The sequence below is a fragment of the Nicotiana tabacum genome, unplaced genomic scaffold, assembly GCF_000715075.1.
Source record: "Nicotiana tabacum cultivar K326 unplaced genomic scaffold, ASM71507v2 Un00016, whole genome shotgun sequence".
Classification (NCBI taxonomy): domain Eukaryota; kingdom Viridiplantae; phylum Streptophyta; class Magnoliopsida; order Solanales; family Solanaceae; genus Nicotiana; species Nicotiana tabacum.
This window is the reverse complement of record NW_027438254.1, coordinates 16025-88113: the sequence shown is the minus strand read 5'-3', so window position 1 is coordinate 88113 and position 72089 is coordinate 16025.

Genomic DNA, 72089 nt, shown 5'->3' with positions numbered 1-72089 from the left:
ATGGTCATGGTAGGGCAGTGACTATGGTTCTCTAGGTCGTATTTGATGGACCAGAAAATTTTTAGGCGATCGGGGTCCATGGGGGCAGGGACCACTCGGAAAGGCGTGGTCTATAGCACACGAAAATATGGGAATTAGGCGTAAATCTAGTTTTTTGGCCATAAAACACAGAAAACCCGAGGAATGTTCATGGCGGGGCGGTGACTATGGTTCTATAGGTCGTATTTGATGTCCCAAATTTTTTTTAGGCGATCCGAGTCCAGGGGCCCCCGCCCACTCGGAAGACGTTGGCTATAACACACAAAAATATGGGAATCGGGTGAAATTTTAGTTTTTTGGCCATAAAACGCAAACAATGATGAAAGGTCATGGCAGGGATGTGAGTATGGTTACTTAAGTCGTATTTGATGGTCCGAAAATTTTTTAGGCGATCCGGCTCCGGGGTCACGGCCCACTCGGAAGGTGTAGGCTATAGCACACGAAAATATTGGAATAAGGCGAAATTATAATATTTTAGCCGAAAAACGCAAAAAATGAGGAAAGTTGATGGCGAGGCGGTGACTATAGTTCCTTAGGTCGTATTTGATGGCCTAGGAAAATTTTAGGCTATCGGGGTCCGGGGGTCTCGGGCCACTTGGAAGGCGTGGGCTATAACACACGAAAATATGGGAATCGGGCAGAATTCTAGTTTTTTGGCCGAAAAATGCAAAACATGAGGAACGTTCATGGCGGGGCGGTGACTATGGTTCTTTAGGTCATATTTTATGGCCCGAAGTTTAGGCGATCCGGCTCCGGGGTCCCGGCCCACTCGGAAGGTGTGGGCTATAGCACACGAAAATATTGGAATCAGGTGAAATTCTAGTTGTTTGGCCGAAAAACGCAAAAAATTAAGAACGATCATGGCGGGGCGGTGACTACGGTTCTTTAGGTCGTATTTTATGGCCCGAAAATATTTAGGCGATCGGGGTCCGGGGGTCCTAGGACCACTTGGAAGGCATGGGCTATTGCACACGAAAATATGCGAATCAAGCAAAATTCTAGGCTTTGGGCCGAAAAATGCTAAAGAATAAGGAATGATCATGGCGGGGCGGTGACTATGGTTTCCTAGAACATATTTGATGACCCGAAAAATTTTTAGGCGATCCGAGTCAGGGGGCCCGGCCCACTCGGAAGGCACGAAAATATGGGAATCGGGCGGAATTCTAGTTTTTTGGCCGAAAAACGCTAAACATGAGGAACGTTCATGGAGGGGTGGTGACTATGGTTCCTTATGTCGTATTTGATGGCACGGAAAATTTTTAGGCGATCAGGGTCCGCGGGGCCAGGGACAACTCGGAAGGCGTGGTCTATAGCACACGAAAATATGAGAATCATGCGAAAATCTAGTTTTTTGGCCGTAAAACACTGAAAAACCGAGGGATGGTCATGGCGGGGAGGTGACTATGGTTCTATAGGTCGTATTTGATGGACCGGAAAAATTTTAGGCAATCCGAGTCTAGGGGGCCCAGCTCACTAGGAAGACGTGGGCTAAAGCACACGAAAATATTGGAATCAGGTGAACTTCTAGTTTTTTGGCCGAAAAACGAAAGCAATTAGGAACGATCATGGCGGGGCGGTGACTATGTTTCTTTAGGTCATATTTTATGGCCCGGAAAATTTTAGGCAATCGGGGTCCGGGGGTCCCGGGATTGTTTGGCCGAAAAACGCAAAAAATGAGGAACAATCATGGCGGGGCGGATACTATGGTTCCTTAGGTCGTATTTGATAGTCCGGAAAAATTTTAGGTGATAGGGGTCCGGAGGTCCCGGGACCACTCGGAAGGTGTGGGCTATAACACACAAAAATATGGGAATCGCGTGGAATTCTAGTTGTTTGGCCGAAAAATGCAAAGAATAAGGAACGATCATGGCGGGGCGGATACTATGGTTCCTTAGGTCATATTCGATTGCCCGGAAAAGTTTTAGGCGATCGGGGTCCGCGGCTCTTGTGACCACTCGGAATGCGTGGGTATAGCACACGAAAATATGGGAATCGAGCGAAATTCTAGGTCTTTTTCAGTAACATGCAAAAAATGTGGAAAGATCTTGGCAGGGCGGTGACTATGGTTCCTTTGGTCTTATTTGATAGTCCGGAAAAATATTAGGCGATAGGGGTCCGGAGGACCCGGGACCACTCGGAAGGCGTGGGCTATAACACACAAATATATGGGAATCGCGCGGAATTCTAGTTTTTTAGCTGAAAAATGCAAAAGACTAGGAACGATCATGGCGGGGTGGTGACTATGGTTCCTTAGGTTGTATTTGATAGTCCGGAAAATTTTTAGGCGATCCGGCTCCGGGGGGCCCGAACCACTCGGAAGGCGTGGGCGATAGCACAAAAAAATATGGGAATCGGGCGAAATTCTAGTTTTTTGGCGAAGAAATGCAAAAAATGAGGAACGATTATGGTGAGGCGGTGACTATGGTTCCTTAGGTCCTAATTGATGGCCCGAAAACTTTTTAGGCGATCCGAGTCCGGCGGCCCGGCCCACTCGGAAGGCGTGGGGCACACAAAAATATAGTAATCGAGCGGAATTCTAGCTTTTTGGCCGAAAAATGCAATAAATGAGGAACGATCATGGCGGGGCGGTGACTATGGTTCCTTAGGTCGTATTTGATGGCCCGGAAAATTTTAGGCTATCGGGGTCCACGGCTCCCGGGACCACTCGGAAGGCATAAGCTATAGCACACGAAAATATGCAAATCGCGCGGAGTTCTAGTTTTTTGGCAGAAAAATGCAAAGCATTTGGAATGATCATGGTGAGGTGGTGACTATGGTACCTTAGGTCGTATTTGATTGTCCGGAAAAATTTTAGGCGATCGGGGTCCGCGGCTCCCCGGACCACTTGGAAGGCGTGGGTATAGCACACGAAAATATGGGGATCGGGCGTAATTCTAGTTTTTTGGCCCAAAAATGCAAAAAATGAGTAACAATGATGGAGGGGCGGTTACTATGGTTCCTTAGGTCGTATTTGACGGCCCGAAAATATTTTAGGCGATCGGGGTCCGGGGGTCCCGGAACCACTTGGAAGGGTAGGCAATAGCACACAAAAATATGGGTATCGCGCGAAATTCTAGTTGTTTGGCAGAAAAACGCAAAAAATGAGGAACGATCATGGTGGGGCGGATACTATGGTTCCTTAGGTCGTATTTGATAGTCCAGAAAAATTTTAGGCGATAGGGGTCAGGAGGTCCCGGGACCACTCGGAAGGCGTGGGCTATAAGACACAAAAATATGGGAATCGCGCGGAATTCTAGTTGTTTGGCCGAAAAACGCAAAAAATTTGGAACGATCATGGAGGGGTGGTTACTATGGTTCCTTAGGTCGTATTTGATGGCCCAAAATTTTTTAGGCGATCGGGGTTCGGGGTTCCCGGTTCCCGGGACCCCTTGGTAGGCGTGGGCTTTAGCACACGAAAATATGGAAATCGCGCGGAATTCTAGTTTTTTGGCTGAAAAACGCAAAAGACTAGGAACGATCATGGCGGGGCGGTGACTATGGTTCCTTAGGTCGTATTTGATAGTCCGGAAAACTTTTAGGCGATCCGGCTCCGGGTGGGCAATAGCACACAAAAATTTTGTAATCGGGTGGAATTCTAGTTTTTTGGCAAAAAAAAACGCAACAAATGAGGACTGATCATGGCTCGGCGGTGACCATGGTTCCTTAGGTCGTATTTGATAGTCCAGAAAATTTTTAGGCGATCCAGCTCCGGGGGGCCCGACCCACTCGGAAGGCGTGGGCGATAGCACACAAAAATATGGGAATCGTGCGGAATTGTAGTTTTTTGGCAGAAAAATGCAAAAAATGAGGAACGATCATGGTGGGGCGGATACTATGGTTCCTTAGGTCGTATTTGATAGTCCGGAAAAATTTTAGGCGATAGGGGTCAGGAGGTCCCGGGACCACTCGGAAGGCATGGGCTATAACACACAAAAATATGGGAATCGCGCGGAATTCTAGTTGTTTGGCTGAAAAACGCAAAAAATGTGGAACGATCATGGCGGGGTGGTTACTATGGTTCCTTAGGTCGTATTTGATGGCCCGAAATGTTTTAGGCGATCGGGGTTCGGGGTTCCCGGGATCACTTGGTAGGCGTGGGCTTTAGCACACGAAAATATGAAAATCGCGCGGAATTCTAGTTTTTTGGCTGAAAAATGCAAAAGACTAGGAACGATCATGGCGGGGCGGTGACTATGGTTCCTTAGGTCGTATTTGATAGTCCGGAAAATTTTTAGGCGATCCGGCTCCGGGTGGGCAATAGCACACAAAAATATTGTAATCGGGCGGAATTCTAGTTTTTTGGCCAAAAAAAACGCAACAAATGAGGACTGATCATGGCTCGGCGGTGACCATGGTTCCTTTGGTCGTATTTGATAGTCCGGAAAAATTTTAGGCGATAGGGGTCCGGGGTTCCCGGGTTCACTTGGAAGGGGTGGGCTATAGGACACGAAAATATGGGAATCGCGCGGAATTCAAGTTTTTTGGCCGAAAAACGGAAAAAACTAGGAACGATCATGGCTAGGCGGTGACTATGGTTCCTTAGGTCTTATTTGATAGTGCGGAAAAATTTTAGGCGATCGGGGTCCGCGGCTCTTGGGACCACTCGGAATGCGTGGGTATAGCACACGAAAATATGGGAATCGGGCGAAATTCTAGTTGTTTGGCCGAAAAACGCAAAACATGAGGAACGATCATGGCGGGGTGGTTACTATAGTTCCTTAGGTCGTATTTGATGGCCCGGAAAATTTTTAGACGATCGGGGTTCGGGGTTCCCGGGACCCCTTTGAAGGCGTGGGCTGAAGCACACGAAAATATGAAAATCGTGCGGAATTCTAGTTTTTTGGCTGAAAAACGCAAAAGACTTGGAACGATCATATAGGGGCGGTGACTATGGTTCCTTAGGTCGTATTTGATAGTCCGGTAAATTTTTAGGCGATCCAGCTCCGGGGGGCCCGACCCACTCGGAAGGCGTGGGCGATAGCACACAAAAATATGGGAATCGTGCGGAATTGTAGTTTTTTGGCCAAAAAGGGAAAAAATGAGGAACGATCATGGCGAGGCGGTGACTATGGTTCCTTAGGTCCTAATTGATGGCCCGAAATATTTTTAGGCGATCCGAGTCCGGCGGCCTGGCCCACTCGGAAGGCGTGGGGCACACAAAAATATGGTAATCGAGCGGAATTCTAGCTTTTTGGCCGAAAAACGCAATAAATGAGGAACGATCATGGCGAGGAGGTGACTATGGTTCCTTAGGTCGTATTTGATGGCCCGGAAAATTTTAGGCGATCGGGGTCCACGGCTCCCGGGACCACTCGGAAGGCGTAAGCTATAGCACACGAAAATATGCAAATCGCGCGGAGTTCTAGTTTTTTGGCTGAAAAATGCCAAGCATTTGGAACGATCATGGTGGGGCGGTGACTATGGTACCTTAGGTCATATTTGATAGTCCAGAAAATTTTTAGGCGATCGGGGTCCGGGGGTACCGGAACCACTTGGAAGGGTGGGCAATAGCACACAAAAATATTGTAATGGGGCGGAATTCTAGTTTTTTGGCCGAAAAACACAACAAATGAGGAATGATCATGGTTGGGCAGTGACTATGGTTCCTTAGGTCGTCTTTGATAGTCCGGAAAAATTTTAGGCGATAGGGGTCCGGAGTTCCCGGGTTCACTTGGAAGGGTGGGGCACACAAAAATATTGTAATCGGGCGGAATTCTAGTTTTTTAGCTGAAAAATGCAAAAGACTTGGAACGATCATGGCGGGGTGGTGACTATGGTTCCTTAGGTCGTATTTGATAGTCCGTAAAATTTTTAGGCAATCCGGCTCCGGGTGGCCCGACCCACTCGGAAGGCGTGGGCGATAGCACACAAAAATATGGGAATCGGGCGAAATTGTAGTTTTTTGGCCAAAAAGGCAAAAAATGAGGAACGATCATGGCGAGGCGGTGACTATGGTTCCTTAGGTCCTAATTGATATCCCGAAAGTTTTTTAGGCGATCCGAGTCCGCCGGCCCGGCCCACTCGGAAGGCGGCACACAAAAATATGGTAATCGAGTGGAATTATAGCTTTTTGGCCGAAAAACGCAATAAATGAGGAACGATCATGGCGGGGCAGTGATTATGGTTCCTTAGGTCGTATATGATGGCCCGCAAAATTTTAGGCGATCGGGGTCCACGGCTCCCGGGACCACTCGGAAGGCGTAAGCTATAGCACACGAAAATATGCAAATCGCGCGGAGTTCTAGTTTTATGGCCAAAAAATGCAAAGCATTTGGAACGATCATGGTGGGGCGGTGACTATGGTACCTTAGGTCGTATTTGATAGTCCGGAAAAATTTTAGGCGATCGGGGTCCGGGGGTCCCGGAACTACTTGGAAGGGTGGGCAATAGCACACAAAAATATTGTTATCGGGCGGAATTCTAGTTTTTTGGCAGAAAAACACAACAAACGAGGAATGATCATTGTTGGGCGGTGACTATGGTTCCTTAGGTCATATTTGATAGTCCGGAAAAATTTTAGGCGATAGGGGTCCGGAATTCCCGGGTTCACTTAGAAGGCGTGGGCTATATAGGACATGAAAATATGGGAATCGCGCGGAATTCTAGTTTTTTGGCCGAAAAATGGAAAACACTAGGAACGATCATAGCTGGGCAGTGACTATGGTTCCTTAGGTCTTATTTGATAGTCCGGAAAAATTTTAGGCGATCGGGGTCCGCGGCTCTTGGGACCACTCGGAATGCGTGGGTATAGCACACGAAAATATGGGAATCGGGCGAAATTCTAGTTGTTTGGCCGAAAAACGCAAAAAATGAGGAACGATCATGGCCGGGTGGTTACTATGGTTCCTTAGGTCATATTTGATGGCCCGGAAAATTTTTAGATGATCGGGGTTCGGGGTTCCCGGTACCCCTTTTAAGGCGTGGGCTAAAGCACACGAAAATATGGAAATCGAGCGAAATTCTAGTTTTTTGGCTGAAAAACGCAAAAGACTAGGAACGATCATGGCGGGGCGGTGACTATGGTTCCTTAGGTCGTATTTGATAGTCCGAAAAATTTTTAGGCGATCCGGCTCCGGGGGGCCCGACCCACTCGAAAGGCGTTGCCGATAGCACACAAAAATATGGGAATCGGGCGGAATTCTAGTTTTTTGGGCAAAAAATGCAAAAAATGAGGAACGATCATGGCGAGGCGGTGACTATGGTTCCTTAGGTCCTAATTGATGGCCCGAAAATATTTTAGGCGATCCGAGTCCGGCGGCCCGGCCCACTCGGAAGGCGTGGGGCACACAAAAATATGGTAATCAAGCGGAATTCTAGCTTTTTGGCCGAAAAACGCAATAAATGAGGAACGATCATGGCGGGGTGGTGACTATGGTTCCTTAGGTCGTATTTGATGGCCCGGAAAATTTTAGGCGATCAGGATCCACGGCTCCCGGGACCACTCGGAAGGCGTAAGCTATAGCACACGAAAATATGCAAATCGCGCGGAGTTTTAGTTTTTTGGCCGAAAAATGCAAAGCATTTGGAACGATCATGGTGGGGCGGTGACTATGGTACCTTAGGTCGTATTTGATAGTCCGGAAAAATGTTAGGCGATCGGGGTCCGGGGGTCCCGGAACCACTTGGAAGGGTGGGCAATAGCACACAAAAATATTGTAATCGGGCGGAATTCTAGTTTTTTGGCAGAAAAACGCAACAAATGAGGAATGATCATTGGTTGGGCTGTGACTATGGTTCCTTAGGTCGTATTTGATAGTCCGGAAAAATTTTAGGCGATAGGGGTCCGGAGTTCCCGGGTTTACTTGGAAGGGTGGGGCACACAAAAATATTGTAATCAGGCGGAATTCTAGTTTTTTGGCCGAAAAATGGAAAACACTAGGAACGATCATGGCTGGGTGGTGACTATGATTCCTTAGGTCTTATTTGATAGTCCGGAAAAATTTTAGGCGATCGGGGTCTGCGGCTCTTGGGACCACTCGGAATGCGTGGGTATAGCACACGAAAATATGGGAATCGAGCGAAATTCTAGTTGTTTGGCCGAAAAACGCAAAAAATGAGGAACGATCATGACGGGGTGGTTACTATGGTTCCTTAGGTCGTATTTGATGGCCCGGAAAATTTTTAGACGATCGGGGATCGGGGTTCCCGGGACCCTTTTAAGGCGTGGGCTAAAGCACACGAAAATATGGAAATCGAGCGGAATTCTAGTTTTTTGGCTGAAAAACGCAAAAAAACTGGGAACGATCATGGCGGGGCGGTGAATATGGTTCCTTAGGTTGTATTTGATAGTCCGGAAAATTTTTAGGCGATCCGGCTCCGGGCGGCCCGACCCACTCGAAAGGCGTGGGCGATAGAACACAAAAATATGGGAATCGGGCGGAATTCTAGTTTTTTGGCCAAAAAAAGCAAAAAATGAGGAACGATCATGGCGAGGCGGTGACTATGGTTCCTTAGGCCCTAATTGATGGCCCAAAAATTTTGTAGGCGATCCGAGTCCGGCGGCCCGGCCCACTCGGAAGGCGTGGGGCACACAAAAATATGGTAATCGAGCGGAATTCTAGCTTTTTGGCCGAAAAACGCAATAAATGAGGAACGATCATGGCGGGGCGGTGACTATGGTTCCTTAGGTCGTATTTGATGGCCCAAAAAATTTTAGGCGATCGGGGTCCACGGCTCCCGGGACCACTCGGAAGGCGTAAGCTATAGCACACGAAAATATGTAAATCGCGCGGAGTTCTAGTTTTTTGGCCGAAAAATGCAAAGCATTTGGAACGATCATGGTGGGGCGGTGACTATGGTACCTTAGGTCGTATTTGATAGTCCGGAAAAATTTTAGGCGATCGGGGTCCGGGGGTCCCGGAACCACTTGGAAGGGTGGGCAATAGCACACAAAAATATTGTAATCGGGCGGAATTCTAGTTTTTTGGTAGAAAAACGCAACAAATGAGGAATAATCATGGTTGGGCTGTGACTATGGTTCCTTAGGTCGTATTTGATAGTCCGGAAAAATTTTAGGCGATAGGGGTCCGGAGTTCCCGGGTTCACTTGGAAGGGTGGGGCACACAAAAATATTGTAATCGGGCGGAATTCTAGTTTTTTGGCAGAAAAATGCAACAAATAAGGAATGATCATGGCGGGGTGGTGACTATGGTTCCTTAGGTCGTATTTGATTGCTTGGAAAATTTTAGGCGATCGGGGTCCACGGCTCCCGGGACCACTCGGAAGGCGTAAGCTATAGCACACGAAAATATGCAAATCGCGCGGAGTTCTAGTTTTTTGGCCGAAAAATGCAAAGTATTTGGAACGATCATGGTGGGGCGGTGACTATGGTACCTTAGGTCGTATTTGATAGTCCGAAAAAATTTTAGGCGATCGGGGTCCGGGGGTCCCGGAACCACTTGGAAGGGTGGGCAATAGCACACAAAAATATTGTAATCGGGCGGAATTCTAGTTTTTTGGCAGAAAAATGCAACAAATGAGGAATGATCATGGTTGGGCTGTGACTATGGTTCCTTAGGTCGTATTTGATAGTCCGGAAAAATTTTAGGCGATAGGGGTCCGGAGTTCCCGGGTTCACTTGGAAGGGTGGGGCACACAAAAATATTATAATCGGACGGAATTCTAGTTTTTTGGCCGAAAACGAAAAAAACAAGGAACGATCATGGCTGGGCATTGACTATGGTTCCTTAGGTCTTATTTGATAGTCCGGAAAAATTTTAGGCGATCGGGGTCCGCGGCTCTTGGGACCACTCGGAATGCGTGGGTATTGCACACGAAAATATGGGAATCGGGCGAAATTCTAGTTGTTTGGCCGAAAAATGCAAAAAATGAGGAACGATCAGGGCGGGGTAGTTACTTTGGTTCCTTAGGTCGTATTTGATTGCCCGAAAAATTTTTAGACGATCGGGGTTCGGGGTTTCCGGGGCCCCTTTGAAGGCGTGGGCTAAAGCACACGAAAATATGGATATCGCGCGCAATTCTAGTTTTTTGGTTGAAAAACACAAAAGACTAGGAACGATCATGGCGGCGCGGTGACTATGGTTCCTTAGGTCGTATTTGATAGTCCGGAAATTTTTTAGGCGATCCGGCTCCGGCGGGCCCGACCCACTCGGAAGGCGTGGGCGATAGCACACAAAAATATGGGAATCGGGCGGAATTCTAGTTGTTTGGCCAAAAAATGCAAAAAATGAGGAACTATCATGGCGAGGCGGTGACTATGGTTCCTTATGTCCCAATTGATGGCCCGAAAATTTTTTAGGCGATCCGAGTCCGGCGGCCTGGCCCACTCGGAAGGCGTGGGGCACACAAAAATATGGTAATCGAGCGGAATTCTAGCTTTTTGGCCGAAAAACGCAATAAATGAGGAACGATCATGGCGGGGCGGTGACTATGGTTCCTTAGGTCGTATTTGATGGCTCGGAAAACTTTAGGCGATCGGGGTCCACGGCTCCCGGGACCACTCGGAAGGCATAGCACACGAAAATATGCAAATCGCGCGGAGTTCTAGTTTTTTGGCCGAAAAATGCAAAGCATTTGGAACGATCATGGTAGGGCGGTGACTATGGTACCTTAGGTCGTATTTGATAGTCCGGAAAATTTTTAGGCGATCGGGGTCCGGGGGTCCCGGAACCACTTGGAAGGGTGGGCAATAGCACACAAAAATATTGTAATCGGGCGGAATTCTAGTTTTTTGGCAGAAAAATTCAACAAATGAGGAACGATCATGGCGGGGTGGTGACTATGGTTCCTTAGGTCGTATTTGATGGCCCGGAAAATTTTAGGCGATCGGGGTCCACGGCTCCCGGGACCACTCCGAAGGCGTAAGCTATAGCACACGAAAATATGCAAATCGCGCGGAGTTCTAGTTTTTTGGCCGAAAAATGCAAAGCATTTGGAACGATCATGGTGGGGCGGTGACTATGGTACCTTAGGTCGTATTTGATAGTCTGGAAAAATTTTAGGCGATCGGGGTCCGGGGGTCCCGGAACCACTTGAAAGGGTGGGCAATAACACACAAAAATATTGTAATCGGGCGGAATTCTAGTTTTTTGGCAGAAAAATGCAACAAATGAGGAATGATCATGGTTGGGCTGTGACTATGGTTCCTTAGGTCGTATTTGATAGTCCGGAAAACTTTTAGGCGATAGGGGTCCGGAGTTCCCGGGTTCACTTGGAAGGGTGGGGCACACAAAAATATTGTAATCGGGCGGAATTCTAGTTTTTTGGCCGAAAAACGCAAAAAATGAGGAACGATCATGGAGGGGTGGTGACTATGGTTCCTTAGGTCGTATTTGATGGCCCGGAAAATTTTAGGCGATCGGGGTCCACGGCTCCCGGGACCACTCGGAAGGCGTAAGCTATAGCACACGAAAATATGCAAATCGCGCGGAGTTCTAGTTTTTTGGCCGAAAAATGCAAAGCATTTGGAACGATCATGGTGGGGCGGTGACTATGGTACCTTAGGTCATATTTGATAGTCCAGAAAAATTTTAGGCGATCGGGGTCTGGGGGTCCCGGAACCACTTGGAAGGGTGGGCAATAGCACACAAAAATATTGTAATCGGGCGGAATTCTAGTTTTTTGGCAGAAAAACGCAACAAATGAGGAATGATCATGGTTGGGCTGTGACTATGGTTCCTTAGGTCGTATTTGATAGTCCGGAAAAATTTTAGGCGATAGGGGTCCGGAGTTCCCGGGTTTACTTGGAAGGGTGGGGCACACAAAAATATTGTAATCAGGCGGAATTCTAGTTTTTTGGCCGAAAAATGGAAAACACTAGGAACGATCATGGCTGGGTGGTGACTATGATTCCTTAGGTCTTATTTGATAGTCCGGAAAAATTTTAGGCGATCGGGGTCTGCGGCTCTTGGGACCACTCGGAATGCGTGGGTATAGCACACGAAAATATGGGAATCGAGCAAAATTCTAGTTGTTTGGCCGAAAAACGCAAAAAATGAGGAACGATCATGACGGGGTGGTTACTATGGTTCCTAAGGTCGTATTTGATGGCCCGGAAAATTTTTAGACGATCGGGGATCGGGGTTCCCGGGACCCTTTTAAGGCGTGGGCTAAAGCACACGAAAATATGGAAATCGAGCGGAATTCTAGTTTTTTGGCTGAAAAACGCAAAAAAACTGGGAACGATCATGGCGGGGCGGTGAATATGGTTCCTTAGGTTGTATTTGATAGTCCGGAAAATTTTTAGGCGATCCGGCTCCGGGCGGCCCGACCCACTCGAAAGGCGTGGGCGATAGAACACAAAAATATGGGAATCGGGCGGAATTCTAGTTTTTTGGCCAAAAAAGCAAAAAATGAGGAACGATCATGGCGAGGCGGTGACTATGGTTCCTTAGGCCCTAATTGATGGCCCAAAAATTTTGTAGGCGATCCGAGTCCGGCGGCCCGGCCCACTCGGAAGGCGTGGGGCACACAAAAATATGGTAATCGAGCGGAATTCTAGCTTTTTGGCCGAAAAACGCAATAAATGAGGAACGATCATGGCGGGGCGGTGACTATGGTTCCTTAGGTCGTATTTGATGGCCCAAAAAATTTTAGGCGATCGGGGTCCACGGCTCCCGGGACCACTCGGAAGGCGTAAGCTATAGCACACGAAAATATGTAAATCGCGCGGAGTTCTAGTTTTTTGGCCGAAAAATGCAAAGCATTTGGAACGATCATGGTGGGGCGGTGACTATGGTACCTTAGGTCGTATTTGATAGTCCGGAAAAATTTTAGGCGATCGGGGTCCGGGGGTCCCGGAACCACTTGGAAGGGTGGGCAATAGCACACAAAAATATTGTAATCGGGCGGAATTCTAGTTTTTTGGTAGAAAAACGCAACAAATGAGGAATAATCATGGTTGGGCTGTGACTATGGTTCCTTAGGTCGTATTTGATAGTCCGGAAAAATTTTAGGCGATAGGGGTCCGGAGTTCCCGGGTTCACTTGGAAGGGTGGGGCACACAAAAATATTGTAATCGGGCGGAATTCTAGTTTTTTGGCAGAAAAATGCAACAAATAAGGAATGATCATGGCGGGGTGGTGACTATGGTTCCTTAGGTCGTATTTGATTGCTTGTAAAATTTTAGGCGATCGGGGTCCACGGCTCCCGGGACCACTCGGAAGGCGTAAGCTATAGCACACGAAAATATGCAAATCGCGCGGAGTTCTAGTTTTTTGGCCGAAAAATGCAAAGTATTTGGAACGATCATGGTGGGGCGGTGACTATGGTACCTTAGGTCGTATTTGATAGTCCGAAAAAATTTTAGGCGATCGGGGTCCGGGGGTCCCGGAACCACTTGGAAGGGTGGGCAATAGCACACAAAAATATTGTAATCGGGCGGAATTCTAGTTTTTTGGCAGAAAAATGCAACAAATGAGGAATGATCATGGTTGGGCTGTGACTATGGTTCCTTAGGTCGTATTTGATAGTCCGGAAAAATTTTAGGCGATAGGGGTCCGGAGTTCCCGGGTTCACTTGGAAGGGTGGGGCACACAAAAATATTGTAATCGGACGGAATTCTAGTTTTTTGGCCGAAAACGGAAAAAACAAGGAACGATCATGGCTGGGCATTGACTATGGTTCCTTAGGTCTTATTTGATAGTCCGGAAAAATTTTAGGCGATCGGGGTCCGCGGCTCTTGGGACCACTCGGAATGCGTGGGTATTGCACACGAATATATGGGAATCGGGCGAAATTCTAGTTGTTTGGCCGAAAAATGCAAAAAATGAGGAACGATCAGGGCGGGGTAGTTACTTTGGTTCCTTAGGTCGTATTTGATTGCCCGAAAAATTATTAGACGATCGGGGTTCGGGGTTTCCGGGGCCCCTTTGAAGGCGTGGGCTAAAGCACACGAAAATATGGATATCGCGCGCAATTCTAGTTTTTTGGTTGAAAAACACAAAAGACTAGGAACGATCATGGCGGCGCGGTGACTATGGTTCCTTAGGTCGTATTTGATAGTCCGGAAATTTTTTAGGCGATCCGGCTCCGGCGGGCCCGACCCACTCGGAAGGCGTGGGCGATAGCACACAAAAATATGGGAATCGGGCGGAATTCTAGTTGTTTGGCCAAAAAATGCAAAAAATGAGGAACTATCATGGCGAGGCGGTGACTATGGTTCCTTATGTCCCAATTGATGGCCCGAAAATTTTTTAGGCGATCCGAGTCCGGCGGCCTGGCCCACTCGGAAGGCGTGGGGCACACAAAAATATGGTAATCGAGCGGAATTCTAGCTTTTTGGCCGAAAAACGCAATAAATGAGGAACGATCATGGCGGGGCGGTGACTATGGTTCCTTAGGTCGTATTTGATGGCTCGGAAAACTTTAGGCGATCGGGGTCCACGGCTCCCGGGACCACTCGGAAGGCGTAGCACACGAAAATATGCAAATCGCGCGGAGTTCTAGTTTTTTGGCCGAAAAATGCAAAGCATTTGGAACGATCATGGTAGGGCGGTGACTATGGTACCTTAGGTCGTATTTGATAGTCCGGAAAATTTTTAGGCGATCGGGGTCCGGGGGTCCCGGAACCACTTGGAAGGGTGGGCAATAGCACACAAAAATATTGTAATCGGGCGGAATTCTAGTTTTTTGGCAGAAAAATTCAACAAATGAGGAACGATCATGGCGGGGTGGTGACTATGGTTCCTTAGGTCGTATTTGATGGCCCGGAAAATTTTAGGCGATCGGGGTCCACGGCTCCCGGGACCACTCCGAAGGCGTAAGCTATAGCACACGAAAATATGCAAATCGCGCGGAGTTCTAGTTTTTTGGCCGAAAAATGCAAAGCATTTGGAACGATCATGGTGGGGCGGTGACTATGGTACCTTAGGTCGTATTTGATAGTCTGGAAAAATTTTAGGCGATCGGGGTCCGGGGGTCCCGGAACCACTTGAAAGGGTGGGCAATAACACACAAAAATATTGTAATCGGGCGGAATTCTAGTTTTTTGGCAGAAAAATGCAACAAATGAGGAATGATCATGGTTGGGATGTGACTATGGTTCCTTAGGTCGTATTTGATAGTCCGGAAAACTTTTAGGCGATAGGGGTCCGGTGTTCCCGGGTTCACTTGGAAGGGTGGGGCACACAAAAATATTGTAATCGGGCGGAATTCTAGTTTTTTGGCCGAAAAACGCAAAAAATGAGGAACGATCATGGAGGGGTGGTGACTATGGTTCCTTAGGTCGTATTTGATGGCCCGGAAAATTTTAGGCGATCGGGGTCCACGGCTCCCGGGACCACTCGGAAGGCGTAAGCTATAGCACACGAAAATATGCAAATCGCGCGGAGTTCTAGTTTTTTGGCCGAAAAATGCAAAGCATTTGGAACGATCATGGTGGGGCGGTGACTATGGTACCTTAGGTCATATTTGATAGTCCAGAAAAATTTTAGGCGATCGGGGTCTGGGGGTCCCGGAACCACTTGGAAGGGTGGGCAATAGCACACAAAAATATTGTAATCGGGCGGAATTCTAGTTTTTTGGCAGAAAAATGCAACAAATGAGGAACGATCATGGCGGGGTGGTGACTATGGTTCCTTAGGTCGTATTTGATGGCCCGAAAAATTTTAGGCGATCGGGGTCCACGGCTCCCGGGACCACTCGGAAGGCGTAAGCTATAGCACACGAAAATATGCAAATCGCGCGGAGTTCTAGTTTTTTGGCCGAAAAATGCAAAGCATTTGGAACGATCATGGTGGGGCGGTGACTATGGTACCTTAGGTCGTATTTGATAGTCCGGAAAAATTTTAGGCGATCGGGGTTCGGGGGTCCCGGAACCACTGGGAAGGGTGGGCAATTGCACACAAAAATATTGTAATCGGGCGGAATTCTAGTTTTTTGGCAGAAAAATGCAACAAATGAGGAATGATCATGGTTGGGCTGTTACTATGGTTCCTTAGGTCATATTTGATAGTCCGTAAAAATTTTAGGCGATAGGGGTCCGGAGTTCCCGGGTTCACTTGGAAGGGTGGGGCACACAAAAATATTGTAATCGGGCGGAATTCTAGTTTTTTGGCCGAAAAACGCAAAAAATGAGGAACGATCATGGCGGGGTGGTGACTATGGTTCCTTAGGTCGTATTTGATGGCCCGGAAAATTTTAGGCGATCGGGGTCCACGGCTCCCGGGACCACTCGGAAGGCGTAAGCTATAGCACACGAAAATATGCAAATCGCGCGGAGTTCTAGTTTTTTGGCCGAAAAATGCAAAGCATTTGGAACGATCATGGTGGGGTGGTGACTATGGTACCTTAAGTCGTATTTGATAGTCCGGAAAAATTTTAGGCGATCGGGGTCCGGGGGTCCCGAAACCACTTGGAAGGGTGGGCAATAGCACACAAAAATATTGTAATCGGGCGGAATTCTAGTTTTTTGGCAGAAAAATGCAACAAATGAGGAATGATCATGGTTGGGCTGTGACTATGGTTCCTTAGGTTGTATTTGATAGTCCGGAAAACTTTTAGGCGATAGGGGTCCGGAGTTCCCGGGTTCACTTGGAAGGGTGGGGCACACAAAAATATTGTAATCGGGCGGAATTCTAGTTTTTTGGCCGAAAAACGCAAAAAATGAGGAACGATCATGGCGAGGTGGTGACTATGGTTCCTTAGGTCGTATTTGATGGCCCGGAAAATTTTAGGCGATCGGGGTCCACGGCTCCCGGGACCACTCGGAAGGCGTAAGCTATAGCACACGAAAATATGCAAATCGCGCGGAGTTCTAGTTTTTTGGGCGAAAAATGCAAAGCATTTGGAACGATCATGGTGGGGCGGTGACTATGGTACCTTAGGTCGTATTTGATAGTCCGGAAAAATTTTAGGCGATCGGGGTCCGGGGGTCCCGGAACCACTTGGAAGGGTGGGCAATAGCACACAAAAATATTGTAATTGGGCGGAATTCTAGTTTTTTGGCAGAAAAATGCAACAAATGTGGAACGATCATGGCGGGGTGGTGACTATGGTTCCTTAGGTCGTATTTGATGGCCCGGAAAATTTTAGGCGATCGGGGTCCACGGCTCCCGGGACCACTCGGAAGGCGTAAGCTATAGCACACGAAAATATGCAAATCGCGCGGAGTTCTAGTTTTTTGGCCGAAAAATGCAAAGCATTTGGAACGATCATGGTGGGGCGGTGACTATGGTACCTTAGGTCGTATTTGATAGTCCGGAAAAATTTTAGGCGATCGGGGTCCGGGGGTCCCGGAACCACTTGGAAGGGTGGGCAATTGCACACAAAAATATTGTAATCGGGCGGAATTCTAGTTTTTTGGCAGAAAAATGCAACAAATGAGGAATGATCATGGTTGGGCTGTGACTATGGTTCCTTAGGTCGTATTTGATAGTCCGTAAAAATTTTAGGCGATAGGGGTCCGGAGTTCCCGGGTTCACTTGGAAGGGTGGGGCACACAAAAATATTGTAATCGGGCGGAATTCTAGTTTTTTGGCCGAAAAACGCAAAAAATGAGGAACGATCATGGCGGGGTGGTGACTATGGTTCCTTAGGTCGTATTTGATGGCCCGGAAAATTTTAGGCGATCGGGGTCCACGGCTCCCGGGACCACTCGGAAGGCGTAAGCTATAGCACACGAAAATATGCAAATCGCGCGGAGTTCTAGTTTTTTGGCCGAAAAATGCAAAGCATTTGGAACGATCATGGTGGGGCGGTGACTATGGTACCTTAGGTCGTATTTGATTGTCCGGAAAAATTTTAGGCGATCGGGGTCCGGGGGTCCCGGAACCACTTGGAAGGGTGGGCAATAGCACACAAAAATATTGTAATTGGGCGGAATTCTAGTTTTTTGGCAGAAAAATGCAACAAATGAGGAACGATCATGGCGGGGTGGTGACTATGGTTCCTTAGGTCGTATTTGATGGCCCGGAAAATTTTAGGCGATCGGGGTCCACGGCTCCCGGGACCACTCGGAAGGCGTAAGCTATAGCACACGAAAATATGCAAATCGCGCGGAGTTCTAGTTTTTTGGCCGAAAAATGCAAAGCATTTGGAACGATCATGGTGGGGCGGTGACTATGGTACCTTAGGTCGTATTTGATAGTCCGGAAAAATTTTAGGCGATCGGGGTCCGGGGGTCCCGGAACCACTTGGAAGGGTGGGCAATTGCACACAAAAATATTGTAATCGGGCGGAATTCTAGTTTTTTGGCAGAAAAATGCAACAAATGAGGAATGATCATGGTTGGGCTGTGACTATGGTTCCTTAGGTCGTATTTGATAGTCCGTAAAAATTTTAGGCGATAGGGGTCCGGAGTTCCCGGGTTCACTTGGAAGGGTGGGGCACACAAAAATATTGTAATCGGGCGGAAATTCTAGTTTTTTGGCCGAAAAACGCAAAAAATGAGGAACGATCATGGCGGGGTGGTGACTATGGTTCCTTAGGTTGTATTTGATGGCCCGGAAAATTTTAGGCGATCGGGGTCCACGGCTCCCGGGACCACTCGGAAGGCGTAAGCTATAGCACACGAAAATATGCAAATCGCGCGGAGTTCTAGTTTTTTGGCCGAAAAATGCAAAGCATTTGGAACGATCATGGTGGGGCGGTGACTATGGTACCTTAAGTCGTATTTGATAGTCCGGAAAAATTTTAGGCGATCGGGGTCCGGGGGTCCCGGAACCACTTGGAAGGGTGGGCAATAGCACACAAAAATATTGTAATCGGGCGGAATTCTAGTTTTTTGGCAGAAAAATGCAACAAATGAGGAATGATCATGGTTGGGCTGTGACTATGGTTCCTTAGGTTGTATTTGATAGTCCGGAAAACTTTTAGGCGATAGGGGTCCGGAGTTCCCGGGTTCACTTGGAAGGGTGGGGCACACAAAAATATTGTAATCGGGCGGAATTCTAGTTTTTTGGCCGAAAAACACAAAAAATGAGGAACGATCATGGCGGGGTGGTGACTATGGTTCCTTAGGTCGTATTTGATGGCCCGGAAAATTTTAGGCGATCGGGGTCCACGGCTCCCGGGACCACTCGGAAGGCGTAAGCTATAGCACACGAAAATATGCAAATCACGCGGAGTTCTAGTTTTTTGGCCGAAAAATGCAAAGCATTTGGAACGATCATGGTGGGGCGGTGACTATGGTACCTTAGGTCGTATTTGATTGTCCGGAAAAATTTTTGGCGATCTGGGTCCGGGGGTCCCGGAACCACTTGGAAGGGTGGGCAATAGCACACAAAAATATTGTAATTGGGCGGAATTCTAGTTTTTTGGCAGAAAAATGCAACAAATGAGGAACGATCATGGCGGGGTGGTGACTATGGTTCCTTAGGTCGTATTTGATGGCCCGGAAAATTTTAGGCGATCGGGGTCCACGGCTCCCGGGACCACTCGGAAGGCGTAAGCTATAGCACACGAAAATATGCAAATCGCGCGGAGTTCTAGTTTTTTGGCCGAAAAATGCAAAGCATTTGGAACGATCATGGTGGGGCGGTGACTATGGTACCTTAGGTCCTATTTGATAGTCCGGAAAAATTTTAGGCGATCGGGGTCCGGGGGTCCCGGAACCACTTGGAAGGGTGGGCAATTGCACACAAAAATATTGTAATCGGGCGGAATTCTAGTTTTTTGGCAGAAAAATGCAACAAATGAGGAATGATCATGGTTGGGCTGTGACTATGGTTCCTTAGGTCGTATTTGATAGTCCGTAAAAATTTTAGGCGATAGGGGTCTGGAGTTCCCGGGTTCACTTAGAAGGGTGGGGCACACAAAAATATTGTAATTGGGCGGAATTCTAGTTTTTTGGCCGAAAAACGCAAAAAATGAGGAACGATCATGGCGGGGTGGTGACTATGGTTCCTTAGGTCGTATTTGATGGCCCGGAAAATTTTAGGCGATCGGGGTCCACGGCTCCCGGGACCACTCGGAAGGCATAAGCTATAGCACACGAAAATATGCAAATCGCGCGGGGTTCTAGTTTTTTGGCCGAAAAATGCAAAGCATTTGGAACGATCATGGTGGGGCGGTGACTATGGTACCTTAGGTCGTATTTGATAGTCAAGAAAAATTTTAGGCGATCGGGGTCCGTGGGTCCCGGAACCACTTTGAAGGGTGGGCAATAGCACACAAAAATATTGTAATCGGGCGGAATTCTAGTTTTTTGGCAGAAAAATGCAACAAATGAGGAATGATCATGGTTGGGCTGTGACTATGGTTCCTTAGGTCGTATTTGATAGTCCGTAAAAATTTTAGGCGATAGGGGTCCGGAGTTCCCGGGTTCACTTGGAAGGGTGGGGCACACAAAAATATTGTAATCGGGCGGAATTCTAGTTTTTTGGCCGAAAAACGCAAAAAATGAGGAACGATCATGGCGGGGTGGTGACTATGGTTCCTTAGGTTGTATTTGATGGCCCGGAAAATTTTAGGCGATCGGGGTCCACGGCTCCCGGGACCACTCGGAAGGCGTAAGCTATAGCACACGAAAATATGCAAATCGCGCGGAGTTCTAGTTTTTTGGCCGAAAAATGCAAAGCATTTGGAACGATCATGGTGGGGCGGTGACTATGGTACCTTAAGTCGTATTTGATAGTCCGGAAAAATTTTAGGCGATCGGGGTCCGGGGGTCCCGGAACCACTTTGAAGGGTGGGCAATAGCACACAAAAATATTGTAATCGGGCGGAATTCTAGTTTTTTGGCAGAAAAATGCAACAAATGAGGAATGATCATGGTTGGGCTGTGACTATGGTTCCTTAGGTTGTATTTGATAGTCCGGAAAACTTTTAGGCGATAGGGGTCCGGAGTTCCCGGGTTCACTTGGAAGGGTGGGGCACACAAAAATATTGTAATCGGGCGGAATTCTAGTTTTTTGGCCGAAAAACACAAAAAATGAGGAACGATCATGGCGGGGTGGTGACTATGGTTCCTTAGGTCGTATTTGATGGCCCGGAAAATTTTAGGCGATCGGGGTCCACGGCTCCCGGGACCACTCGGAAGGCGTAAGCTATAGCACACGAAAATATGCAAATCACGCGGAGTTCTAGTTTTTTGGCCGAAAAATGCAAAGCATTTGGAACGATCATGGTGGGGCGGTGACTATGGTACCTTAGGTCGTATTTGATTGTCCGGAAAAATTTTAGGCGATCGGGGTCCGGGGGTCCCGGAACCACTTGGAAGGGTGGGCAATAGCACACAAAAATATTGTAATTGGGCGGAATTCTAGTTTTTTGGCAGAAAAATGCAACAAATGAGGAACGATCATGGCGGGGTGGTGACTATGGTTCCTTAGGTCGTATTTGATGGCCCGGAAAATTTTAGGCGATCGGGGTCCACGGCTCCCGGGACCACTCGGAAGGCGTAAGCTATAGCACACGAAAATATGCAAATCGCGCGGAGTTCTAGTTTTTTGGCCGAAAAATGCAAAGCATTTGGAACGATCATGGTGGGGCGGTGACTATGGTACCTTAGGTCCTATTTGATAGTCCGGAAAAATTTTAGGCGATCGGGGTCCGGGGGTCCCGGAACCACTTGGAAGGGTGGGCAATTGCACACAAAAATATTGTAATCGGGCGGAATTCTAGTTTTTTGGCAGAAAAATGCAACAAATGAGGAATGATCATGGTTGGGCTGTGACTATGGTTCCTTAGGTCGTATTTGATAGTCCGTAAAAATTTTAGGCGATAGGGGTCTGGAGTTCCCGGGTTCACTTGGAAGGCTGGGGCACACAAAAATATTGTAATCGGGCGGAATTCTAGTTTTTTGGCCGAAAAACGCAATAAATGAGGAACGATCATGGCGGGGTGGTGACTATGGTTCCTTAGGTCGTATTTGATGGCCCGGAAAATTTTAGGCGATCGGGGTCCACGGCTCCCGGGACCACTCGGAAGGCATAAGCTATAGCACACGAAAATATGCAAATCGCGCGGGGTTCTAGTTTTTTGGCCGAAAAATGCAAAGCATTTGGAACGATCATGGTGGGGCGGTGACTATGGTACCTTAGGTCGTATTTGATAGTCTTGAAAAATTTTAGGCGATCGGGGTCCGTGGGTCCCGGAACCACTTTGAAGGGTGGGCAATAGCACACAAAAATATTGTAATCGGGCGGAATTCTAGTTTTTTGGCAGAAAAATGCAACAAATGAGGAATGATCATGGTTGGGCTGTGACTATGGTTCCTTAGGTCATATTTGATAGTCCGGAAAAATTTTAGGCGATAGGGGTCCGGAGTTCCCGGGTTCACTTGGAAAGGTGGGGCACACAAAAATATTGTAATCGGGCGAAATTCTAGTTTTTTGGCCGAAAAACGCAAAAAATGAGGAACGATCATGGCGGGGTGGTGACTATGGTTCCTTAGATCGTATTTGATGGCCCGCAAAATTTTAGGCGATCGGGGTCCACGGCTCCCGGGACCACTCGGAAGGCGTAAGCTATAGCACACGAAAATATGCAAATCGCGCGGAGTTCTAGTTTTTTGGCCGAAAAATGCAAAGCATTTGGAATGATCATGGTGGGGCGGTGACTATGGTACCTTAGGTCGTATTTGATAGTCCGGAAAAATTTTAGGCGATCGGGGTCCGGGGGTCCCGGAACCACTTGGAAGGGTGGGCAATAGCACACAAAAATATTGTAATTGGGCGAAATTCTAGTTTTTAGGCAGAAAAATGCAACAAATGAGGAACGATCATGGCGGGGTGGTGACTATGGTTCCTTAGGTCGTATTTGATGGCCCGGAAAATTTTAGGCGATCGGGGTCCACGGCTCCCGGGACCACTCGGAAGGCGTAAGCTATAGCACACGAAAATATGCAAATCGCGCGGAGTTCTAGTTTTTTGGCCGAAAAATGCAAAGCATTTGGAACGATCATGGTGGGGCGGTGACTATGGTACCTTAGGTCGTATTTGATAGTCCGGAAAAATTTTAGGCGATCGGGGTCCGGGGGTCCCGGAACCACTTGGAAGGGTGGGCAATTGCACACAAAAATATTGTAATCGGGCGGAATTCTAGTTTTTTGGCAGAAAAATGCAACAAATGAGGAATGATCATGGTTGGGCTGTGACTATGGTTCCTTAGGTCGTATTTGATAGTCCGTAAAAATTTTAGGCGATAGGGGTCTGGAGTTCCCGGGTTCACTTGGAAGGCTGGGGCACACAAAAATATTGTAATCGGGCGGAATTCTAGTTTTTTGGCCGAAAAACGCAATAAATGAGGAACGATCATGGCGGGGTGGTGACTATGGTTCCTTAGGTCGTATTTGATGGCCCGGAAAATTTTAGGCGATCGGGGTCCACGGCTCCCGGGACCACTCGGAAGGCGTAAGCTATAGCACACGAAAATATGCAAATCGCGCGGGGTTCTAGTTTTTTGGCCGAAAAATACAAAGCATTTGGAACGATCATGGTGGGGCGGTGACTATGGTACCTTAGGTCGTATTTGATAGTCCAGAAAAATTTTAGGCGATCGGGGTCCGGGGGTCCCGGAACCACTTGGAAGGGTGGGCAATAGCACACAAAAATATTGTAATCGGGCGGAATTCTAGTTTTTTGGCAGAAAAATGCAACAAATGAGGAATGATCATGGTTGGGCTGTGACTATGGTTCCTTAGGTCGTATTTGATAGTCCGGAAAAATTTTAGGCGATAGGGGTCCGGAGTTCCCGGGTTCACTTGGAAAGGTGGGGCACACAAAAATATTGTAATCGGGCGAAATTCTAGTTTTTTGGCCGAAAAACGCAAAAAATGAGGAACGATCATGGCGGGGTGGTGACTATGGTTCCTTAGATCGTATTTGATGGCCCGCAAAATTTTAGGCGATCGGGGTCCACGGCTCCCGGGACCACTCGGAAGGCGTAAGCTATAGTACACGAAAATATGCAAATCGCGCGGAGTTCTAGTTTTTTGGCCGAAAAATGCAAAGCATTTGGAATGATCATGGTGGGGCGGTGACTATGGTACCTTAGGTCGTATTTGATAGTCCGGAAAAATTTTAGGCGATCGGGGTCCGGGGGTCCCGGAACCACTTGGAAGGGTGGGCAATAGCACACAAAAATATTGTAATTGGGCGAAATTCTAGTTTTTTGGCAGAAAAATGCAACAAATGAGGAACGATCATGGCGGGGTGGTGACTATGGTTCCTTAGGTCATATTTGATGGCCCGGAAAATTTTAGGCGATCGGGGTCCACGGCTCCCGGGACCACTCGGAAGGCGTAAGCTATAGCACACGAAAATATGCAAATCGCGCGGAGTTCTAGTTTTTTGGCCGAAAAATGCAAAGCATTTGGAACGATCATGGTGGGGCGGTGACTATGGTACCTTAGGTCGTATTTGATAGTCCGGAAAAATTTTAGGCGATCGGGGTCCGGGGGTCCCGGAACCACTTGGAAGGGTGGGCAATTGCACACAAAAATATTGTAATCGGGCGGAATTCTAGTTTTTTGGCAGAAAAATGCAACAAATGAGGAATGATCATGGTTGGGCTGTGACTATGGTTCCTTAGGTCGTATTTGATAGTCCGTAAAAATTTTAGGCGATAGGGGTCCGGAGTTCCCGGGTTCACTTGGAAGGGTGGGGCACACAAAAATATGGGAATCGGGCGGAATTCTAGTTTTTTGGCCGAAAAATGCAAAAAATGAGGAACGATCATGGCGGGGCGGTGACAATGGTTCCTTAGGTCCCAATTGATGGCCCGAAAACTTTTTAGGCGATCCGAGTCCGGCGGCCCGGCCCACTCGGAAGGCGTGGGGCACACAAAAATATGGTAATCGAGCGAAATTCTAGCTTTTTGGCCGAAAAACGCAATAAATGAGGAACGATCATGGCGGGGCGGTGACTATGGTTCCTTAGGTCGTATTTGATGGCCCAGAAAATTTTAGGCGATCGGGGTCAGCGGCTCCCCGGACCACTTGAAAGGCGTGGGTATAGCACACAAAAATATGGGAATCGGGCGTAATTCAAGTTTTTTGGCCGAAAAATGCAAAAAATGAGAAACGATGATCCGGAAAATTTTTTAGGCGATCCGAGTCCGGCGGCCCGGCCCACTCGGAAGGCGTGGGGCACACAAAAATATGGTAATCGAGAGGAATTCTAGCTTTTTGGCCGAAAAACGCAATAAATGAGGAACGATCATGGCGGGGCGGTGACTATGGTTCCTTAGGTCGTATTTGATGGCCCGAAAAATTTTAGGCGATCGGGGTCCACGGCTCCCGGGACCACTTGGAAGGCGTAAGCTATTGCACTCGAAAATATGCAAATTGCGCGATGTTCTAGTTTTTTGGCCGAAAAATGCAAAGCATTTGGAACGATCATGGTGGGGCGGTGACTATGGTACCTTAGGTCGTATTTGATAGTCCGGAAAAATTTTAGGCGATCGGGGTTCGGGGGTCCCGGAACCACTGGGAAGGGTGGGCAATTGCACACAAAAATATTGTAATCGGGCGGAATTCTAGTTTTTTGGCAGAAAAATGCAACAAATGAGGAATGATCATGGTTGGGCTGTTACTATGGTTCCTTAGGTCATATTTGATAGTCCGTAAAAATTTTAGGCGATAGGGGTCCGGAGTTCCCGGGTTCACTTGGAAGGGTGGGGCACACAAAAATATTGTAATCGGGCGGAATTCTAGTTTTTTGGCCGAAAAACGCAAAAAATGAGGAACGATCATGGCGGGGTGGTGACTATGGTTCCTTAGGTCGTATTTGATGGCCCGGAAAATTTTAGGCGATCGGGGTCCACGGCTCCCGGGACCACTCGGAAGGCGTAAGCTATAGCACACGAAAATATGCAAATCGCGCGGAGTTCTAGTTTTTTGGCCGAAAAATGCAAAGCATTTGGAACGATCATGGTGGGGCGGTGACTATGGTACCTTAAGTCGTATTTGATAGTCCGAAAAAATTTTAGGCGATCGGGGTCCGGGGGTCCCGGAACCACTTGGAAGGGTGGGCAATAGCACACAAAAATATTGTAATCGGGCGGAATTCTAGTTTTTTGGCAGAAAAATGCAACAAATGAGGAATGATCATGGTTGGGCTGTGACTATGGTTCCTTAGGTTGTATTTGATAGTCCGGAAAACTTTTAGGCGATAGGGGTCCGGAGTTCCCGGGTTCACTTGGAAGGGTGGGGCACACAAAAATATTGTAATCGGGCGGAATTCTAGTTTTTTGGCCGAAAAATGCAAAAAATGAGGAACGATCATGGCGGGGTGGTGACTATGGTTCCTTAGGTCGTATTTGATGGCCCGGAAAATTTTAGGCGATCGGGGTCCACGGCTCCCGGGACCACTCGGAAGGCGTAAGCTATAGCACACGAAAATATGCAAATCGCGCGGAGTTCTAGTTTTTTGGCCGAAAAATGCAAAGCATTTGGAACGATCATGGTGGGGCGGTGACTATGGTACCTTAGGTCGTATTTGATAGTCCGGAAAAATTTTAGGCGATCGGGGTCCGGGGGTCCCGGAACCACTTGGAAGGGTGGGCAATAGCACACAAAAATATTGTAATTGGGCGGAATTCTAGTTTTTTGGCAGAAAAATGCAACAAATGAGGAACGATCATGGCGGGGTGGTGACTATGGTTCCTTAGGTCGTATTTGATGGCCCGGAAAATTTTAGGCGATCGGGGTCCACGGCTCCCGGGACCACTCGGAAGGCGTAAGCTATAGCACACGAAAATATGCAAATCGCGCGGAGTTCTAGTTTTTTGGCCGAAAAATGCAAAGCATTTGGAACGATCATGGTGGGGCGGTGACTATGGTACCTTAGGTCGTATTTGATAGTCCGGAAAAATTTTAGGCGATCGGGGTCCGGGGGTCCCGGAACCACTTGGAAGGGTGGGCAATTGCACACAAAAATATTGTAATCGGGCGGAATTCTAGTTTTTTGGCTGAAAAATGCAACAAATGAGGAATGATCATGGTTGGGCTGTGACTATGGTTCCTTAGGTCGTATTTGATAGTCCGTAAAAATTTTAGGCGATAGGGGTCCGGAGTTCCCGGGTTCACTTGGAAGGGTGGGGCACACAAAAATATTGTAATCGGGCGGAATTCTAGTTTTTTGGCCGAAAAACGCAAAAAATGAGAAACGATCATGGCGGGGTGGTGACTATGGTTCCTTAGGTCGTATTTAATGGCCCAGAAAATTTTAGGCGATCGGGGTCCACGGCTCCCGGGACCACTCGGAAGGCATAAGCTATAGCACACGAAAATATGCAAATCGCGCGGGGTTCTAGTTTTTTGGGCGAAAAATGCAAAGCATTTGGAACGATCATGGTGGGGCGGTGACTATGGTACCTTAGGTCGTATTTGATAGTCCAGAAAAATTTTAGGCGATCGGGGTCCGGGGGTCCCGGAACCACTTTGAAGGGTGGGCAATAGCACACAAAAATATAGTAATCGGGCGAAATTCTAGTTTTTTGGCAGAAAAATGCAACAAATGAGGAATGATCATGGTTGGGCTGTGACTATGGTTCCTTAGGTCGTATTTGATAGTCCGGAAAAATTTTAGGCGATAGGGGTCCGGAGTTCCCGGGTTCACTTGGAAGGGTGGGGCACACAAAAATATTGTAATCGGGCGGAATTCTAGTTTTTTGGCTGAAAAACGCAAAAAATGAGGAACGATCATGGCGGGGTGGTGACTATGGTTCCTTAGGTCGTATTTGATGGCCCGGAAAATTTTAGGCGATCGGGGTCCACGGCTCCCGGGACCACTCGGAAGGCGTAAGCTATAGCACACGAAAATATGCAAATCGCGCGGAGTTCTAGTTTTTTGGCCGAAAAATGCAAAGCATTTGGAACGATCAGGGTGGGGCGGTGACTATGGTACCTTAGGTCGTATTTGATAGTCCGGAAAAATTTTAGGCGATCGGGGTCCGGGGGTCCCGGAACCACTTGGAAGGGTGGGCAATAGCACACAAAAATATTGTAATTGGGCGGAATTCTAGTTTTTTGGCAGAAAAATGCAACAAATGAGGAACGATCATGGCGGGGTGGTGACTATGGTTCCTTAGGTCGTATTTGATGGCCCGGAAAATTTTAGGCGATCGGGGTCCACGGCTCCCGGGACCACTCGGAAGGCGTAAGCTATAGCACACGAAAATATGCAAATCGCGCGGAGTTCTAGTTTTTTGGCCGAAAAATGCAAAGCATTTGGAACGATCATGGTGGGGCGGTGACTATGGTACCTTAGGTCGTATTTGATAGTCCGGAAAAATTTTAGGCGATCGGGGTCCGGGGGTCCCGGAACCACTTGGAAGGGTGGGCAATTGCACACAAAAATATTGTAATCGGGCGAAATTCTAGTTTTTTGGCAGAAAAATGCAACAAATGAGAAATGATCATGGTTGGGCTGTGACTATGGTTCCTTAGGTCGTATTTGATAGTCCGTAAAAATTATAGGCGATAGGGGTCCGGAGTTCCCGGGTTCACTTGGAAGGGTGGGGCACACAAAAATATTGTAATCGGGCGGAATTCTAGTTTTTTGGCCGAAAAACGCAAAAAATGAGGAACGATCATGGCGGGGTGGTGACTATGGTTCCTTAGGTCGTATTTGATGGCCCGGAAAATTTTAGGCGATCGGGGTCCACGGCTCCCGGGACCACTCGGAAGGCATAAGCTATAGCACACGAAAATATGCAAATCGCGCGGAGTTCTAGTTTTTTGGCCGAAAAATGCAAAGCATTTGGAACGATCATGGTGGGGCGGTGACTATGGTACCTTAGGTCGTATTTGATAGTCCGGAAAAATTTTAGGCGATCGGGGTCCGGGGGTCCCGGAACCACTTGGAAGGGTGGGCAATTGCACACAAAAATATTGTAATCGGGCGGAATTCTAGTTTTTTGGCAGAAAAATGCAACAAATGAGGAATGATCATGGTTGGGCTGTGACTATGGTTCCTTAGGTCGTATTTGATAGTCCGTAAAAATTTTAGGCGATAGGGGTCCGGAGTTCCCGGGTTCACTTGGAAGGGTGGGGCACACAAAAATATGGGAATCGGGCGGAATTCTAGTTTTTTGGCCGAAAAATGCAAAAAATGAGGAACGATCATGGCGGGGCGGTGACAATGGTTCCTTAGGTCCCAATTGATGGCCCGAAAACTTTTTAGGCGATCCGAGTCCGGCGGCCCGGCCCACTCGGAAGGCGTGGGGCACACAAAAATATGGTAATCGAGCGAAATTCTAGCTTTTTGGCCGAAAAACGCAATAAATGAGGAACGATCATGGCGGGGCGGTGACTATGGTTCCTTAGGTCGTATTTGATGGCCCAGAAAATTTTAGGCGATCGGGGTCAGCGGCTCCCCGGACCACTTGAAAGGCGTGGGTATAGCACACAAAAATATGGGAATCGGGCGTAATTCAAGTTTTTTGGCCGAAAAATGCAAAAAATGAGAAACGATGATCCGGAAAATTTTTTAGGCGATCCGAGTCCGGCGGCCCGGCCCACTCGGAAGGCGTGGGGCACACAAAAATATGGTAATCGAGAGGAATTCTAGCTTTTTGGCCGAAAAACGCAATAAATGAGGAACGATCATGGCGGGGCGGTGACTATGGTTCCTTAGGTCGTATTTGATGGCCCGAAAAATTTTAGGCGATCGGGGTCCACGGCTCCCGGGACCACTTGGAAGGCGTAAGCTATTGCACTCGAAAATATGCAAATTGCGCGATGTTCTAGTTTTTTGGCCGAAAAATGCAAAGCATTTGGAACGATCATGGTGGGGCGGTGACTATGGTACCTTAGGTCGTATTTGATAGTCCGGAAAAATTTTAGGCGATCGGGGTTCGGGGGTCCCGGAACCACTGGGAAGGGTGGGCAATTGCACACAAAAATATTGTAATCGGGCGGAATTCTAGTTTTTTGGCAGAAAAATGCAACAAATGAGGAATGATCATGGTTGGGCTGTTACTATGGTTCCTTAGGTCATATTTGATAGTCCGTAAAAATTTTAGGCGATAGGGGTCCGGAGTTCCCGGGTTCACTTGGAAGGGTGGGGCACACAAAAATATTGTAATCGGGCGGAATTCTAGTTTTTTGGCCGAAAAACGCAAAAAATGAGGAACGATCATGGCGGGGTGGTGACTATGGTTCCTTAGGTCGTATTTGATGGCCCGGAAAATTTTAGGCGATCGGGGTCCACGGCTCCCGGGACCACTCGGAAGGCGTAAGCTATAGCACACGAAAATATGCAAATCGCGCGGAGTTCTAGTTTTTGGCCGAAAAATGCAAAGCATTTGGAACGATCATGGTGGGGCGGTGACTATGGTACCTTAGGTCGTATTTGATAGTCCGAAAAAATTTTAGGCGATCGGGGTCCGGGGGTCCCGGAACCACTTGGAAGGGTGGGCAATAGCACACAAAAATATTGTAATCGGGCGGAATTCTAGTTTTTTGGCAGAAAAATGCAACAAATGAGGAATGATCATGGTTGGGCTGTGACTATGGTTCCTTAGGTTGTATTTGATAGTCCGGAAAACTTTTAGGCGATAGGGGTCCGGAGTTCCCGGGTTCACTTGGAAGGGTGGGGCACACAAAAATATTGTAATCGGGCGGAATTCTAGTTTTTTGGCCGAAAAATGCAAAAAATGAGGAACGATCATGGCGGGGTGGTGACTATGGTTCCTTAGGTCGTATTTGATGGCCCGGAAAATTTTAGGCGATCGGGGTCCACGGCTCCCGGGACCACTCGGAAGGCGTAAGCTATAGCACACGAAAATATGCAAATCGCGCGGAGTTCTAGTTTTTTGGCCGAAAAATGCAAAGCATTTGGAACGATCATGGTGGGGCGGTGACTATGGTACCTTAGGTCGTATTTGATAGTCCGGAAAAATTTTAGGCGATCGGGGTCCGGGGGTCCCGGAACCACTTGGAAGGGTGGGCAATAGCACACAAAAATATTGTAATTGGGCGGAATTCTAGTTTTTTGGCAGAAAAATGCAACAAATGAGGAACGATCATGGCGGGGTGGTGACTATGGTTCCTTAGGTCGTATTTGATGGCCCGGAAAATTTTAGGCGATCGGGGTCCACGGCTCCCGGGACCACTCGGAAGGCGTAAGCTATAGCACACGAAAATATGCAAATCGCGCGGAGTTCTAGTTTTTTGGCCGAAAAATGCAAAGCATTTGGAACGATCATGGTGGGGCGGTGACTATGGTACCTTAGGTCGTATTTGATAGTCCGGAAAAATTTTAGGCGATCGGGGTCCGGGGGTCCCGGAACCACTTGGAAGGGTGGGCAATTGCACACAAAAATATTGTAATCGGGCGGAATTCTAGTTTTTTGGCTGAAAAATGCAACAAATGAGGAATGATCATGGTTGGGCTGTGACTATGGTTCCTTAGGTCGTATTTGATAGTCCGTAAAAATTTTAGGCGATAGGGGTCCGGAGTTCCCGGGTTCACTTGGAAGGGTGGGGCACACAAAAATATTGTAATCGGGCGGAATTCTAGTTTTTTGGCCGAAAAACGCAAAAAATGAGAAACGATCATGGCGGGGTGGTGACTATGGTTCCTTAGGTCGTATTTAATGGCCCAGAAAATTTTAGGCGATCGGGGTCCACGGCTCCCGGGACCACTCGGAAGGCATAAGCTATAGCACACGAAAATATGCAAATCGCGCGGGGTTCTAGTTTTTTGGGCGAAAAATGCAAAGCATTTGGAACGATCATGGTGGGGCGGTGACTATGGTACCTTAGGTCGTATTTGATAGTCCAGAAAAATTTTAGGCGATCGGGGTCCGGGGGTCCCGGAACCACTTTGAAGGGTGGGCAATAGCACACAAAAATATAGTAATCGGGCGAAATTCTAGTTTTTTGGCAGAAAAATGCAACAAATGAGGAATGATCATGGTTGGGCTGTGACTATGGTTCCTTAGGTCGTATTTGATAGTCCGGAAAAATTTTAGGCGATAGGGGTCCGGAGTTCCCGGGTTCACTTGGAAGGGTGGGGCACACAAAAATATTGTAATCGGGCGGAATTCTAGTTTTTTGGCTGAAAAACGCAAAAAATGAGGAACGATCATGGCGGGGTGGTGACTATGGTTCCTTAGGTCGTATTTGATGGCCCGGAAAATTTTAGGCGATCGGGGTCCACGGCTCCCGGGACCACTCGGAAGGCGTAAGCTATAGCACACGAAAATATGCAAATCGCGCGGAGTTCTAGTTTTTTGGCCGAAAAATGCAAAGCATTTGGAACGATCAGGGTGGGGCGGTGACTATGGTACCTTAGGTCGTATTTGATAGTCCGGAAAAATTTTAGGCGATCGGGGTCCGGGGGTCCCGGAACCACTTGGAAGGGTGGGCAATAGCACACAAAAATATTGTAATTGGGCGGAATTCTAGTTTTTTGGCAGAAAAATGCAACAAATGAGGAACGATCATGGCGGGGTGGTGACTATGGTTCCTTAGGTCGTATTTGATGGCCCGGAAAATTTTAGGCGATCGGGGTCCACGGCTCCCGGGACCACTCGGAAGGCGTAAGCTATAGCACACGAAAATATGCAAATCGCGCGGAGTTCTAGTTTTTTGGCCGAAAAATGCAAAGCATTTGGAACGATCATGGTGGGGCGGTGACTATGGTACCTTAGGTCGTATTTGATAGTCCGGAAAAATTTTAGGCGATCGGGGTCCGGGGGTCCCGGAACCACTTGGAAGGGTGGGCAATTGCACACAAAAATATTGTAATCGGGCGAAATTCTAGTTTTTTGGCAGAAAAATGCAACAAATGAGAAATGATCATGGTTGGGCTGTGACTATGGTTCCTTAGGTCGTATTTGATAGTCCGTAAAAATTATAGGCGATAGGGGTCCGGAGTTCCCGGGTTCACTTGGAAGGGTGGGGCACACAAAAATATTGTAATCGGGCGGAATTCTAGTTTTTTGGCCGAAAAACGCAAAAAATGAGGAACGATCATGGCGGGGTGGTGACTATGGTTCCTTAGGTCGTATTTGATGGCCCGGAAAATTTTAGGCGATCGGGGTCCACGGCTCCCGGGACCACTCGGAAGGCATAAGCTATAGCACACGAAAATATGCAAATCGCGCGGAGTTCTAGTTTTTTGGCCGAAAAATGCAAAGCATTTGGAACGATCATGGTGGGGCGGTGACTATGGTACCTTAGGTCGTATTTGATAGTCCAGAAAAATTTTAGGCGATCGGGGTCCGGGGGTCCCGGAACCACTTGGAAGGGTGGGCAATAGCACACAAAAATATTGTAATCGGGCGGAATTCTAGTTTTTTGGCAGAAAAATGCAACAAATGAGGAATGATCATGGTTGGGCTGTGACTATGGTTCCTTAGGTCGTATTTGATAGTCCGGAAAAATTTTAGGCGATAGGGGTCCGGAGTTCCCGGGTTCACTTGGAAGGGTGGGGCACACAAAAATATTGTAATCGGGCGGAATTCTAGTTTTTTGGCCGAAAACGGAAAAAACTAGGAACGATCATGGCTGGGCGGTGACTATGGTTCCTTAGGTCTTATTTGATAGTCCGGAAAAATTTTAGGCGATCGGGGTCCGCGGCTCTTGGGACCACTCGGAATGCGTGGGTATAGCACACGAAAATATGGGAATCGGGCGAAATTCTAGTTGTTTGGCCAAAAAATGCAAAAAATGAAGAACGATCATGGCGAGGTAGTTACTATGGTTCCTTAGGTCATATTTGATTGCCCGAAAATTTTTTAGACGATCGGGGTTCGGGGTTCCCGGGGCCCCTTTGAAGGCGTGGGCTAAAGCACACGAAAATATGGATATCGCGCGCAATTCTAGTTGTTTGGTTGAAAAACGCAAAAGACTAGGAACGGTCATGGCGGGGTGGTGACTATGGTTCCTTAGGTCGTATTTGATAGTCCGGAAAATTTTTAGGCGATCCGGCTCCGGGGGGCCCGACCCACTCGGAAGGCGTGGGCGATAGCACACAAAAATATGGGAATCGGGCGGAATTCTAGTTGTTTGGCCAAAAAATGCAAAAAATGAGGAACGATCATGGCGAGGCGGTGACAATGGTTCCTTAGGTCCCAATTGATGGCCCGAAAACTTTTTAGGCGATCCGAGTCCAGCGGCCCGGCCCACTCGGAAGGCGTGGGGCACACAAAAATATGGTAATCGAGCGGAATTCTAGCTTTTTGGCCGAAAAACGCAATAAATGAGGAACGATCATGGCGGGGCGGTGACTATGGTTCCTTAGGTCGTATTTGATGGCCCCGAAAATTTTAGGCGATCGGGGTCAGCGGCTCCCCGGACCACTTGAAAGGCGTGGGTATAGCACACGAAAATATGGGAATCGGGCGTAATTCAAGTTTTTTGGCCGAAAAATGCAAAAAATGAGAAACGATGATCGCAGGGCGGTTACTATGGTTCCTTAGGACGTATTTGACGGCCCGGAAAAATTTTAGGCGATCGGGGTCCGGGGGTCCCGGAACCACTAGGAAGGCTGGGCAATAGCACACAAAAATATTGTAATCGGGCGGAATTCTAGTTTTATGGCCGAAAAACGCAACAAATGAGGAATGATCATGGTTGGGCGGTGACTATGGTTCCTTAGGTAGTATTTGATAGTCCGGAAAAATTTTAGGGGATAGGGGTCCGGAGTTCCCGGGTTCACTTGGAAGGCGTGGGCTATAGGACACGAAAATATGGGAATCGGGCGGAATTCTAGTTTTTAGGCCGAAAAATGGAAAAAACTAGAAACGATCATGGCTGGGAGGTGACTATAGTTCCTTAGGTCTTATTTGATAGTCCAAAAAAATTTTAGGCGATCAGGGACCGCGGCTCTTGGGACCACTCGGAATGCGTGGGTATAGCACACGAAAATATGGGAATCGGGCGAAATTCTAGTTGTTTGGCCGAAAAACACAAAAAATAAGGAACAATCATGGCGGGGTGGTTACTATGGTTCCTTAGGTCGTATTTGATGACCCGAAAATTTTTTAGACGATCGGGGTTCAGGGTTGTTCCCGGGACCTTTTTGGAGGCGTGGGCTGAAGCACACGAAAATATGGAAATCGAGCGGAATTCTAGTTTTTTGGCTGAAAAACGCAAAAGACTAGGAACGATCATAGCGGGGCAGTGACTATGGTTCCTTAGGTCGTATTTGATAGTCCGGAAAATTTTTAGGCGATCCGGCTCCGGGGGGACCGACCCACTCGAAAGGCGTGGGCGATAGCAAACAAAAATATGGGAATCGGGCGGAATTCTAGTTTTTTGGCCAAAAAATGCAAAAAATGAGGAACGATCATGGCGAGGCGGTGACTATGGTTCCTTAGGTTCTAATTGATGGCCCAAAAATTTATTAGGCAATAGGGGTCCGGAGTTCCCGGGTTCAATGGGAAGGGTGGAGCACACAAAAATATTGTAATCGGGCGGAATTCTAGTTTTTTGGCCGAAAAATGCAAAAAATGAGGAACGATCATGGCGGGGTGGTGACTATGGTTCCTTAGGTCGTATTTGATGGCCCGGAAAATTTTAGGCGATCGGGGTCCACGGCTCCCGGGACCACTCGGAAGGCGTAAGCTATAGCACACGAAAATATGCAAATCGCGCGGAGTTCTAGTTTTTTGGCCGAAAAATGCAAAGCATTTGGAACGATCATTGTGGGGAGGTGACTATGGTACCTTAGGTCATATTTGATAGTCCGGAAATATTTTAGGCGATCGGGGTCCGGGGGTCCCGGAACCACTTGGAAGGGTGGGCAATAGCACACAAAAATATTATAATCGGGCGGAATTCTAGTTTTTTGGCCGAAAAACGCAACAAATGAGGAATGATCATGGTTGGGCGGTGACTATGGTTCCTTAGATTGTATTTGATAGTCCGGAAAAATTTTAGGCGATAGGCGTCCGGAGTTCCCGGGTTCACTTGGAAGGGTGGGGCACACAAAAAAATTGTAATCGGGCGGAATTCTAGTTTTTTGGCCGAAAAACGGAAAAAACTAGGAACGATCATGGCTGGGCGGTGACTATGGTTCCTTAGGTCTTATTTGATAGTCCGGAAAAATTTTAGGAGATCGGGGTCCGCGGCTCTTGGGACCACTCGGAATGCGTGGGTATAGCACACGAAAATATGGGAATCGGGCGAAATTCAAGTTGTTTGGCCGAAAAACGCAAAAAATGAGGAACGATCATGGCGGGGTGGTTACTATGGCTCCTTAGGTAGTATTCGATTGCCCGAAAAATTTTTTAGACGATCGGGGTTCGGGGTTCCCGGGGCCCCTTTGAAGGCGTGAGCTAAAGCACACGAAAATATGGATATCGTGCGGAATTCTAGTTTTTTGGTTGAAAAACGCAAAAGACTAGGAACGATCATGGCGGGGCGGTGACTATGGTTCCTTAGGTCGTATTTGATAGTCCAAAAAATTTTTAGGCGATCCGGCTCCGGGGGGCACGACCCACAGGAAGGCGTGGGGCACACAAAAATATGGGAATCGGGCGGAATTCTAGTTTTTTGGGCAAAAAATGCAAACAATGAGGAACAATCATGGCGAGGAGGTGACTATGGTTCCTTAGGTCCCAATTGATGGCCCGAAAATCTTTTAGGCGATCCGAGTCCGGTGGCCCGGCCCACTCGGAAGGCGTGGGGCACACAAAAATATGGTAATCGAGCGGAATTCTAGCTTTTTGGCCGAAAAATGCAATAAATGAGGAACGATCATGGCGGGGCGGTGACTATGGTTCCTTAGGTCGTATTTGATGGCCCGGAAAATTTTAGGCGATCGGGGTCCACGGCTCCCGGGACCACTTGGAAGGCGTAAGCTATTGCACTCGAAAATATGCAAATTGTGCGGTGTTCTAGTTTTTTGGCCGAAAAATGAAAAGCATTTGGAACGATCATGGTGGGGCGGTGACTATGGTACCTTAGGTCGTATTTGATAGTCCTGAAAAATTTTAGGCGATCGGGGTCCGCGGCTCCCCGGAACACTTGAAAGGCGTGGGTATAGCACACGAAAATATGGGAATCGGGAGTAATTCTAGTTTTTTGGCCGAAAAATGCAAAAAATGAGAAACGATGATCGCAGGGCGGTTACTATGGTTCCTTAGGTCGTATTTGACGGCCCGGAAAAATTTTAGGCGATCGGGGTCCGGGGGTCCCGAAACCACTTGGAAGGGTGGGCAATAGCACACAAAATATTGTAATCGGGCGGAATTCTAGTTTTTTGGCCGAAAAACGCAACAAATGAGGAATGATCATGGCTGGGCGGTGACTATGGTTCCTTAGGTCGTATTTGATAGTCCGGAAAATTTTAGGCGATAGGGGTCCGGAGTTCACGGGTTCACTTGGAAGGCGTGGGCTATTGGACACGAAAATATGGGAATCGCACGGAATTCTAGTTTTTTGGCCGAAAAACGGAAAAAACTAGAAATAATCATGGCTGGGCGGTGACTATGGTTCCTTAGGTATTATTTGATAGTCCGGAAAATTTTTAGGCGATCGGGGTCCGCGGCTCTTGGGACCACTCGGAATCCGTGGGTATAGCACACGAAAATATGGGAATCGGGCGAAATTCTAGTTGTTTGGCCGAAAAACGCAAACAATGAGGAACGATCATGGCGGGGTGGTTACTATAGTTCCTTAGGTCGTATTAGATGGCCCGAAAAATTTTTAGACGATCGGGGTTCGGGGTTCCCGGGACCCCTTTGAAGGCGTGGGCTAAAGCACACGAAAATATGGAAATCGTGCGGAATTCTAGTTTTTTGGCTGAAAAACGCAAGAGTAGGAACGATCATGGCGGGGCGGTGACTATGGTTCCTTAGGTCATATTTGATAGTCCGGAAAATTTTTAGGCGATCCGGCTCCGGGGGGCCCGACCCACTCGGAAGGCGTGGGCGCACACAAAAATATGGGAATCGGGCCGAATACTAGTTTTTTGGCCAAAAAATGCAAAAAATGAGGAACGATCATGGCGAGGCGGTAACTATGGTTCCTTAGGTCCTAATTGATGGCCCAAAATTTTTTTAGGCGATCCGAGTCCGGCGGCCCGGCCCACTCGGAAGGCGTGGGGCACACAAATATATGGTAATCGAGCGAAATTCTAGCTTTTTGGCCAAAAAATGCAATAAATGAGGAACGATCATGGCGGGGCGGTGACTATGGTTCCTTAGGTCGAATTTGATGGCCCGGAAAATTTTAGGCGATCGGGGTCTACGGTCCCCAGGACCACTCGGAAGGCGTAAGCTATAGCACACGAAAATATGCAAATCGCGCGGAGTTCTAGTTTTTTTGCCGAAAAATGCAAAGCTTTTGGAACGATCATGGTGGGGCGGTGACTATGGTGCCTTAGGTCGTATTTGATAGTCCGGAAAAATTTTAGGCGATCGGGGTCCGCGGCTCCTCGGACCACTTGGAAGGCATGGGTATAGCACACAAAAATATGGGAATCGGGCATAATTCTAGTTTTTTGGCCGAAAAATGCAAAAAATGAGAAACGATGATCGCGGGGCGGTTAATATGGTTTCTTAGGTCGTATTTGACAGCCCGGAAAAATTTTAGGTGATCGGGGTCCGGGGGTCCCGGAACCACTTGGAAGGGTGGGCAATTGCACACAAAAATATTGTAATCGGGCGGAATTCTAGTTTTTTGGCCAAAAAACGCAACAAATAAGGAATGATCATGGCTGGGCGGTGACTATGGTTCCTTAGGTCGTATTTGATAGTCCGGAAAAATTTTAGGCGATAGGGGTCCGGAGTTCCCGGGTTCACTTGGAAGGCGTGGGCTATAGGATATGAAAATATGGGAATCGCGCGGAATTCAAGTTTTTTGGCCGAAAAACGGAAAAAACTAGGAACGATCATGGCTGGGCGGTGACTATGGTTCCTTATGTATTATTTGATAGTACGAAAAAATTTTAGGTGATCGAGGTCCGCGGCTCTTGGGACCACTCGGAATGCGTGGGTATAGCACACGAAAATATGGGAATCGGGCGAAATTCTAGTTGTTTGGCCGAAAAATGCAAAAAATGAGGAACGATCATGGCGAGGTGGTTACTATGGTTCCTTAGGTCGTATTTGATTGCCCGGAAAAGTTTTAGACGATCGGGGTTCGTGGTTCATAGGGGCCCTTTGTGGGAGTGGGCTAAAGCACATGAAAATATGGATATCGCGCGGAATTCTAGTTTTTTGGTTGAAAAACGCAAAACACTAGGAACGATCATGGCGGGACGGTGACTATGGTTCCTTAGGTCGTATTTGATAGTCCGGAAAAGTTTTAGGCGATCCGGCTCCGGGGGGCCCGACCCACTCGGAAGGCGTGGGCGATAGCACACAAAAATATGGGAATCGGGCGGAATTCTAATTTTTTGGCCAAAAAATGCAAACAATGAGGAACGATAATGGCGAGGCGGTGACTATGGTTCCTTAGGTCCTAATTTATGGCCCGAATATTTTTTAGGCGATCCGAGTCCGGCCGCCTGGCCCACTCGGAAGGCGTGGGGCACACAAAAATATGGTAATCGAGCGGAATTCTAGCTTTTTGGCCAAAAAATGCAATAAATGAGGAACGATCATGGCGGGGCGGTGAATATGGTTCCTTAGGTCGTATTTGATGGCCCGGAAAATTTTAGGCGATCGGGGTCCACGGCTCCCGGGACCACTCGGAAGGCGTAAGCTATAGCACACAAAAATATGCAAATCGCGCGGAGTTCTAGTTTTTTGGCCGAAAAATGCAAAGCATTTGGAACGATCATGGTGGGGCGGTGACTATGGTACCTTAGGTCGTATTTGATAGTCCGGAAAAATTTTAGGCGATCGGGGTCCGCGGCTCCCCTGACCACTTGGAAGGCGTGGGTATAGCACACGAAAATATGGGAATCGGGCGTAATTCTAGTTTTTTGGCCGAAAAATGCAAAAAATAAGAAACGATGATCGCGGGGCGGTTACTATGGTTCCTTAGGTCGTATTTGACGACCCGAAAAACTTTTAGGCGATCGGGGTCTGGGGGTCCCGAAACCACTTGGAAGGGTGGGCAATAGCACACAAAAATATTGTAATCGGGCGGAATTCTAGTTTTTTGGCCGAAAAACGCAACTAATGAAGAATGATAATGGCTGGGCGGTGACTATGGTTCCTTAGGTCGTATTAGATAGTCCGGAAAAATTTTAGGCGATAGGGGTCCGGAGTTCCCGGGTTCACTTGGAAGGCGTGGGCTATAGGACACGAAAATATGGGAATCGCGCGGAATTCTAGTTTTTTGGCCGAAAAAGGGAAAAAACTAGGAACGATCATGGCTGGGCGGTGACTATGGTTCCTTAAGTCTTATTTGATAGTCCGGAAAATTTTTTGGCGATCGGGGTCCGCGGATCTTGTGACCACTCGGAATGCGTGGGTATAGCACACGAAAATATGGGAATCAGGCGAAATTCTAGTTGTTTGGCCGAAAAACGCAAACAATGAGGAAAGATCATAGCAGGGTGGTAACTATAGTTCCTTAGGTCGTATTTGATGGCCCGGAAAATTTTTAGACGATCGGGGTTCGGGGTTCCCGGGACCCCTTTGAAGGCGTGGGCTAAAGCACACGAAAATATGGAAATCGCGCGGAATTCTAGTTTTTTGGCTGAAATACTAGAAAGACTAGGAACGATCATGGCGTGGCAGTGACTATGGTTCCTCAGGTCGTATTTGATAGTCCGGAAAATTTTTAGGCGATCCGGCTCCGGGGGGCCCGACCCACTCGGAAGGCGTGGGCGATTGCACACAAAAATATGGTAATCGAGCGTAATTCTAACTTTTTGGCCGAAAAATGCAATAAATGAGGAACGATCATGGCGGGGCGGTGACTATGGTTCCTTAGGTTGTATTTGATGGCCCGGAAAATTTTAGGAGATCGGGGTCCACGGCTCCCGGGACCACTCGGAAGGCGTAAGCTATAGCACACGAAAATATGCAAATCGCGCGGAGTTCTAGTTTTTTGGCCAAAAAATGCACAGCTTTTGGAACAATCATGGTGGGGCGGTGACTATGGTACCTTAGGTCGTATTTGATAGTCCGGAAAAATTTTAGGCGATCGGGGTCCGCGGCTCCCCGGACCACTTAGAAGGCGTGGGTATAGCACACGAAAATATGAGAATCGGGCGTAATTCTAGTTTTTTGGCCGAAAAATGCAAAAAATGAGAAACGATGATCGCGGGGCGGTTACTATGGTTCCTTAGGTCGTATTTGACCGCCCGGAAAAATTTTAGGCGATCGGGGTCCGGGGGTCCCGGAACCACTTGGAAGGGTGGGCAATGGCACACAAAAATATTGCAATCGGGCGGAATTCTAGTTTTTTGGCCGAAAAACGCAACAAATAAGGAATGATCATGGCTGGGCAGTGACTATGGTTCCTTAGGTCGAATTTGATAGTCTGGAAAAATTTTAGGCGATAGGGGTCCGGAGTTCCCGGGTTCACTTGGAAGGCGTGGGCTATAGGATATGAAAATATGGGAATCGCGCGGAATTCTAGTTTTTTGGCCGAAAAACGGAAAAAACTAGGAACGATCATGGCTGGGCGGTGACTATGGTTCCTTAGGTATTATTTGATAGGACGGAAAACTTTTAGGCGATCGGGGTCCGCGGCTCTTGGGACCACTCGGAATGCGTTGGTATAGCACACGAAAATATGGGAATCGGGCGAAATTCTAGTTGTTTGGCCGAAAAATACAAAAAATGAGGAACGATCATGGCGAGGTGGTTACTATGGTTCCTTAGGTCGTATTTGATTGCCCGGAAAATTTTTAGACGATCGGGGTTCGTGGTTCCTGGGGCCCCTTTGAAGGCATGGGCTAAAGCACACGAAAATATGGATATCGCGCGGAATTCTAGTTTTTTGGTTGAAAAATGCAAAAATCTAGGAACGATCATGGCGGGGCGGTGACTATGGTTCCTTAGGTCATATTTGATAGTCCGGAAAAGTTTTAGGCGATCCGGCTCCGGGGGGCCCGACCCACTCGGAAGGCGTGGGCGATAGCACGCAAAAAAACAGGATTCGGGCAGAATTGTAGTTTTTTGGCCAAAAAATGCAAAAAATGAGGAACGATAATGGCGAGGCGGTGACTATGGTTCCTTTGGTCCTAATTGATGGCCTGAAAATTTTTTAGACGATCCGAGTCTGGCGGCCCGGCCCACTCGGAAGGCGTGGGGCACACAAAAATATGGTAATCGAGCGGAATTCTAGCTTTTTGGCCGAAAAATGCAATAAATGAGGAACGATCATGGCGGGGCGGTGACTATGGTTCCTTAGGTCGTATTTGATGGCCCGAAAAATTTTAGGCGATCGGGGTCCACGGCTCCCGGGACCACTCGGAAGGCGTAAGCTATAGCACACGAAAATATGCAAATCGCGCGGAGTTCTAGTTTTTTGGCCGAAAAATGCAAAGCATTTGGAACGATCATGGTGGGGCGGTGACTATGGTACCTTAGGTCGTATTTGATAGTCCGGAAAAATTTTAGGCGATAGGGGTCCGCGGCTCCCCAGACCACTTGGAAGGCGTGGGTATAGCACACGAAAATATGGGAATCGGGCGTAATTCTAGTTTTTTGGCCGAAAAATACAAAAAATGAGAAACGATGATCGCGGGGCGGTTACTATGGTTCCTTAGGTCGTATTTGATGGCCCGGAAAAATTTTAGGCGATCGGGGTCCGGGGTTCCCGGAACCACTTGGAAGGGTGGGCAATAGCACACAAAAATATTGTAATCGGGCGGAATTCTAGTTTTTTGGCCGAAAAATACAACAGATGAAGAATGATAATGGCTGGGCGGTGACTATGGTTCCTTAGGTCATATTTGATAGTCTAGAAAAATTTTAGGCGATAGGGGTCCGGAGTTCCCGGGTTCACTTGGATGGCGTGGGCTATAGGACACGAAAATATGGGAATCACGCGGAATTCTAGTTTTTTCGCCGAAAAATGGAAAAAACTAGGAACGATCATGGCTGGGCGGTGACTATGGTTCTTTAGGTCTTATTTGATAGTCCGGAAATATTTTTGGCGATCGGGGTCCGCGGCTCTTGGGACCACTCGGAATGCGTGGGTATAGCACACGAAAATATGGGAATCAGGCGAAATTCTAGTTGTTTGGCCGAAAAACGCAAACAATGAGGAACGATCATGGCGGGGTGGTAACTATAGTTCCTTAGGTCGTATTTGATGGCCCGGAAAATTTTTAGTCGATCGGGGTTCGGGGTTCCCGGGACCCCTTTGAAGGCGTGGGCTAAAGCACACGAAAATATGGAAATCGCGCGGAATTCTAGTTTTTTGGCTGAAAATCACAAAAGACTAGGAACGATCATGGCGGGGCGGTGACTATGGTTCCTTAGGTCGTATTTGATAGTACGGAAAATTTTTAGGCGATCCGGCTCCGGCGGGCCCGACCCACTTGGAAGGCGTGGGCGATAGCACACAAAAATATGGTAATCGGGCGGAATTCTAGTTTTTTGGCCAAAAAATGCAAAAAATGAGGAACGATCATGGTGAGGCGGTGACTATGTTTCCTTAGGTCCTAATTGATGGCCCGAAAATTTGTTAGGCAATCCGAGTCCGGCGGCCCGGCCCACTCGGATGGCGTGGGGCACACAAAAATATGGTAATCGAGGGGAATTCTAGCTTTTTGGCCGAAAAACGCAATAAATGAGGAACGATCATGGCGGGGCGGTGACTATGGTTCCTTAGGTCGAATTTGATGGCCCGAAAAATTTTAGGCGATCGGGGTCCACGGCTCCCGGGACCACTCGGAAGGCGTAAGCTATAGCACACGAAAATATGCAAATCGCGCAGAGTTCTAGTTTTTTGGCCGAAAAATGCAAAACATTTGGAACGATCATGGTGGGGCGGTGACTAGGGTACCTTAGGTCGTATTTGATAGTCCGTAAAAATTTTAGGCGATCGGGGTCCGCGGCTCCCCGGACCACTTGGAAGGCGTGGGTATAGCACACGAAAATATGGGAATCAGGCGTAATTCTAGTTTTTTGGCCGAAAAATGCAAAAAATGAGAAACGATGATCGCGGGGCAGTTACTATGGTTCCTTAGGTCGTATTTGACGGCCCGGAAAAATTTTAGGCGATCGGGGTCCGGGGGTCCCGGAACCACTTGGAAGGGTGGGCAATAGCACACAAAAATATTGTAATCGGGTGGAATTCTAGTTTTTTGGCCGGAAAACGCAACAAATGAGGAATGTTCATGGCTGGGTGGTGACTATGGTTCCTTAGGTCGTATTTGATAGTCTGTAAAAATTTTAGGCGATAGGGGGTCCGGAGTTCCCGGTTTCACTTGGAAGGCTTGGGCTATAGGACACGAAAATATGGGAATCGCGCGGAATTCTAGTTTTTTGGCGGAAAAACGGAAAAAACTAGGAACGATCATGGCTGGGCGGTGACTATGGTTCCTTAGGTCTTATTTGATAGTCCGGAAAAATTTTAGGCGATCGGGGTCCGCGGCTCTTGGGACCACTCGGAATGCGTGGGTATAGCACACGAAAATATGGGAATCGAGCGAAATTCTAGTTGTTTGGCCGAAAAACGCAAACAATGAGGAACGATCATGGCGGGGTGGTTACTATGGTTCCTTAGTTCGTATTTAATGGCCGGAAAATTTTTTAGACGATCGGGGTTCGGGGTTCCCGGGACCCCTTTGAAGGCGTGGGGTAAAGCATACGAAAATATGGAAATCACGCGGAATTCTAGTTTTTTGGCTGAAAAACGCAAAAGAGTAGGAACGATCATGGCGGGGCGGTGACTATGGTTCCTTAGGTCGTATTTGATAGTCCGGAAAATTTTTAGGCGATCCGACTCCGGGGGCCCGACCCACTCGGAAGGCGTGGGCGATAGCACACAAAAATATGGGAATCGGGCGGAATTCTAGTTTTTTGGCCAAAAAATACAAAATATGAGGAACGATCATGGCGAGGCGGTGACTATGGTTCCTTAGGTCCTAATTGATGGCCCAAAAATTTTTTAGGCGATCCGAGTCCGGCGGCCCGGACAACTCGGAAGGCTTGGGGCACACAAAAATATGGTAATCGAGCGGAATTCTATCTTTTTGGCCGAAAAACGCAATAAATGAGGAACGATCATGGCGGGGCGGTGACTATGGTTCCTTAGGTCGTATTTGATGGCCCGAAAAATTTTAGGCGATCGGGGTCCACGGCTCCCGGGACCACTCGGAAGGCGTAAGCTATAGCACACGAAAATATGCAAATCGCGCGGAGTTCTAGTTTTTTGGCGGAAAAATGCAAAGCATTTTAAACAATCATGGTGGGGCGGTGACTATGGTACCTTAGGTCGTATTTGATAGTCCGGAAAAATTTTAGGCGATAGGGGTCCGGAGTTCCTGGGGTCACTTGGAAGGCGTGGGCTATAGGACACGAAAATATGGGAATCGCGCGGAATTCTAGTTTTTTGGCCGAAAAATGGAAAAAACTTGGAACGATCATGGCTGCTCGGTGACTATGGTTCCTTAGATCTTATTTGATAGTCCGGAAAATTTTTAGGCGATCGGGGTCCGCGGCTCTTGGGACCACTCGGAATGCGTGGGTATAGCACACGAAAATATGGGAATCGGGCGAAATTCTAGTTGTTTGGCCGAAAAACGCAAACAATGAGGAACGATCATGGCGGGGTGGTTACTATGGTTCCTTAGGTTGTATTTGATGGCCCTAAATTTTTTTAGACGAACCCGGTACCCCTTTGAAGGCGTGGGGTAAAGCACACGAAAATATGGAAATCGCGCAGAATTCTAGTTTTTTGGCTGAAAAACGCAAAAGAGTAGGAAAGATCATGGCGGGGCGGTGACTATGGTTCCTTAGGTCGTATTTGATAGTCCGGAAAATTTTTAGGCGATCCGGCTCCGGGGGGCCCGACCCACTCGGAAGGCGTGGGCGATAGCACACAAAAATATGGGAATCAGGTGGAATTCTAGTTTTTTTGCCAAAAAATGCAAAACATGTGGAACGATCATGGCGAGGCGGTGACTATGGTTCCTTAGGTCCTAATTGATGGCCCGAAAAATTTTTAGGCGATCCGAGTCCAGCGGCCCGGCCCACTCGGAAGGCGTGGGGCACACAAAAATATGGTAATCGAGCGGAATTCTAGCTTTTTGGCCGAAAAACGCAATAAATGAGGAACGATCATGGCGGGGCGGTGACTATGGTTCCTTAGGTCGTATTTGATGGCCTAGAAAATTTTAGGCGATCGGGGTCCATGGCTCCCGGGACCACTCGGAAGGCGTAGGCTATAGCACACGAAAATATGCAAATCGCTCGGAGTTCTAGTTTTTTGGCCGAAAAATGCAAAGCATTTGGAACGATCATGGTGGGGCGGTGTCTATGGTACCTTAGGTCGTATTTGATAGTCCAGAAAAATTTTAGGCGATCGGGGTCCGCGGCTCCCCGGACCACTTGGAAGGCGTGGGTATAGCACACGAAAATATGGGAAAACGGGCGTAATTCTAGTTTTTGGCCGAAAAATGCAAAAAATGAGAAACGATGATCGCGGGGCAGTTATTATGGTTCCTTAGGTCGTATTTGACGGCCCGAAAAAATTTTAGGCGATCGGGGTCCGGGGGTCCCGGAACCACTTGGAAGGGTGGGCAATAGCACACAAAAATATTGTAATCGGGTGGAATTCTAGTTTTTTGGCCGAAAAACGCAACAAATGAGGAATGATCATGGCTGGGCGGTGACTATGGTTCCTTAGGTCATATTTGATAGTCCGTAAAAATTTTAGGCGATAGGGGTCTGGAGCTCCTGGGTTAACTTGGAAGGCGTGGGCTATAGGACACGAAAATATGGGAATCGCGCGGAATTCTAGTTTTTTGGCCGAAAAACGGAAAAAACTAGGAACGATCATGGCTGGGCGGTGACTATGGTTCCTTAGGTCTTATTTGATAGTCCGGAAAAATTTTAGGCGATCGGGGTCCGCGGATCTTGGGACCACTCGGAATGCGTGGGTATAGCACACGAAAATATGGAAATCGAGCGAAATTCTAGTTGTTTGGCCGAAAAACGCAAACAATGAGGAACGATCATGGCGGGGTGGTTACTATGGTTCCTTAGTTCGTATTTAATGGCCGGAAAATTTTTTAGACGATCGGGGTTCGGGGTTCCCGGGACCCCTTTGAAGGCGTGGGGTAAAGCATACGAAAATATGGAAATCGCGCGGAATTCTAGTTTTTTGGCTGAAAAACGCAAAAGAGTAGGAACGATCATGGCGGGGCGGTGACTATGGTTCCTTAGGTCGTATTTGATAGTCCGGAAAATTTTTAGGCGATCCGACTCCGGGGGGCCCGACCCACTCGGAAGGCGTGGGCGATAGCACACAAAAATATGGGAATCGGGCGGAATTCTAGTTTTTTGGCCAAAAAATGCAAAAAATGAGGAACGATCATGGCGAGGCGGTGACTATGGCTCCTTAGGTCCTAATTGATGGCCCGAATTTTTTTTAGGCGATCTGAGTCCGGCGGCCTGGCCCACTCGGAAGGCGTGGGGCACACAAAAATATGGTAATCGAGCGGAATTCTAGCTTTTTGGCCGAAAAACGCAATAAATGAGGAACGATCATGGCGGGGTGGTGACTATGGTTCCTTAGGTCGTATTTGATGGCCCGGAAAATTTTAGGCGATCAGGGTCCACGGATCCCTGGACCACACGGAAGGCGTAAGCTATAGCACACGAAAATATGCAAATCGCGCGTAGTTCTAGTTTTTTGGCCGAAAAATGCAAAGCATTTGAAACGATCATGGTGGGGCGGTGACTATGGTACCTTAGGTCATATTTGATAGTCCGGAAAAATTTTAGGCGATAGGGGTCCGGAGTTCCCGGGGTCACTTGGAAGGCGTGGGCTATAGGACACGAAAATATGGGAATCGCGCGGAATTCTAGTTTTTTGGCCGAAAAATGGAAAAAACTAGGAACGATCATGGCTGCTCGGTGACTATGGTTCCTTAGGTCTTATTTGATAGTCCGGAAAAATTTTAGGCGATCGAGGTCCGCGGCTCTTGGGACCACTCGGAATGCGTAGGTATTGCACACGAAAATATGGGAATCGGGCGAAATTCTAGTTGTTTGGCCGAAAAATGCAAAAAATGAGGAACGATCATGGCGGGGTGGTTACTATGGTTCCTTAGGTCTTATTTGATGGCCCGAAATTTTTTTAGACGATCGGGGTTCAGGGTTCCCGGGACCCCTTTGAAGGCGTGGGGTAAAGCACACGAAAAAATGGAAATCGCGCGGAATTCTAGTTTTTTGGCTGAAAATGCAAAAGACTAGGAACGATCATGGCGGGGGCGGTGACTATGGTTCCTTAGGTCGTATTTGATAGTCCGGAAAAATTTTAGGCGATCCGGCTCCGGGGGGCCCGACCCACTCGGAAGGCGTGGGCGATAGCACACAAAAATATGGGAATCGGGCAGAATTCTAGTTTTTTGGCTGAAAAACGCAACAAATGAGGAATGATTATGGCTAGGCGGTGACTATGGTTCCTTAGGTCATATTTGATAGTCCGTAAAAATTTTAGGCGATAGGGGTCCGGAGTTCCCGGGTTCACTTGGAAGGCTTGGGCTATAGGACACGAAAATATGGGAATCGCGCGGAATTCTAGTTTTTTGGACGAAAAACGGAAAAAACTAGGAACGATCATGGCTGGGCGGTGACTATGGTTCCTTAGGTCTTATTTGATAGTCCGGAATAATTTTAGGCGATCGGGGTCCACGGCTCTTGGGACTACTCGGAATGCGTGGGTATAGCACACGAAAATATGGGAATCGGGCGAAATTCTAGTTGTTTGGCCGAAAAACGCAAAAAATGAGGAACGATCATGGCGGGGTGGTTACTATGGTTCCTTTGGTCGTATTTGATGGCCTGAAAAAATTTTAGACGATCGGGGTTCGAGGTTCCCGGGACCCCTTTGAAGGGGTGGGCTAAAGCACACGAAAATATGGAAATCGCGCGGAATTCTAGTTTTTTGTCAGAAAAATGCAAAAGACTAGGAACGATCATGGCGGGGCGGTGACTATGGTTCCTTAGGTCATATTTGAATAGTCCGGAAAATTTTTAGGCGATCCGGCTCCGGGGGCCCGACCCACTCGGAAGGCGTGGGCGATAGCACACAAAAATATGGGAATCGGGCGGAATTCTAGTTTTTTGGCCAAAAAATGCAAAAAATGAGGAACGATCATGGCGAGGCGGTGAATATGGTTCCTTAGGTCCTAATTGATGGCCCAAAATTTTTTTAGGCGATCCGAGTCTGGCGGCCCGGCCCACTCGGAAGGCTTGGGGCACACAAAAATATGGTAATCGAGCGGAATTCTAGCTTTTTGGCCGAAAAACGCAATAAATGAGGAACGATTATGGTGGGGCGGTGACTATGGTTCCTTAGGTCGTATTTGATGGCCCAGAAAATTTTAGGCGATCGGGGTCCACGGCTCCCTGGACCACTCGGAAGGCGAAAGCTATAGCACACGAAAATATGCAAATCGCGCGGAGTTCTAATTTTTTTGCCGAAAAATGCAAAGCATTTGAAACGATCATGGTGGGGCGGTGACTATGGTACATTAGGTCATATTTGATAGTCCGGAAAAATTTTAGGCGATAGGGGTCCGGAGTTCCCGGGGTCACTTGGAAGGCGTGGGCTATAGGACACGAAAATATGGGAATCGCGCGAAATTCTAGTTTTTTGGCCGAAAAATGGAAAAAACTAGGAACGATCATGGCTGGGTGGTGACTATGGTTCCTTTGGTCTTATTTGATAGTCCGGAAAAATTATAGGCGATCGGGGTCCGCGACTCTTGGGACCACTCGGAATGCGTGGGTATAGCACACGAAAATATGGGAATCAGGCGAAATTCTAGTTGTTTGGCCGAAAAATGCAAAAAATGAGGAACGATCATGGCGGGGTGGTTATTATGGTTCCTTGTGTCGTATTTGATGGCCCGGAAAATTTTTAGACGATCGGGGTTCGGGGTTCGCGGGACCCCTTTGAAGGCGTGGGCTAAAGCACACGAAAAAATGGAAATCGCGCGGAATTCTAGTTTTTTGGCTGAAAAACGCAAAAGACTAGGAAAGATCATGGCGGGGGCGGTGACTATGGTTCCTTAGGTCGTATTTGATAGTCCGGAAAAATTTTAGGCGATCCGGCTCCCGGGGGCCCGACCCACTCGGAAGGCGTGGGCGATAGCACACAAAAATATGGGAATCGGGCGGAATTCTAGTTTTTTGGCCGAAAAATGCAAAAAATGAGGAACGATCATGGCGGGGCGGTGACAATGGTTCCTTAGGTCCCAATTGATGGCCCGAAAACTTTTTAGGCGATCCGAGTCCGGCGGCCCGGCCCACTCGGAAGGCGTGGGGCACACAAAAATATGGTAATCGAGCGAAATTCTAGCTTTTTGGCCGAAAAACGCAATAAATGAGGAACGATCATGGCGGGGCGGTGACTATGGTTCCTTAGGTCGTATTTGATGGCCCAGAAAATTTTAGGCGATCCGGCTCCGGGGGGCCCGACCCACTCGGAAGGCGTGGGCGATAGCACACAAAAATATGGGAATCGGGCGGAATTCTAGTTTTTTGGCCAAAAAATGCAAAACATGAGGAACGATCATGGCGAGGCGGTGACTATGGTTCCTTAGGTCCTAATTGATGGCCCGAAAAAGTTTTTTAGGCGATCCGAGTCTGGCGGCCCGGCCCACTCGGAAGGCGTGGGGCACACAAAAATATGGTAATCGAGCGGAATTCTAGCTTTTTGGCCGAAAAACGCAATAAATGAGGAACGATCATGGTGGGGCGGTGACTATGGTTCCTTAGGTCGTATTTGATGGCCCGGAAAATATTAGGCGATTGCGGTCACGGCTCCCGGGACCACTCGGAAGGCGTAAGCTTTAGCACATGAAAATATGCAAATCGCGCGGAGTTCTAGTTTTTTGGCCGAAAAATGCAGAGCATTTGGAACGATCATGGTGGGGCGGTGACTATGGTACCTTAGGTCGTATTTGATAGTCTGGAAAATTTTTAGGCGATCGGGGTACGCGGCTCCCCGGACCACTTGGAAGGCGTGGGTATAGCACACGAAAATATGGGAATCGGGCGTAATTCTAGTTTTTTGGCCGAAAAATGCAAAAAATGAGAAACGATGATCGCGGGGCGATTAATATGGTTCCCTATGTAGTATTTGATGGCCCGGAAAAATTTTAGGCGATCGGGGTCCGGGGGTCCCGGAACCACTTGGAAGGGTGGGCAATAGCACACAAATGAGGAATGATCATGGCTGGGTGGTGACTATGGTTCCTTAGGTCATATTTGATAGTCCGGAAAATTTTTAGGCGATAGGGGTCTGGAGTTCCCGCGTTCACTTGGAAGGCGTGGGCTATAGGACACGAAAATATGGGAATCGCGCGAAATTCTAGTTTTTTGGCCGAAAAACGAAAAAAACTAGGAACGATCATGGCTGGGCGGTGACTATGGTTCCTTAGGTCTTATTTGATAGTCCGGAAAAATTTTAGGCGATCGGGGTCCGCGGCTCTTGGGACCACTCGGAATGCGTGGGTATAGCACACGAAAATATGGGAATCGGGCGAAATTCTAGTTGTTTGGCCGAAAAACGCAAAAATGAGGAACGATCATGCCGGGGTGGTTACTATGGTTCCTTAGGTCGTATTTGATGGCCTGGAAAATTTTTAGACGATCGGGGTTCGGGGTTCCCGGGACCCCTTTGAAGGCGTGGGCTAAAGCACACGAAAATATGGAAATCGCGCGGAATTCTAGTTTTTTGGCTGAAAAACGCAAAAGACTAGGAACGATCATGGCGGGGCGGTGACTATGGTTCCTTAGGTCGTATTTGATAGTCCAGAAAATTTTTAGGCGATCCGGCTCCGGGGGGCCCGACCCACTCGGAAGGCGTGGGCGAGCACACAAAAATATGGGAATCGGGCGGAATTCTAGTTTTTTGGCCAAAAAATGCAAAAAATGAGGAACGATCATGGCGAGGCGGTGACTATGGTTCCTTAGGTCCTAATTGATGGCCTGAAAGTTTTTTAGGCGATCCGAGTCCGGAGTTCCCGGGTTCACTTGGAAGGCGTGGGCTATAGGACACGAAAATACGGGAAGCGAGCGGAATTCTAGTTTTTTGGCCGAAAAATGGAATAAACTAGGAACGATCATGGCTGGGCAGTGACTATGGTTCCTTAGGTCTTATTTGATAGTCCGGAAAAATTTTAGGCGATCGGGGTCCACGGCTCTTGGGACTACTCGGAATGCGTGGGTATAGCACACGAAAATATGGGAATCGGGCGAAATTCTAGTTGTTTGGCCGAAAAACGCAAAAAATGAGGAACGATCATGGCGGGGTGGTTACTATGGTTCCTTAGGTCGTATTGGATGGCCCGAAAAAATTTTAGACGATCGGGGTTCGGGGTTCCCGGGACCCCTTTGAAGGGGTGGGCTAAAGCACACGAAAATATGGAAATCGCGCGGAATTCTAGTTTTTTGTCAGAAAAATGCAAAAGACTAGGAACGATCATGGCGGGGCGGTGACTATGGTTCCTTAGGTCATATTTGATAGTCCGGAAAATTTTTAGGCGATCCGGCTCCGGGGGCCCGACCCACTCGGAAGGCGTGGGCGATAGCACACAAAAATATGGGAATCGGGCGGAATTCTAGTTTTTTGGCCAAAAAATGCAAAAAATGAGGAACGATCATGGCGAGGCGGTGACTATGGTTCCTTAGGTCCTAATTGATGGCCCGAAAATTTTTTAGGTGATCCGAGTCCGGCGGCCCGGCTCACTCGGAAGGCGTGGGGCACAGAAAAATATGGTAATCGAGCGAAATTCTAGCTTTTTGGCCGAAAAACGCAATAAATGAGGAACGATCATGGAGGGGCGGTGACTATGGTTCCTTAGGTTGTACTTGATGGCCCGGAAATTTTAGGCGATCGGGGTCCACGGCTCCCGGGACCACTCGGAAGGCGTAAGCTATAGCACACGAAAATATGCAAATCGCGCGGAGTTCTAGTTTTTGGCCGAAAAATGCAAAGCATTTGGAACGATCATGGTGGGGAGGTGACTATGGTACCTTAGGTCGTATTTGATAGTCCGGAAAAATTTTAGGCGATCGGGGTCCGCGGCTCCCCGGACCACTTGGAAGGCGTGGGTATAGCACACGAAAAAATGGGAATCGGGCGTAATTCTAGTTTTTTGGCCGAAAAATGCAAAAAATGCGAAATTATGATCGCGAGGCGGTTACTATGGTTCCTTAGGTCGTATTTGACGGCCCAGAAAAATTTTAGGCGATCGGGGTCCTGGGGTCCCGGAACCACTTGGAAGGGTGGGCAATAGCACACAAAAATATTGTAATCGGGCGAAATTCTAGTTTTTTGGCCGAAAAACTCAACAACTGAGGAATGATCATGGCTGGGCGGTGACTATGGTTCCTCAAATCGTATTTGATAGTCCAGAAAAATTTTAGGCGATAGGGGTCCGGAGTTCCCGGGTTCACTTGGAAGGCGTGGGCTATAGGACACGAAAATAGGGGAATCGCGCGGAATTCTAGTTTTTTGGCCGAAAAATGGAAAAAACTAGGAACGATCATGGATGGGCAGTGACTATGGTTCCTTAGGTCTTATTTGATAGTCCGGAAAAATTTTAGGCGATAGAGGTCCGCGTCTCTTGGGACCACTCGGAATGCGTGGGTATAGCGCACGAAAATATGGGAATCGGGCGAAATTCTAGTTGTTTGGCCGAAAAACGTAAAAAATGAGGAACGATCATGGCGGGGCGGATACTATGGTTCCTTAGGTCGTATTTGATAGTCCAGAAAATTTTTAGGAGATCAGGGTCCGGAGGTCCCGGGACCCCTCGGAAGGCGTGGGCTATAACACACAAAAATATAGGAATCGCGCGGAATTCTAGTTGTTTGGCTGAAAAACGCAAAAAATAAGGAACGATCATGGCAGGGCGGATAATATGGTTCCTTAGGTCGTATTTAATTGCCCAGAAAAATTTTAGGCGATCGGGGTCCGCGGCTCATGGGACCACTCGGAATGCGTGGGTATAGCACACGAAAATATAGGAATCGGGCGAAATTCTAGGTCTTTTTTAGCAACATGCAAAAAATGTGGAAAGATCTTGGCAGGGCGGTGACTATGGTTCCTTTGGTCTTATTTGATAGTCCGGAAAAATATTAGGCGATAGGGGTTCGGAGGTCCCGGGTTCACTCGGAAGGCGTGGGCTATAACACACAAAAATATGGGAATCGCGCGGAATTCTAGTTGTTTGGCCGAAAAACGCAAAAAATGAGGAACGATCATGGCGGGGCGGATACTATGGTTCCTTAGTTGGTATTTGATAGTCCAGAAAATTTTTAGGCGATAGGGGTCAGGAGGTCCCGGGACGACTCGGAAGGCGTGGGCTATAACACACAAAAATATGGGAATCGCGCGGAATTCTAGTTGTTTGGCCGAAAAATGCAAAAAATGAGGAACGATCATGGCAGGGTGGTTACTATGGTTCCTTAGGTCGTATTTGATGGCCCGGAAAATTTTTAGGCAATCGGGGTTCGGGGTTCCCGGGACCCCTTGGAAGGCATGGGCGCACACGAAAATATGGAAATCGCGCGGAATTCTAGTTTTTTGGCTGAAAAACACAAAAGACTAGGAACGATCATGGCGGGGCGGTGACTATGGTTCCTTAGGTCATATTTGATAGTCCGGAAAATTTTTAGGCGATCCGGCTCCGGAGGGCCCGACCCACTCGGAAGGCGTGGGCGATAGCACACAAAAATATGGGAATCGGGCGGAATTCTAGTTTTTTGGCCAAAAAATGCAAAAAATGAGAAACGATCATGGCGAGGCGGTGACTATGGTTCCTTAGGTCCTAATTGATGGTCCGAAAAGTTTTTAGGCGATCCGAGTCCGGCGGCCCGGCCCACTCGGAAGGCGTGGGCAATAGCACACAAAAATATTGTAATCGGGCGGAATTCTAGTTTTTTGGCCGAAAAGCGCAACAAATGAGGAATGATCATAGCTGGGCGGTGACTATGGTTCCTTAGGTTGTATTTGATAGTCCGGAAAAATTTTAGGCGATAGGGGTCCGGAGTTCCCGGGTTCATTTGGAAGGCGTGGGCTATAGGACACGAAAATATGGGAATCACGCGGAATTCTAGTTTTTTAGCCGAAAAACGGAAAAACTAGGAACGATCATGGCTGGACGGTGACTATGGTTCCTTAGGTCTTATTTGATAGTCCGAAAAATTTTTAGGGGATCGGGGTCCGGAGGTCCCGGGACCACTCGGAAGGCGTGGGTTATAACACACAAAAATATGGGAATCGCGCGGAATTCTAGTTGTTTGCCGAAAAACGCAAAAAATAAGGAACGATCATGGCAGGGCGGATAATATATGGTTCCTTAGGTCGTATTTGATTGCCCGGAAAACTTTTAGGCGATCGGGGTCCGCGGCTCTTGGGACCACTCGGAATGCGTGGGTATAGCACACGAAAATATGGGAATCGGGCGAAATTCTGGGTCTTTTTCAGTAACATGCAAAAAATATGGAAAGATCTTGGCAGGGCGGTGACTATGGTTCCTTTGGTCTTATTTGATAGTCCGGAAAAATATTAGGCGATAGGGGTCCGGAGGTCCTGGGACCACTCGGAAGGCGTGGGCTATAGCACACAAAAATATGGAAATTACGCGGAATTCTAGATGTTCGGCTGAAAAAAGCAAAAAATGAGGAACGATCATGGCGGGGCGGATACTATGGTTCTTTAGGTCGTATTTGATAGTCCGGAAAAATTTTAGGCGATAGGGGTCAGGAGGTCCCGGGACCACTCGGAAGGCGTGGGCTATAACACACAAAAATATGGGAATCGCGCGAAATTCTAGTTGTTTGGCCGAAAAACACAAAAAATGAAGAACGATCATGGCGGGGTGGTTACTATGGTTCCTTAGGTCGTATTTGATGGCCCGGAAAATTTTTAGGCAATCGGGGTTCGGGGTTCCCGGGACCCCTTGGAAGGCGTGGGCTAAAGCACACGAAAATATGGAAATCGCGCGGAATTCTAGTTTTTTGGCTGAAAAATGCAAAAGACTAGGAATGATCATGGTTGGGCGGTGACTATGGTTCCTTAGGTCATATTTGATAGTCCGGAAAATTTTTAGGCGATCCGGCTCCGGGGGGCCCAACCCACTCGGAAGGCGTGGGCGATAGCACACAAAAATATGGGAATCGGGCGGAATTCTAGTTTTTTGGCCAAAAAATGAAAAAAATGAGAAACGATCATGGCGAGGCGGTGACTATGGTTCCTTAGGTCCTAATTGATGGCCCGAAAAATTTTTAGGCGATCCGAGTCCGGCGGCCCGGCCCACTCGGAAGGCGTGGGCAATAGCACACAAAAATATGGTAATCGAGCGGAATTCTAGATTTTTGGTCAAAAATGCAAAAAATGCTAAACATGAGGAACGACCATGGCGAGACGGTGACTATGGTTCCTTAGGTCGTAATTGATGGCCAGAAAATTTTTTTGGCGATCCGAGTCCGGCGGCCCGGCCCACTCGGAAGGCGTGGGCAATAGCACACAAAAATATTGTAATCGGGCGGAATTCTAGTTTTTTGGCCGAAAAGCGCAACAAATGAGGAATGATCATAGCTGGGCGGTGACTATGGTTCCTTAGGTTGTATTTGATAGTCCGGAAAAATTTTAGGCGATAGGGGTCCGGAGTTCCCGGGTTCATTTGGAAGGCGTGGGCTATAGGACACCGAAAATATGGGAATCGCGCGGAATTCTAGTTTTTTAGCCGAAAAACGGAAAAAACTAGGAACGATCATGGCTGGACGGTGACTATGGTTCCTTAGGTCTTATTTGATAGTCCGAAAAATTTTTAGGGGATCGGGGTCCGGAGGTCCCGGGACCACTCGGAAGGCGTGGGTTATAACACACAAAAATATGGGAATCGCGCGGAATTCTAGTTGTTTGCCGAAAAACGCAAAAAATAAGGAACGATCATGGCAGGGCGGATAATATATGGTTCCTTAGGTCGTATTTGATTGCCCGGAAAACTTTTAGGCGATCGGGGTCCGCGGCTCTTGGGACCACTCGGAATGCATGGGTATAGCACACAAAAATATGGGAATCGGGCGAAATTCTGGGTCTTTTTCAGTAACATGCAAAGAATATGGAAAGATCTTGGCAGGGCGGTGACTATGGTTCCTTTGGTCTTATTTGATAGTCCGGAAAAATATTAGGCGATAGGGGTCCGGAGGTCCTGGGACCACTCGGAAGGCGTGGGCTATAGCACACAAAAATATGGAAATTACGCGGAATTCTAGTTGTTCGGCCAAAAAAAGCAAAAAATGAGGAACGATCATGGCGGGGCGGATACTATGGTTCTTTAGGTCGTATTTGATAGTCCGGAAAAATTTTAGGCGATAGGGGTCAGGAGGTCCCGGGACCACTCGGAAGGCGTGGGCTATAACACACAAAAATATGGGAATCGCGCGGAATTCTAGTTGTTTGGCCGAAAAACGCAAAAAAAGAGGAACGATCATGGCGGGGTGGTTACTATGGTTCCTTAGGTCGCATTTGATGGCCCGGAAAATTTTTAGGCAATCGGGGTTCGGGGTTCCCGGGACCCCTTGGAAGGCGTGGGCTAAAGCACACGAAAATATGGAAATCGCGCGGAATTCTAGTTTTTTGGCTGAAAACGCAAAAGACTAGGAACAATCCTGGCGGGGCGGTGACTATGGTTCCTTAGGTCATATTTGATAGTCCGGAAAATTTTTAGGCGATCCGGCTCCGGGGGGCCCGACCCACTCGGAAGGCGTGGGCGATAGCACACAAAAATATGGGAATCGGGCGGAATTCTAGTTTTTTGGCCAAAAAATGAAAAAAATGAGAAACGATCATGGCGAGGCGGTGACTATGGTTCCTTAGGTCCTAATTGATGGCCCGAAAAATTTTTAGGCGATCCGAGTCCGGCGGCCCGGCCCACTCGGAAGGGGTGGGCAATAGCACACAAAAATATGGTAATCGAGCGGAATTCTAGATTTTTGGCCAAAAATGCAAAAAATGCTAAACATGAGGAACGACCATGGCGAGACGGTGACTATGGTTCCTTAGGTCATAATTGATGGCCAGAAATTTTTTTTGGCGATCCGAGTCCGGCGGCCCGGCCCACTCGGAAGGCGTGGGCAATAGCACACAAAAATATGGTAATCGAGTGGAATTCTAGTTTTTTGGCCGAAAAATGCAATAAATGAGGAACGATCATGGCGGGGCGGTGACTATGGTTCCTTAGGTCATATTTGATGGCCCGGAAAATTTTAGGCGATCGGGGTCCACGTCTCCCGGGACCACTCGGAAGGCGTAAGCTATAGCACACTATAATATGCAAATCGCGCAGAGTTCTAGTTTTTTGGCAGAAAAATGCAAAGAATTTGGAACGATCATGGTGGGGTGGTGACTATGGTACCTTAGGTCTTATTTGATAGACCGAAAAAATTTTAGGCGATCGGGGTCTGCGGCTCCCCGGACCACTTGGAAGGCGTGGGTATAGCACACGAAAATACGGGAATCGGGCATAATTCTAGTTTTTTGGCCGAAAAATGCAAAAAATGAGAAACGATGATCACAAGGCGGTTACTATGGTTCCTTAGGTCTTATTTGACGACCCGGAAAAATTATAGGCGATCGGGGTCCGGGGGTCCCGGAACCACTTGGAAGGGTGGGCAATAGCACACAAAAATATTGTAATCGGGCGGAATTATAGTTTTTTAGCCGAAAAACGCAAAAAATGAGGAATGATCATGGCGGGGCGGATACTATGGTTTAATAGGTCGTATTTGATAGTTCGGAAAATTTTTAGGCGATCGGGGTCCGGAGGTCCCGGGACCCCTCGGATGGCGTGGGCTATAACACTCAAAAATATGGGAATCGCGCGGAATTCTAGTTGTTTGGCCGAAAAATGCAAAAAATAAGGAATGATCCTGGCAGGGAGAGTAATATGGTTCTTAGGTCGTATTTGATTGCCCCGAAAAATTTTAGGCGATCGGGGTCCGCGGCTCTTGGGACCACTCGGAATGCGTGGGTATAGCACACGAAAATATGGGAATCGGGCGAAATTCTATGTCTTTTTCAGTAACATGCAAAAAATGTGAAAAGATATTGGACGGGCGGTGACTATGGTTCCTTTGGTCTTATTTAATAAGTCCGGAAAAATAATCGGCGAAAGGGGTCCGGAGGTCCCGGGACCACTCGGAAGGCGTGGGTTATAACACATAAAAATATGAGAATCGCGCGGAATTCTAGTTGTCTGGCCGAATAACGCAAAAAATGAGGAACGATCATGGCGGGGCAGATACAATGGTTCCTTAGGTCGTATTTGATAGTCCGGAAAAATTTTAGGCGATAGGGGTCGGGAGGTCCAGGGACCACTCGGAAGGCGTGGGCTATAACACACAAATATATGGGAATCGCGCGGAATTCTAGTTGTTTGGCCGAAAAACGCAAAAAATGAGGAACGATCATGGCAGCGTGGTTACTATGGTTCCTTAGGTCGTATTTGATGGCCCGGAAAATTTTAAGGCAATCGGGGTTCGGAGTTCCCGGGACCCCTTGGAAGGCGTGGGCTAAAGCACACGAAAATATTGAAATCGCGCGGAATTCTAGTTTTTTGGCTGAAAAACGCAAAAGACGAGGAACGATCATAGCGGGGCGGTGACTATTGTTCCATAGGTCGTATTTGATAGTCCAGAAAATTTTTAGGTGATCCGGCTCCGGGGGGGCCGACCCACTCGGAAGGCGTGGACGATAGCACACAAAAATATGGGAATCGGGCGGAATTCTAGTTTTTTGGCCAAAAAATGCAAAAAATGAGAAACAATCATGGCAAGGCGGTGACTATGGTTCCTTAGGTCCTAATTGATGGCCCGAAATTTTTTTAGGTGATCCGAGTCCGGCGGCCTAGCCCACTCGGAAGGCTTGGGCAATAGCACACAAAAATATGGTAATCGAGTAGAATTCTAGTTTTTTGGCCGAAAAACGTAATAAATGAGGACCGATCATGGATGGGCGATGACTATGGTTCCTTAGGTCGTATTTGATGGCCCGAAAAATTTTAGGCGATCGGGGTCCACGGCTCCCGGGACCACTCGGAAGGCGTAAGCTATAGCACATGAAAATATGCAAATCGCGCGGAGTTCTAGTTTTTTGGCCGAAAAATGCAAAGCATTTGGAACGATCATGGTGGGGCGGTGACTATGGTACCTTAGGTCATATTTGATAGTCCGAAAAAATTTTAGGTGATCGGGGTCCGCGACTCCCCGGACCACTTGGAAGGCGTGGGTATAGCACACGAAAATATGGGAATCGGGCGTAATTCTAGTTTTTTGGCCAAAAATGCAAAAAATGCAAAACATGAGGAACGATCATGGCTAGACGGTGACTATGGTTCCTTAGTCGTAATTGATGGCCCAAAAATATTTTAGGCGATCCGAGTCCGGCGCCCTGGCCCACTCGGAAGGCGTGGGCAATAGCACACAAAAATATGGTAATCGAGTAGAATTCTAGTTTTTTGGCCGAAAAACGTAATAAATGAGGACCGATCATGGATGGGCGATGACTATGGTTCCTTAGGTCGTATTTGATGGCCCGAAAAATTTTAGGCGATCGGGGTCCACGGCTCCCGGGACCACTCGGAAGGCGTAAGCTATAGCACATGAAAATATGCAAATCGCGCGGAGTTCTAGTTTTTTGGCCGAAAAATGCAAAGCATTTGGAACGATCATGGTGGGGCGGTGACTATGGTACCTTAGGTCATATTTGATAGTCCGAAAAAATTTTAGGTGATCGGGGTCCGCGACTCCCCGGACCACTTGGAAGGCGTGGGTATAGCACACGAAAATATGGGAATCGGGCGTAATTCTAGTTTTTTGGCCAAAAAATGCAAAAAATGAGAAACGATGATCGCGGGGCAGTTACTATGGTTCCTTAGGTCGTATTTGATGGCCCGGAAAAATTTTAGGCGATCGGGGTCCGGGGGTCCCGGAACCACTTGGAAGGGTGGGCAATAGCACACAAAAATATTGTAATCGGGCGGAATTCTAGTTTTTTGGCCGAAAATCGCAACAAATGAGGAATGATCATGGCTGGGCGGTGACTATGGTTCCTTAGGTCGTATTTGATAGTCCTGAAAAATTTTAGGCGATAGGGGTCCGGAGTTCCCGGGTTCACTTGGAAGGCGTGGGCTATAGGACACGAAAATATGGGAATCGCGCGGAATTCTAGTTTTTTGGCCGAAAAATGGAAAAAACTAGGAACGATCATGGCTGGGAGGTGACTATGGTTCCTTAGGTATTATTTGATAGTCCGGAAAAATTTTAGGCGATAGGGGTCCGCGGCTCCCCGGACCACTTGGAAGGCGTGGGTATATCACACGAAAATATGGGAATCAGGCGTAATTCTAGTTTTTTGGCCGAAAAATGCAAAAAATGAGAAACGATGATCGCGGGGTGGTTACTACGGTTCCTTAGGTCGTATTTGACGGCCCGGAAAAATTTTAGGCGATCGGGGTCCGGGGGTCCCGGAACCACTTGGAAGGGTGGGCAATAGCACACAAAAATATTGTAATCGGGCGGAATTCTAGTTTTTTGGCCGAAAATCGCAACAAATGAGGAATGATCACAGCTGGGCGGTGACTATGGTTCTTAGGTCGTATTTGATAGTCCTGAAAAATTTTAGGCGATAGGGGTCCGGGGTTCCCGGGTTCACTTGGAAAGCGTGGGCTATAGGACACGAAAATATGGGAATCGGGCGGAATTCTAGTTTTTTGGCCGAAAAACGGAAAAAACTAGGAACGATCATGGCTGGGAGGTGACTATGGTTCCTTAGGTCTTATTTGATAGTCCGGAAAAATTTTAGGCGATAGGGGTCCGAGGCTCCCCGGACCACTTGGAAGGCGTGGGTATAGCACACGAAAATATGGGAATCGGGCGTAATTCTAGTTTTTTGGCCGAAAAATGCAAAAAATGAGAAACGATGATCGCGGGGCGGTTACTATGGTTCCTTAGGTCGTATTTGACGGCCCGAAAAAATTTTAGGCGATCGGGGTCCGGGGGTCCCGGAACCACTTGGAAGGGTGGGCAATAGCACACAAAAATATTATAATCGGGCGGAATTCTAGTTTTTTGGCCGAAAATCGCAACAAATGAGGAATGATCATGGCTGGGCGGTGACTATGGTTCCTTAGGTCGTATTTGATAGTCCTGAAAAATTTTAGGCGATAGGGGTCCGGAGTTCCCGGGTTCACTTGGAACGCGTGGGCTATAGGACACGAAAATATGGGAATCGCGCGAAATTCTAGTTTTTTAGCCGAAAAACGGAAAAAACTAGGATCGATCATGGCTGGGAGGTGACTATGGTTCCTTAGGTCTTATTTGATAGTCCAGAAAAATTTTAGGCGATAGAGGTCCGCGGCTCCCCGGACCACTTGGAAGGCGTGGGTATAGCACACGAAAATATGGGAATCGGGCGTAATTCTAGTTTTTTGGCCGAAAAATGCAAAAAATGAGAAACGATGATCGCAAGGCGGTTACTATGGTTCCTTAGGTCGCATTTGACGACCCGAAAAAATTATAGGCGATCGGGGTCCGGGGGTCCCGGAACCACTTGTTAGGGTGGGCAATAGCATACAAAAATATTGTAATCGGGCGGAATTCTAGTTTTTTGGCCGAAAATCGCAATAAATGAGGAATGATCATGGCTGGGCGGTGACTATGGTTCCTTAGGTCGTATTTGATAGTCCTGAAAAATTTTAGGCGATAGGGGTCCGGAGTTCCCGGGTTCACTTGGAAGGCGTGGGCTATAGGACACGAAAATATGGGAATCGCGCGGAATTCTAGTTTTTTGGCCGAAAAATGGAAAAAACTAGGAACGATCATGGCTGGGAGTTGACTATGGTTCCTTAGGTCTTGTTTGATAGTCCGGAAAAATTTTAGGCTATAGGGGTCCGCGTCTCTTGGGACCACTCGGAATGCGTGGGTATAGCACACGAAAATATGGGAATCGGGCGAAATTCTAGTTGTTTGGCCGAAAAATGCAAATAATGAGGAACGATCATGGCGGGGCGGATACTATGGTTCCTTAGTTCGTATTTGATTGTCCAGAAACTTTTTAGGCGATCGGGGTCCGGAGGTCCCGGGACCCCTCAGAAGGCGTGGGCTATAAGACACAAAAATATGGGAATCGCGCGTAATTCTAGTTGTTTGGCCGAAAAATGCAAAAAATAAGGAACGATCATGGCAGGGCGGATAATATGGTTCCTTAGGTCGTATTTGATTGCCCGGAAATATTTTAGGCGATCGGGGTCCGCGGCTATTGGGACCACTCGGAATGCGTGGGTATAGCACACGAAAATATGGGAATCGGGCGAAATTCTAGGTCTTTTTCAGTAACATGCAAAAAATGTGGAAAGATCTTGGCAGGGCGGTGACTATGGTTCCTTTGGTCTTATATGATAGTCCGGAAAAATATTAGGCGATAGGGGTCCGGAGGTCCCGGGACCACTCGGAAGGCATGGGCTATAACACACAAAAATATGGGAATCGCGCGGAATTCTAGTTGTCTGGCCGAAAAACACAAAAAATGAGGAACGATCATGGCGGGGCGGATACTATGGTTCCTTAGGTCATATTTGATAGTCCGAAAAAATTTTAGGCGATAGGGGTCAGGAGGTCCCGGGACCACTCGGAAGGCGTGGGCTATAACACACAAAAATATGGGAATCGCGCGGAATTCTAGTTGTTTGGCCGAAAAACGTAAAAAATAAGGAACGATCATGGCGCGGTGGTTACTATGGTTCCTTAGGTCGTATTTGATGGCCCGGAAAATTTTTAGGCGATCGGGGTTCCCGGGACCCCTTGGAAGGCGTGGGCTAAAGCACACGAAAATATGGAAATCGCGCGGAATTCTAATTTTTTGGCTGAAAAATGCAAAAGACTAGGAACGATCATGGTGGGGCAGTGACTATGGTTCCTTAGGTCGTATTTGATAGTCCGGAAAAATTTTAGGCGATAGGGGTCCGGAGTTCCCGGGTACACTTGGAAGGCGTGGGCTATAGGACACGAAAATATGGGAATCGCGCGGAATTCTAGTTTTTTGGCCGAAAAACGGAAAAAACTAGGAACGATTATGGCTGGGCGGTGACTATGGTTCCTTAGGTCTTATTTGATAGTCCTGAAAAATTTTAGGCGATAGAGGTCCGCGTCTCTTGGGACCACTCGGAATGCGTGGGTATAGCGCACGAAAATATGTGAATCGGGCGAAATTCTAGTTGTTTGGCCGAAAAACGCAAAAAATGAGGAACGATCATGGCGGGGCGGATACTATGGTTCCTTAGGTCGTATTTGATAGTCCAGAAAATTTTTAGGCGATCGGGGTCCGGAGGTTCCGGGACCCCTCGGAAGGCGTGGGCTATAACACACAAAAATATGGGAATCGCGCGGAATTCTAGTTGTTTGGCCGAAAAACGCAAAAAATAAGGAACGATCATGGCAGGGCGGATAATATGGTTCCTTAGGTCGTATTTGATTGCCCTGAAAAATTTTAGGCGATCGGGGTCCGCGGCTCTTGGAAGGCATGGGCTATAGGACACGAATATATGGGAATCGCGCGGAATTCTAGTTTTTTAGCCAAAAAACGGAAAAAACTAGGAACGATCATGGCTGGGTGGTGACTATGGTTCCTTAGGTCTTATTTGATAGTCCGGAAAAATTTTAGGCGATCGGGGTCCGCGGCTATTGGGACCACTCTGAATGCGTGGGTATAGCACACGAAAATATGGAAATCGCACGAAATTCTAGTTTTTTGGCTGAAAAACGCAAAAGACTAGGAACGATTATGGTGGGGCGGTGACTATGGTTCCTTATGTCGTATTTGATAGTCCGGAAAATTTTTAGGCGATCCGGCTCCGGGGGGCCCGACCCACTCGGAAGGCGTGGGCTAGCACACAAAAATATGGGAATCGGGCGGAATTCTAGTTTTTTGGCCAAAAAATGCAAAAAATGAGGAACGATCATGGCGAAGCGGTGACTATGGTTCCTTAGGTCGTAATTGATGGCCCGAAAATTTTTAGGCGATCCGAGTCCGGTGGCCCGGCCTACTCGGAAGGCGTGGGGCACACAAAAATATGGTAATCGAGCGGAATTCTAGCTTTTTGGCCGAAAAACGCAATAAATGAGGAACGATCATGGCGGGGCGGTGACTATGGTTCCTTAGGTCATATTTGATGGCCCGGAAAATTTTAGGCGATCGGGGTCCACGATTCCCGGGACCACTCGGAAGGCGTAAGCTATAGCACACGAAAATATGCAAATCGCGCGAAGTTCTAATTTTTTGGCCGAAAAATGCAAAGCATTTGGAACGATCATGGTGGGGCGGTGACTATGGTACCTTAGGTCGTATTTGATAGTCCGGAAAAATTTTAGGCGATCGGGGTCCGCGGCTCCCCGGACCACTTGGAAGGCATGGGTATAGCACACGGAAATATGGGAATCGGGCGTAATTCTAGTTTTTTGGCCGAAAATGCAAAAAAAAAAAAGAAACGATGATCGCGGGGCGGTTACTATGGTTCCTTAGGTCATATTTGACAGCCCGAAAAAATTTTAGACGATCGGGGTCCGGGGGTCCCGGAACCACTTGGAAGGTTGGGCAATAGCACACAAAAATATTGCAATCGGGCGGAATTCTAGTTTTTTGGCCGAAAAACGCAACAAATGAGGAATGATCATGGCTGTGCGGTGACCATGGTTCCTTAGGTCGTATTTGATAGTCCAGAAAATTTTTAGGCGATCGGGGTCCGCAGGTCCCGGGACCCCTCGGAAGGCGTGGGCTATAACACACAAAAATATGGGAATCGCGCCTAATTCTAGTTGTTTGGCCGAAAAACGCAAAAAATAAGGAACGATCATGGCAGGGCGGATAATATGGTTCCTTAGGTCGTATTTGATTGCCCTGAAAAATTTTAGGCGATCGGGGTCCGCGGCTCTTGGGACCACTCGGAATGCGTGGGTATAGCACACGAAAATATGGGAATCGGGCGAAATTCTAGGTCTTTTTCAGTAACATGCAAAAAATGTGGAAAGATCTTGGCAGGGCGGTGACTATGGTTCCTTTGGTCTTATTTGATAGTCCGGAAAAATATTAGGCGATAGGGGTCCGGAGGTCCCGGGACCACTCGGAAGGCGTGGGCTATAACACACAAAAATATGGGAATCGCGCGGAATTCTAGTTGTCTGGCCGAAAAATAAAAAAAATGAGGAACGATCATGGCAGGGCGGATACTATGGTTCCTTAGGTCGTATTTGATAGTCCGGAAAAATTTTAGGCGATAGGGGTCAGGAGGTCCCGGGACCACTCGGAAGGCGTGGGCTATAACACACAAAAATATAGGAATCGCGCGAAATTCTAGTTGTTTGGCCGAAAAACGCAAAAAATAAGGAACGATCATGGCGGGGTGGTTACTATGGTTCCTTAGGTCATATATGATGGCACAGAAAATTTTTAGGCGATCGGGGTTCGGGGTTCCCGGGACCCCTTGGAAGGCGTGGGCTAAAGCACACGAAAATATGGAAATCGCGCGGAATTCTAGTTTTTTGGCTGAAAAACGCAAAAGACTAGGAACGATCATGGCGGGGCGGTGACTATGGTTCCTTAGGTCGTATTTGATAGTCCGGAAAAATTTTAGGCGATATGGGTCCGGAGTTCCCGGGTTCACTTGGAAGGCGTGGGCTATAGGACACGAATATATGGGAATCGCGCGAAATTCTAGTTTTTTAGCCAAAAACAGAAATAACTAGGAACGATCATGGCTGGGCGGTAACTATGGTTCCTTAGGTCTTATTTGATAGTCCGGAAAAATTTTTAGGCGATCGGGGTCCGCGGCTATTGGGACCACTCAGAATGCGTGGGTATAGCACACGAAAATATGGAAATCGCGCGAAATTCTAGTTTTTTGGCTGAAAAACGCAAAAGACTAGGAACGATCATGGCGGGGTGGTGACTATGGTTCCTTAGGTCATATTTGATAGTCCGGAAAATTTTTAGGCGATCCGGCTCCGGGGGGCCCCCACTCGGAAGGCGTGGGCGATAGCACACAAAAATATGGGAATCGGGCGGAATTCTAATGTTTTGGCCAAAAAATGCAAACAATGAGGAACGATCATGGCGAAGCGGTGACTATGGTTCCTTAGGTCATAATTAATGGCCCGAAATTTGTTTAGGCAATCCGAGTCCGGTGGCCCGGCCCACTCGGAAGGCGTGGGCCACACAAAAATATGGTAATCGAGCGGAATTCTAGCTTTTTGGCAGAAAAACGCAATAAATGAGGAACGATCATGGCGAGGCGGTGGCTATGTTTCCTTAGGTCGTATTTGATGGCCCGGAAAATTTTAAGCGATCGGGGTCCACGGTTCCCGGGACCACTCGGAAGGCGTAAGCTATAGCACACGAAAATATGCAAATCGCGCGGAGTTCTAATTTTTTGGCCGAAAAATGCAAAGCATTTGGAACGATCATGGTGGGGCGGTGACTATGGTACCTTAGGTCGTATTTGATAGTCCGGAAAAATTTTAGGCGATCGGGGTCCGCGGCTCCCCGGACCACTTGGAAGGCAAGGGTATAGCACACGGAAATATGGGAATCGGGCGTAATTCTAGTTTTTTGGCCGAAAAATGCAAAAAATAAGAAACGATGATCGCGGGGCGGTTACTATGGTTCCTTAGGTCGTATTTGACAGCCCGGAAAATTTTTAGGCGATCGGGGTCCGGGGGATCCGGAACCACTTGGAAGGTTGGGCAATAGCACACAAAAATATTGTAATCGGGCGGAATTCTAATTTTTTGGCCGAAAAACGCAACAAATGAGGAATGATCATGGCTGGGCGGTGACTATGGTTCCTTAGGTCGTATTTGATAGTCCAGAAAATTTTTAGGCGATCGGGGTCCGGAGGTCCCGGGACCCCTCGGAAGGCGTGGGCTATATAGCACACAAAAATATGGGAATCACGCGGAATTCTAGTTGTTTGGCCGAAAAATGCAAAAAATAAGGAACGATCATGGCAAGGCGGATAATATGGTTCCTTAGGTCGTATTTGATTGCCCTGAAAAATTTTAGGCGATCGGGGTCCGCGGCTCTTGGGACCACTCGGAATGCGAGGGTATAGCACACGAAAATATGGGAATCGGGCGAAATTCTAGGTCTTTTTGAGTAACATGCAAAAAATGTGGAAAGATCATGGCAGGGCGGTGACTATAATTCCTTTGGTCTTATTTGATAGTCCGGAAAAATATTAGGCGATAGGGGTCCGGAGGTCCCGGGACCACTCGGAAGGCATGGGCTATAACACACAAAAATATGGGAATCGCGCGGAATTCTAGTTGTCTGGCCGAAAAACAAAAAAAATGAGGAACGATCATGGCGGGGCGGATACTATGGTTCCTTAGGTCGTATTTGATAGTCCGGAAAAATTTTAGGCGATAGGGGTCAGGAGGTCCCGGGACCACTCGGAAGGCGTGGGCTATAACACACAAAAATATAGGAATCGCGCGGAATTCTAGTTGTTTGGCCGAAAAACACAAAAAATAAGGAACGATCATGGTGGGGTGGTTACTATGGTTCCTTAGGTCGTATTTGATGGCCCGGAATATTTTTAGGCGATCGGGGTTCGGGGTTCCCGGGATCCCTTGGAAGGCGTGGGCTAAAGCACACGAAAATATGGAAATCGCGCGAAATTCTAGTTTTTTGGCTGAAAAACGCAAAAGGCTAGGAACGATCATGGGGGGGCGGTGACTATGGTTCCTTAGGTCGTATTTGATAGTCCGGAAAAATTTTAGGCGATAGGGGTCCGGAGTTCCCGGGTTCACTTGGAAGGCGTGGGCTATAGGACACGAATATATGGGAATCGCGTGGAATTCTAGTTTTTTAGCCAAAAAACGAAAATAACTAGGAACGATCATGGCTGGGCGGTGACTATGGTTCCTTAGGTCTTATTTTATAGTCCGGAAAAATTTTAGGCGATCGGGGTCCGCTGCTATTGGGACCACTCGGAATGCGTGGGTATAGCACACGAAAATATGGAAATCGCGCTGAAAAATGCAAAAGACTAGGAACGATCATGGCGGGGCGGTGACTATGGTTCCTTAGGTCGTATTTGATAGTCCGAAAATTTTTTAGGCGATCCGGCTCCTGGGGGCCCGACCCACTCGGAAGGCGTGGGCGATAGCACACAAAAATATGGGAATCGGGCGGAATTCTAGTTTTTTGGCCAAAAAATGCAAAAAATGAGGAACGATCATGGCGAAGCGGTGACTATGGTTCCTTAGGTCGTAATTTATGGCCCGAAATTTTTTTAGGCGATCCGAGTCCGTGGCCCGGCCCACTCGGAAGGCGTGGGGCACACACAAAATATGGTAATCGAGCGGAATTCTAGCTTTTTGGCCGAAAAATGCAATAAATGAGGAACGATCATGGCGGGGCGGTGACTATGGTTCCTTAGGTCGTATTTGATGGCCCGGAAAATTTTAGGCGATCGGGGTCCACGGTTCCCGGGACCACTCGGAAGGCGTAAGCTATAGCACACGAAAATATGCAAATCGCGCGGAGTTCTAATTTTTTTGCCGAAAAATGCAAAGCATTTGGAACGATCATGGTGGGGCGGTGACTATGGTACCTTAGGTAGTATTTGATAGTCCGGAAAAATTTTAGGCGATCGGGGTCCGCGGCTCCCCGGACCACTTGGAAGGCATGGGTATAGCACACGGAAATATGGGAATCGGGCGTAATTCTAGTTTTTTGGCCGAAAAATGCAAAACATAAGAAACGATTATCGCGGGGCGGTTACTACGGTTCCTTAGGTCGTATTTGACAGCCCGGAAAAATTTTAGGCGATCGGGGTCCGGGGGTCCCGGAACCACTTGGAAGGTTGGGCAATAGCACACAAAAATATTGTAATCGGGCGGAATTCTAGGTTTTTGGCCGAAAAACGCAACAAATGAGGAATGATCATGGCTGGGCGGTGACTATGGTTCCTTAGGTTGTATTTGATAGTCCGTAAAAATTTTAGGCGATAGGGGTCCGGAGTTCCCGGGTTCACTTGGAAGGCGTGGGCTATAGGACACGAAAATATGGGAATAGCGCGGAATTCTTGTTTTTTTGGCCGAAAAATAGAAAAAACTAGGAACGATCATGGCTGGGCGGTGACTATGGTTCCTTAGGTCTTATTTGATAGTCCGGAAAAATTTTAGGCGCTCGTGGTCCGCGGCTCTTGGGACTACTCGGAATGCGTGGGTATAGCACACGAAAATATGGGAATCAGGCGAAATTCTAGTTGTTTGGCCGAAAAACGCAAAAAATGAGGAACGATCATGGCAGGGCGGTTACTATGGTTCCTTAGGTCGTATTTGACGGCCCGGAAAATTTTTAGACGATCGGGGTTCGGGGTTCCCGGGACCCCTTTGAATGCGAGGGCCAAAGCACACGAAAATATGGAAATCGCACGGAATTCTAGTTTTTTGGCTGAAAAACGCAAAAGACTAGGAACGATCATGGCGGGGCGGTGACTATGGTTCCTTAGGTCGTATTTGATAGTCCGTAAAATTTTTAGGCGATCCGACTCCGGGGGGCCCGACCCACTCGGAAGGCATGGGCAATAGCACACAAAATTATGGGAATCGGGCGGAATTCTAGTTTTTTGGCCAAAAAATGCAAACAATGAGGAACGATCATGGCGAGGTGGTGACTATGGTTCCTTAGGTCCTAATTGATGGCCCAAAATTTTTTTAGGCGATTCGAGTCCGGCGGCCCGGCCCACTCGGAAGGCGTGGGGCACACAAAAATATGGTAATCGAGCGGAATTCTAGCTTTTTGGCCGAAAAATGCAATAAATGAGGAACGATCATGGCGGGGCGGTGACTATGGTTCCTTAGGTCGTATTTGATGGCCCGGAAAATTTTAGGCGATCGGGGTCCACGGTTCCCGGGACCACTCGGAAGGCGTAAGCTATAGCACACGAAAATATGCAAATCGCGCGGAGTTCTAATTTTTTGGCCGAAAAATGCAAAGCATTTGGAACGATCATGGTGGGGCGGTGACTATGGTACCTTAGGTCGTATTTGATAGTCCGGAAAAATTTTAGGCGATCGGGGTCCGCGGCTCCCTGGACCACTTGGAAGGCATGGGTATAGCACATGGAAATATGGGAATCGGGCGTAATTCTAGTTTTTTGGCCGAAAAATGCAAAAAATAAGAAACGATGATCGCGGGGCGGTTACTATGGTTCCTTAGGTCGTATTTGACAGCCCGGAAAAATTTTAAGCGATCGGGGTCCGGGAGTCCCGGAACCACTTGGAAGGTTGTGCAATAGGACACAAAAATATTGTAATCGGGCGGAATTCTAGTTTTTTGGCCGAAAAACGCAACAAATGAGGAATGATCATGGCTGGGTGGTGACTATGGTTCCTTAGGTAGTATTTGATTGTCCGTAAAAATTTTAGGCGATAGGGGTCCGGAGTTCCCGGGTTCACTTGGAAGGCGTGGGCTATAGGACACGAAAATATGGGAATAGCGCGGAATTCTTGTTTTTTGGCCGAAAAATAGAAAAACACTAGGAACGATCATGGCTGGGCGGTGAATATGGTTCCTTAGGTCTTATTTGATAGTCCGGAAAAATTTTAGGCGCTCGTGGTCCGCGGCTCTTGGGACTACTCGGAATGCCTGGGTATAGCACACGAAGATATGGGAATCTGGCGAAATTCTAGTTGTTTGGCCGAAAAATGCAAAAAATGAGGAACGATCATGGCGGGGTGGTTACTATGGTTCCTTAGGTCGTATTTGATGGCTCTAAAATTTTTTAGACGATCGGGGTTCGGGGTTCCCAGGACCCCTTTGAAGGGGTGGGCTAAAGGACACGAAAATGTGGAAAATCGCGCGGAATTCTAGTTTTTTGGCTGAAAAACGCAAAAGACTAGGAATGATCATGGCGGGGCGATGACTATTGTTCCTTAGGTCATATTTGATAGTCCGGAAAATTTTTAGGCGATCCGGCTCCGGGGGGCCTGACCCACTCGGAAGGCGTGGGCGATAGCACACAAAAATATGGTAATCGGGCGGAATTCTAGTTTTTTGGCCAAAAAATGCAAAAAATGAG